This window comes from Musa acuminata, unplaced genomic scaffold, assembly GCF_036884655.1.
Source record: "Musa acuminata AAA Group cultivar baxijiao unplaced genomic scaffold, Cavendish_Baxijiao_AAA HiC_scaffold_435, whole genome shotgun sequence".
NCBI lineage: Eukaryota > Viridiplantae > Streptophyta > Magnoliopsida > Zingiberales > Musaceae > Musa > Musa acuminata.
Genome location: NW_027020682.1, coordinates 76,841 through 148,929, shown reverse-complemented (window position 1 = coordinate 148,929; position 72,089 = coordinate 76,841).

Below are 72,089 nucleotides of genomic sequence, written 5' to 3'. Positions count from 1 at the left end.
AAAATGTATCTTTTTGAGTTTCTCTTGTGTTGGTCGGCGTATGTCTTTTTCATTAGGTAAATTAGAAAAAAAGAAAGATATTATCACCCTATTGCTTGTTAGATTCAATCCTCCGGAACCCTACTTCTTTCCGGAACCCTATTAGATTCATTCCTCCGGCCTTCTTACCGGAACCCTATAATTATCCCTGACTTATTTATATGAGTTATTTAAGAGAATATCTGAGATTATTATATATGATGTTGTTCCATTCATTTAGAAAAGTATCTCTCTCCGTCCTCAATAATATGTCTCCGGAATCAAAAGTATGGCTGCGGACTGAAGAATCTTGCTCCGGAGTAAAGACCATGGCTCCGGCAATGAACTTAGCCAATATGTGTGCCGTACCCCAACCTCTTATAAATTGTACCTAATTGTGATTGTTCTCTAATCCTGTAGTCCTGTAAGAGTTATAGTCTTCAGACCGGTTGTACTGTTCGAGTTAAGTTCTAGTCTTCAGTTGACAAGTAGGAGTCCTATAGAATCTAAAGTAGGAGTCCTGTTCGAGGTCAAGTTTCATCAGTAGCAACGGCTTCCAATCTAGTAATTGAACTCAGTAGTAACAGTAGAGGTCGGGGCAGAGTTGGAGGGTAAGTTGACGTTTAAGAATGATTTGTTGTCAGTTGCCAGCTTGACATCGGTGTAAAAGTCTAATTGAGGTTCCGTAGTTATGATCCCTATCCACTTCCACTCCAATGCTTTAACTCAACAGCTGGAATCGAGCTACTCAGAAGTAAGGCTCGCACTAAACTATGAGCAAAGTCTACTTTGTCGGAAGATTAGGAGGCTTTCCCCTTATGTGCTTTGCTTTCCCCTTTGCCTTATTGACAGCTTGACCTTGTAGTGGAACTCAGAACTAATCAATAATGAACACCTCTGGTCGGTAACATGGAACTAATTAAGACACTAGGAGCAGGAATTGTAATAACTACGTAGCTTGCCCTTACTTATATTCTGGAAATTGAACTCATGTACTCTTATTATTATTGGACTTAGCACCCAGAAACCAATTCCATTCAATCTCATGCACAATTAATATCAAAACTGTAAAAACACAGCTGACTGCTGGCTCGACTCTCATCTTAGCTTTGCACTGTTTAGATACCGGATACTTGACTTGCTTGCTCTGTCATCGTAGCTTGTTCCCCGGAAAGCTCACATTAGCTATAGTCTTATGCTCATTCCCTTGCCTTGCTTGTTCGAAAGCAGTTGTTTATTTATAGGCCTGCGCCGTTGCAAGTGGAATTGAATGAAACTGTGCATTTCCTATATAATAGAAAAAAGTCACAAAGCACTCTCTTGCTTAAGGGCTTGTTCCTAAGCTTGCGGATTGTGAATGAAGTGCAAAAGAATAGAATGCTTGTTGAGTGCACCACCACTTATAGAATTTGTGAACCAAAAAACGACTTTGCTTCAAAACTCCGTTAGCACAACAAGGCCTTGCTTGAGCCAGGTACTGGTATTAGAGCTAGCTTATAGTATCAATCAGCTCTTTGTATAGTCTCCCTGTTTGCTTGTTGCAGTGTTTAGTGACTTTCAGATATATAAGACATCAAGATTAGAGTCTCCTTGTTTGCTTGTTGCAGTGTTTAGTGACTTTCAGATATATAAGGCATAAAGATGTATATTTGGAGTTTGATTCCGTTCTTCTCTTTTCCGCTTTTGTTTGCTTGCTAGGCATAAGTCGTTATTCTTTTATGCTTGGACCCGCCCGGATGACAAGATCAGATGTCAAAGAGGGAGCGCCATCATAGACTTTAAGAGGAGGGAATATAAAGAAGAGTTCCGTACCGTGTAGTGGGGAAAGTGTCTCCGAAAAAAGATATTCTCCAAGCAAGCCGGGCATCTCGTCCTAATCCCACGCAAAAGAGTCCCCCAGAAGGATACCAAATAAAGGGATAAGTTGTATCCATGGTAGGGATGAGCATTCTGGACTTCCCTAAGATTCTTTCTCTCTCTGATAGGCTTCGATCGAGTCTCCTCTTAGGGACCTTTTCTATTGAGGGAAAGCAATCTCTTTACTCTTCTATTGAGGGAAAGCAATCTCTTTACTCTCCTATTGAACGTCAAGAAGCCAGTGGCATCCGGTGAGCAAGCCTGTTCTACTTTCTTTCCTATCATTGATGGACAGAAGAGGAGTCGATTGAGTTGAAGCAAGGTAAAAGCGCGCAACAAAGCGGTCGAGGACGGCGGGTAGGGATGGAAGCGCTTACAAGCATATATCACAGGAGTGCGCAGATGCAAATCAGAATAAAGCCGCAGTTCATAAGTCTTCCTTCTTTCTTCTTTCTAGTCGAATAAGGCATATGGTGCATCAAAGAAATGACAGAAATTAATGGAGGGGTAAAGAAATGAGAATGAATCTCTTGCCCGTTAGGTAAAGGAATGAGATGCAAATCCATAAGGTATATGAAGCTGGCCCTTGGTCTTTCTTTTTTGGAAGGTTAGCGTTGATCAAGAAGACACTGACACAGGCTATTCAAAGCGATAAAAGGCCCTAACAAGTAGTGCTCGAAAATGGAGTCGGTGGGGCAAGAGCCAATTACGACCACTTTGCTTGACTTTATGAGTGCCGGGCCGGGCTCCTCCCACGCATTGCATTCTATAGGAAGTTATTCTTAGGAAGGAAGTTTCTAGGGTTGGTGAAAGAAAGGTCATAATGGAGTATAGGTTTCAAACTTGGTTTTAGCACCCGACAACTAACAAAGAGAAAGAAAGTATGGGGCTTGCTTTGCTTACCGTTCTTCTAAATAAAAGCTTTCTGCCGCCTCTCTAGACTCCCCCCGATATGGAATTGGATTTCCTTGGTTGGCTTTGCCCTTTTCAGTATCACTCTCCTTTCGCTCCCCCCTGTATCATTCCCATAGATGATGCCGTATTCAAATGCACAGATACAATCGATCATTATTCATTATTAGTTGGCTACTTAAACAAGGAGGGGATTGGGGAGTCTCCTCTGCGTCTTGTCTGACTCGGCTTGCTTATAACCTTAGGAGTTTCATTCTCTTTCTCAAGTACACCCGAACGCAGTAGTCTCAGTAACCGGAATGTGGACAAGAATACAATGCTTTCTTTCACCAACCAAATAAACTGAACGAACTAGACTTTGGCATACATCAGCTCGGTGCAGCATCAATAAGATGGCGAGATGCGAGCAGTTGTCTTTGATTTCCTCTTGCGTGAAGGTATACGATTAGGCTACAGTAAAGAAAGAGCGAATTGTGTCGATGTCGGAAAGACAGCCGAGCTTGTTGGATCGGTGAATCCGTAATTCTACTCAAGTGAAAGTGAGGCTTCGGGTCACACTTCGTGAGAAAGGGTTTCATCTTTTTTGAACGAGGCGGCCTAGAATAGAAGCCCTACGAAGCGGTTTTGATAGACTCATAGACCCACAGGGACCGGTGGAAAGTCTCTGTCTCTAGGTGGAGCCCTGTCGGAGGGGAGGCAAAAAGCCGTGTTTCTTGCCGCAGGCCTATTCTACTTTAGCTAAAGCTTCTTTCTGCATTTGCTCTTCAGCATACCTTTTTTGAAACAGTGACATCTACTGCATTTGTTTCAGCTGAGACTTATGCTTTATACTTTCAATTTGGAAATGAGTTAATAGGTGCTAATTCCTACAAGTGCTAAGACACATAGAAGTCAGAGGCCAAGCAACGGGACAAACAACGTATAATGACCAAGCAGCAGTCCTAGCAGCAGTGGTTTCGGTCTTAAACTACCTAGCTCCATCCTCTGATTCTCTTTCTTACCTTGCAGACCTCTGTTCCTTGGTTAAAGATTCTACCTTTCCTACGAAATCCTCTTTAGCTAGTGTTCGCTCTTGAAACAAAAACCATCCTCTAGCTCCTATCTGATATATTACCTATGGCTCCTCGCCTAAACTCTTCTCTGTCAACTGCCAAGCGTATACTAGACAAGTACAGGAACAGACCCGCTTGCTTCTACTACTTATTCCACTACTCTGACTGCTTCCTTTCCTTACTTATGAACAGGAACTGGGGCAGCGGACTTAACTCCTTCTTGCTTAGCTCTTGTCTATCCGTTCCTTGGCGGTCATTAGTCGTTGCTTGGTGGCTGAAACACCTGCTCTTAAAACGGAGTCTGGGCCTTATGAAGATTACCTGATAGTTCTATACTTCACTAGAACAATTGACGAACTAGGCTTTCCTCGCCAAATCCTTATTATCCGAGTAGACCAGCGGTTATTACCTAGTCCTGTCCTGGCAAACCGGAAGGTAGAAAACAACAGCATTGAACCATTCTTTAGGGTGAAATGAATTGTAGCAAGAGGCGCAGATATATAAGTGGCACTGGACGTAGAGTTATATTAAATACAGGTACCGTCGATAGAGGCGAAGGAGCTACTACAGCATCAACTAAATCACCTTTCACAAGAATCGAACGAACTTGCTAGAGCGGAAGGGCATTCTCCACGAGACAACACTCGCACTGACAAATCAAGGAATGGAATTTCGGATTACAACATATTATACAACATTATATCCAAAACTAAAGAAACAAGCTTCTTTCTTGAAACTCCACCGGTTCCCTTCCTTTAGGATGTGTAGTAATAAGAATTGCTGTATCTCTAGGAGTATTGCGGTCTTCGTACCTTTTGTACAATCCTATTGTAGAAGTAGTGGATAAGTAACAGTACCTTCCTTATGCAAGCTAGGAAGTCAGTGATCAAGCAAATGACTTTTCCAAGTGTTCTTTTTGGACAACCAGGTAAGATATCGAATTAGTAAATAGAACAACGCTTAGTCTAAGGAAAGATCTAGTAAGATATCGAATTAGTAAATAGAACAACGCTTAGTCTAAGGAAAGATATCAAAAGAGAGAAGCCTCCTAAAGTGAAAGTGGTTAAGGGTTGGAGGGCTCGGCTCACATTAATACCAAGCAGGGCAGACCTTGTCTAACAATCCATACTAGTGCGTATAACGAGCATCCCGGCCGGTAAGAAGTAGGGTGTGTGTTCTTATAATCCTTATCGGGAAAGCTTGGTTGGATAGCTAATATAGGGAAAGCTTGGTTGGATAGCTAATATAGATACCGATGTATAAATGTCTACTCTTCCTCCCATTGAGGACCTCTGCTCCTGTTCTAACGATATAAAGGTTCTTTCTTATCAGTTCAGTGCTTTGATTTGGATGAGCTGTCGTGCTTTCTCGCGTAGTTGATCTTGTTTTTCCTGGAGAAAGAAGCCCTATACTATGTCAAGGCGAGGGGCGCCCAGCAAGTTATGTAGTAGCTTTCGTTCCGCCTTAGAGTCTAGAGGCTTTTCTAATGTCGCTTCGCCTGTCTGCAAGCGAATGCAAGTTTCAAGCATAAAGTGGAAGTCTAAAGTGAGTCAGCCACCGAGTCTTTGTAAAAGAACCCGAGCACTCCATCCTTTTCTGTCCATTCATGTGCTGCTACTAGGGAAGTTTAAGGACTCATTAACTTTAAAAGCAAGCTATAAGTACAGGACGAGTAAGCTTTACTAGATGCAGTTAGCCGGATATCCAATGCACTAACTCATGGACTTCTAGATATGCCCTGAGGGAACCCTATTATTGTAGTCCTTTCAAAAGAGATTCTATAGGAGAGAATCAGGAGATTACCTGGGGTTGGACGAAAGCCCTATATATAGGAGTAATCCTACAAAGAAAACGGAATTTGTCACTTGGTTTTGCAGCTCTATGAGAATTCCTAAAAGAACTTGATGGAAAACAAGCTTGATAACATGAAAAGAGAAAAGAGCCCAGCCCCACCAATCAAATAAGGCACTGCAGAGCCAGGCCCAAAAGTATGCTTTTGCTCGCTCCGCAAGTAAGTACGAACCAGGCAAAGAAGCAATGCAATGTCGACCAACCCAAAAGGTCAGTCAAAAACCCTGATGCATGAGACAGAGTAGAAAGACTATAAGCGCACGCTGCCATAAGGCAAACCTATAACCAGGCTGATGAAACCTAACAATAATGTTCAATCAATTAGGTCGGTCGTTGTGATCCTTCTTTTCTTTCCCTTCCAGCCCATCTTGACTATTCCTAAAAAGAGCCTTCTTTGGGGGGCAAACAAATAATCCTTAATAACTTGTATGTAGGGCCCCAGTAAAAGGTTATTCTCATCTTTCGGATCAAACCTAACCGACGATTCATATTCTGGCAATGTTCAGATAAGAGGGAAATTCCATTCAATAGAAATCTGTCTGTCCCTCAGAGCGCTATTGTTCTTTCCCCCCCTGGAAAGATATAGATTGGGAGTATCAAATTGCTTGATCGTTCGAATGACCAGAAGGGGCTTGCTAAAAAAGCAATTCACCGCCTTTGTTCGGCAGTTCGGTTCAGTACTTTGCATAGTATACAGCCACTCTTAGGCAGTACTAAGACAGTTTTCTTATCCCTGTCAAATGTTCAAGAGCCACCGCTCTGTAATAACGAGGTTTTCAAGCAAGCTGGAATCACTTGATAACTAACTTCTTTCTATAGATATATAACATTAGAAACCATGATCCTTCCGAATGTGGCGAAGCGAGCTAGGTTACCGGTAGAAATCCTATCCTCTGACGAGAGTTTCTGCTAATCGATTGAGAGTCATAGGAGTCGCAACCCCTATGGAGGCTATGGAGGCTTCTTGCTACTACCCTACCATAAGAGCAATAAGCCAGTCACAGGCAAACAACCTATTTAGTCTATCACTTCCGAATACGAATGCCAAAAACACCTAAAGGTCGGCCACTGCTGCCTACGATCCAGTGTGCTGGGTGCTCGCGGATCGGAAACCTTTCCTTTCCCAAGAAAAAAAGAGGGGAAATCCGGACTGGGAACACCCGCGAGAGCTCCAAATAGGCCGGTCCTTTGTTAGGAGTTAGTTTACTGGGACAAGCCGTTCGTTCCGTTGTCTCCGAGTCAGGCCCCCGAATCGTCTGTTGATCCGTTGGAGGTTTTGGTTGAATACTTTCTTTGAGGAATTTCTGAGTGCCGGCTTTGTCGGTCTACTCTTTCCCCCTCTTGCTAGCCGGCCCACTAAAACAAATAAAGGTAGGGAGGGACTGCCGCTACACATTATCCGTTACTTGGCCGGTGCGCAATCAATAAGGGTTACGGATTGCGTTAATGCTCGACGAGATGACACAAACAACGAGCAGACTCTGTCTCCTGATCGCTATCCCCGTCCAAGGCCGCCTTGGCATTTCTATATGCAATTCCACGCTCTATGTTCTATTTCCAAGTTCTATTTCCAATTATCTATCCTTCGAATCAATCCCACATTCGGCTCAAAGGAAAGATCAGAGTAGGCATTAGCCCCCGTTCTTAGAGGAAGAAGTCCATCTATTGAATCAATTGGAAGGAAGAAGCACTCCAGTGGTGAGGTAGCTCTTGTTCGAATCGGTGCTGGTAGCTGTAAACTCTTCTTTCTCGATGGGAAGCCCCCAAGTAAATGGACTGACTTTATTGAATAAACTTCCTGCTCATTTACTATTGGAAGCACTTTATTAGGGAATACCTTCTATCTTAGACAATCAAATATACAGATAAGGAAAGCTGTCTACTCATGACCAGGCACAGCAGAATCAAAGCTGTCTACTCATGACCAGGCACAGCAGAATCAAAGGAATAACTCCACTCTCAAAGTAGTGGACCGGTATCATAATCTAGTCAGTAGTATGCCGGAACTCTTTCTCTTAAGGGGTGTGGAGCGGCTGCGATTTCTTTTGTCAGCAGTTCTTCCTAGAAATAGATAGCGAGAATCAGTTCTTGGTAGGAGAACATTTGCTAGCTATGGGACTTATGTCGGGAAGAAACAACCAGTCTTCCAAGTGTGCCAGCGATGGGTACATCTTAGGTTGATCGGACTTACGTACTCTATTCTATATAGTTACTAGAAAGGCAGATACTCTATTCTATATAGTTACTAGAAAGGCAGATGAATGGAATTGACGGTATGCCCGCTTCATAAGTATCATTTTCTGTTAAAACATCTTCTTCGTAGATCTACAAAGAAGTGCTTTCTGCGGCATGGGAAGCTTTCAAAGCATCAAAAAGAAGATCAGATTAGCCGACTTCATTAGCCAATGTTTGGAATGAAGAAGTACACACTTGCACAATCAATTCTGTATTAGAAGTATCATATCGCTTGAGAACGAGGATGAACAGAAAAGGGCAAACTCACCCCGAGCCTAACATAGTTCAGGAAGAAAGAAGTAGTGAATGAAGGGCTTGAAAGGGTTTCAAGAAAGGGGCAGAGATGTCAATAGCGAGACCAAACGAGCGGAATACTTGTTGCGAGTTAAGTGAAAGGCTGGAGAAACCATTTCCATAAACTGGAGTGAAAGACTTGGAACGGACGAGCTCCATCCCTGCGTAAGCGATTTCCAAATAAAAAGCAAACTATATAGATGATGGCTGGGGTTAGGTTTCAGAGACAGATTCGTTAGACTCGACAGAGTCATTAGGGGGTGATATAGTTTAGGTATGGGGATGATTTTCTCGTATAGAGCAGATTTCTTGTAGGGCAAATACAGGACTTGTAATAACTTCGTATGTTCGTCCACCTGTTTTCGTTCCTTTCCCCTTACAAGCTATTCTTGCAAGTCTTCTTGGAGGAAGGAAGCCAGGGAGTTGCAATAGCGCAAGTAACTAAGGGAACAATACTCCCACGCAAGAAAGTAGTACTTTTGTCTACGAGAGAGGCAATCAACCAACACCCAGTTAGTTGTGGTACAAAGAATGGAGCATGATGAAGTAGCCAGTGAAATCGACGAGAGAATCAACTGTTCTGTTAGCGAGCCGAAGCGGTAATCTTCAATCAATCTGATTTTATTCACTTCAAGTCCTGTTTTCCCGGGGACCTCCATGATCAGAGGCCTAATTAGCTACATTGAACAGAGGTTAAAGGATGAGAAATATAGGTTCTTCAGCCTTTCCCAACTCTAAATAAGCGTTATACAGAAGAAGAGTGAAAAAAGCAAGCACGGTGTACTGTACTGAAGTCAAGTGGAGTAAGGCTAATCTGCCATTCCTCGTTGCGGGGTAGATTCCCCAATTACTTAGACAATTACTTAGACTTGGTGCATTGAGCTTCATTCTGAAATTCTAGTGGTTTCTCTTACGCGTCACTAGTTCTCTGCCGCGTCATGCAGATACAATTAGAACCATAAACCAATTAGAAACGAGTCCATTCCTCAGGGGCCGCTCCACTTTTTTTATTACAATAGATGTTTTTGGGGCCGCTCCACTCTTTCTAGTACAATATATGTCTTCTACTGCCCTTTCCACTCCTTTCTTATTCTTTTATCCCTTCTGAGTCTTCTAATTGCCCTTTTCGTTCTTTTACGATTTGACCTCTAGGGTGTGGGGACTGTTGCTTATAAGGCGGAAAACCATTACCGACAAGAATAACCGGTGTAGGCAACCCTACCTATAAATAACCTTTCCGCTAAGGAAGAATCCAACTAGGGACAGTCAGACAACAGCTACTAATATAAGAAGTTAACTGGAAAGTTCGAATGAAAAAAGACAGAAGTAAGTCTACCTGCCCGCAATACAAGACAAATAGGATCAATAGACAGAATGGAACCAAAAGAGTGTAGCGGCAGGGCTCTTTCGTATACATTTCTTAGTGACATAAAGAATTCTACTAGTGCTTCCAAGAAACCACCTCCCATAAAACAGAATATGAATGCTACCTAGAGCAATTGAACTCAGGAATCAACACCGCTACTATAGGATTGATTGTCCTTACTTGCCTTTTAGCCTTACCTTATGTATCTCGGTCTGATAACCTGGGAACTAAATCTGACTTAATTACATCCAAATCTGACTTCTTTTCTGACTCCTATGGTGGTTAGTTACATTCCCGCTCTCCTGTTGACAAACTTGCCTTCTTTGATTCTCACTATCCTGCCTTTGACTACAGGAGTTAGATGAAGGAGTTTCGGCCCACAACTCCATAATGAAAGAAGCAAGTAGAAGACTAAGCTCTCCCGACGGAAGGTACAAGAATCAAGGTGGAAATAAGGAATTTTCATAAGTAGAGGAGTAGCATGGGCCCCGACCTCTCATAGATCAGCTCATAGATAAGAATGAACTAAATGGTATAAGAGTAACAGCCCGGGGACAAAGGCTTATATGTGTGGGTTTGCTCTTATCGAGTTAGTAGCGCTAGTTGGATTCTATTGCTTGTATAGGCTAGATCTTATTCTCTAAATCTAAGTAAATAGATAAGTAATTGTATGAAATTCAGATAATAGATAAGGGTAAATAAACAAGTAAGAACCAAAGCCAGGGTTTAGTACAGTAAAGCAAGAATTCCATTGAGGAGTAAGGCCTCAGGACTGAACCAAGGAAACCTAACTCGAAACACAGGATTGAACTCAGAGAAGTAAGGCTCCAGCTGGAAACTCAGAAGTCAACTAGTGCTCCCTACGCCTAAACTGCTCTAACAGGCCCCAACTCATAACTTGGAATGAACTGCTGACTAAAAGCTTGAACTCAACACTTATAATCAAAGGAGTTTATTACACTCTTTCTCTTTTTCATTTAACGATAAGGGCTATGGTATCGGTGTGAAGTAATAAGTAGAAGTGGGGATACCACCTAGCGCACCTACTAAGAAGAATGAGTCTAGGAATAAAGAATTGAGCACTGCTCCAACTGATCAAACTAAGAAATATAAGGATAGGGTAGTCTGTAGCACATTAAGATTAAGAGTCACTTCTGGGAGTCTTGCTTTTAGGCTGTAGTAACTCCCACCCTGCTTAGTCTACTGATCCATACGAGACTTAGAGCTGGGGATCATAGTTGGAAACAGGCAGCAAGGTTTGAGTGTCGTATATAGGATAGGGAGGGATGTCAGTAGCGAAAGAATTATATGAATACAAGTAACGTGGGGCTTGGCTACTGTTGAGTAGGACTTGGTTTGTGAAGTAAGATTGACTACCCGAAGAGTAAGGCTGGTTTGTGAAGTAAGTCCTCTAAGTGGTAGGTTTCTTTCTTTTATTATGATATAATAACCAACAGTTCTATTCTCGTGGTAGTGGTTTGAAGCCTTGTTGTCTCATTGATTAGCCGTATCAGTAGCTCATAGACAGATTATTCACCCAGAAGAAGGAAGTACCCCGGGCCAGGCGCCTACACACTCCTAACTGACCTTACCGCACTATACCTCTATTTGTTATACCTGTTCTTTGCGTCCTTGCTTTCCCACCCTGGCATCATACTGTTCGCCAGCGTATCAATCTTACTCACCGGTAGCACCAAGCCTATGTTTATTTATATTTCATAATAGTATTATGTTTATTTGTATTTGATAATAGTAGTTTGATCTGATCCCAGCTTCTTGTTGAATTACTTATATAAGGTTCAAGTATGATTGGTGCCAGCTCCACTCTTGTTATATCAGTAGTTGGGCTCTATCTCCCTATGCGCCAGGATCGTACCTCTGAGTTTCAGAAGAAAAGCATCAATAATCAATACACGATGCAAGTAAGCTGCGGAGGAGTAAAAGCGAGGAGCTAGTTATCGAATCAACCAAAGAGAGGTAGACCAATAGCCGGGAAGGGAAGAGTGAAAGGTAGTTTCAAAGGATGATAGACATGTTAGTAATAATAGGAGTTAGGTTAATGAATTGAAGTATTAAAGTTAGGATCGGACGGGACAGATTTCATTCACAGTAGGTTAAGCTTGAAGGCGGGGATGTGACTTAACGAACACAAAGATCTGAATCCACACAAGTACAAGGGATTCCACAAAGCTAGTAGGTAAGCGATACTGTCTTTGCATACGAGCTCTAGGGCTGAGAGTAGTAAGCATCAGAACTCAACAAATAAGTAAAGGAATGAAGCCACTAACTAGCGGATGGATAACTAGCAGATTGAACCCAGGGATGCTGCAGTGCCACAACAAGACCTTCACTAACGATAACAAGGATCGAATCACTGCTAATAGGGGCATTGAACCACTACTGACAGGGCTGCTACTCCCTCCTTTCATTATGACTACTGCCGAACTCTTTCACCTCGAAACCAAGAAACCGACTACTACTTTGGAGAACAAAACTCAGAACCCAGCCTTGCTTTACTACACCTAAAGCTGCCTTCACTTGCTCGGAGTCTGATTTCACCCTAGCAACATTACTCAACTATATGACACAGCTAAGCAAAAAGACCCATTCATCCAACAAGCGACCAAGTCTTACTGAACTCTATCTTATTCTTTAGGCGCTGATCTAGAACCTTACTATACTTACTAACAGACTGACTATCTCCACTCGGATACTTTAAACACACAATGAGCTGCGTCTTTGCTGACTTTTCTTCTTTAGTTGACCTTTGACTCTGACTTATCGTCCAATAACTTGTACTTGTTCCTGGTATCCTCCCTTGCACCTATTCTACTCCGAAGTAAAGAAAGATCACTCCTAAAAGCAGCCTTTATCTTATATACTAAACCACTCGACATCAATAATCTTATCCCCAACGAGAAAGGCACGGCAAGTTTCGTAGATAGAGTACATGAGTCGACTTCTCCTCTGATAGTCTTCTTAGTTAACGTTAGAGAACAGAATTATCTTAGCATCGTCTATAACTGGATTATCTTAGCATCGTCTATCTAATAGAGTCATAAGCTAGATCTACACAATGAGTCCTATTTAGGAGGTATAATAACCTTCTGGACCCGAAGACTCATCTGAGTATGCCTCATATGTCTTTGGCAAAGTGGAGTTCTTTTCTTCTTCATCAGGGAAACTGGGCAATCAGGCTCTACAAGACCTCTACCCCAACTGAATCCATGTTAGCTCTAGACCACACGTTATCAAGAATCATTCAACACCCATCAATAGCCACGCTATCTCAGTAGCTAACCGGCCATGATTATGGATCCATATTGGCAATAAAAAGGTGGTGGCCGGGACGGGAATCATAAGAATAACCAGCAACATCAACGACTAGATCAATTGCTTAATCGACTGAAAGGTGAAAGGGAGGAATCTAGTTAGACTGGAACGGACTATTGATTGGATTTCGAAAAGAGAGTAGGTCCCCTTTTTTAGGCAGATCATCTATCTTTCTATCTTACGCAAGTTCCGCTTGCTCCTTCTTTCGTTCTGAGGTGAGGCTTTCTTCTCTTATTTAAGACATTTTGAGAAAAGGTTAGCAGAATTGCCTGTAGCAGAGTTGATTTACTGCGCAGCAAGTCTAGACTTTTCCATGGCCCTAGCTGGAGGAATTAGATATAGAACCCTGTAGTCTTCTTTAAAGGTAAGGGACTGAAGGAAGTTACGGGTGAAGTCACGAACGCTATAACAATGGGTAAGGGGCTAGCTCTAAACTCCAAAGGGTATTAAAGCTTTGTCAGTGAACAAAGCAGTGATTCGACGATCAGTAGGTGTACCGCGGTGGTTTCTCTCTTTTTGTCCTCGATGAATGGATAAGGTCCAGCTTTACTTATTCCACTTTCTTTAGGAATGAAATAAGCATCTGTTGATGCGAAAGAAAAAGTCGACGCCTTTATTTAGCATTGTAAGAAGGGAAGTGAGCCTTTTCCTAAAGCGTAGGCCCGCAGATGACTGAACAACCTTCCCTTTCTTGCATCTCGGACTCAGAGGGCTTTCTTTTGTCGGCTAGTGTTATATATTGATTAAGGTGCGAAAACGATTCCTCGCAAACAAACAAAAAAGTCTGGATTTGATTTGTCTAATCCTTCCTGCGTTTAGGGCTTGTTTTACGTCCTACAACATAATTCGATGCCATCCTCCTCTACTATTATCCCGAAGGAGAGAAAGCCTACCATCTAAAGCTAAGAGAATCCTCTAAACCGTGACTCCAAGCAGACCTCGACTAAGCTGTACCGCATGTGGCAATCCAATCCAAATCCATAGAATGCCAGTAAAAACAAACAACACACCCTATTAGTATTAGCGTGAAAAGGGGTTTGTTTATTACGGTCGACCACTACTCTATTTATAGTTGACAGTTCCATTGAGCAGTTAAGCGCTTATGGAGTTCCGCAGTCCGATACCTTTCCATTATGTTACCTAGCCACCTCATGCGCCAAAGTAGGTTGGTCTATCCTCAACAACCAATAAGGGCCGGCACTCGTTAAAGCAGTAAGAGTCTAAGCGGACGGCATAGAGCCAATACTATCTTTTTTGTCATTTGACATCCCGTACTAAAATAAAAGCATAATAATGATATGCTGGGATTCCAGTTTCATAGATCTTTTCTTTTCCCCATCTCTTAGAACAATCTGGTTTTCATTTACAATGCCAAATTGTGGGAAGTCAAACTCATTTATTCCTAACAGGTGTGTGTATAGAGGAAATTGTATGGAGGAAAGGCGGGCGGGCTGAAGGATTTCTCTCTGGATCAAGACTGTCCATGGATTCTCCTGGTGGATTTGGACTAGAAAAGGAACCCTAGATAAAAGCGGGGGTTGAGAAAAGTGGGAGAGCTAGTTTGAAAGCAGAGAGATTTTATTGTGACCATAAGTATGACTCTAAGTCCCGTACTGTGGTACATCGTACCTATGAGTTTCAGAATAAGGCAGTAAGACCTATAGCCAGTAAGGTAAGCCCAAGATCTAGTAATAGTAGACTTCCCCGGATAGTAGACTTCGGGAGGCAAACTATAGACTTAAAGGAGCAAGCAGGAATCCGTATCAGTAGCTAAAGAACCCAAGTAGATATGTTAGTTTGAAATCGACGTAGTTGTAGGACTTATAGTTAAGAGCGCCAGGCTATGACAAAGAAGTGGTGGGCTCATGCGGTGGAGTAAGGATCGAAGCAAGGGGATAGCGGTTGAGGCATAGGAAATAAAGACGGAGTTCCTAGCTAGGTTCTTCTCACTAGTAGGTTGATTCCCGAGTTCGACTCTTTGTATTAGTCGTTTGGTTCTTACTTCAGAGCAGCTGTCCAGTTGGGTAGTAGTTCATTCCCAGTTAGTTAAGTAAGCTTTAAGCATTTGCCTACAGCCATCTAAAGCAGCCCTTGTTTTCAGTAGGATTGTTCTAATAGTAGTAGTTGGCTTAGTTGTAGTTGGCTTCCTACTTTTAGTTCAAGTATAGCCAGTACCAGTTCTATTCCATATTATAAGACATAGTATTAGTTCCGAATTAGGGTCTTATCGGGGTAGCTCACCATCTACTCACCATCTAAAGCAGTCCTTGCTTCAAGCTTTTAAGCCGGTACCGCCCTACTGCTATTATGTTATTTCAACCTACGCTCCACAAACAACTAGCCTGCCCTTTTTTCCTATGAAACTGAAAATACTACCAGTGAGCCTGCCTCCTAAACAGTGATATGCTACCAACGAGAATTGAGCTAGAATCATAGTACGTACGGGCGAGAAGGGGACTGAGACGTCGCCCAAGAAATAATAATGAAATGTCAGAAAGTCAGAAAACCTACCTAGTGGAGGTACACCTCGGCTAAGTCAACAAATACAAATACTAATATATACTAATATAAGACTCGAAAAACCACTTAATCAGAACAAAAACAGAGCTAAAGAACTTTATTCATCAATAGGAAATCAAATACTACCTACGAGCCCAACACTCCTTGACCTAAATCTGACTTCATTACATCTAAATCTGGTTTTCGAGTTAATGTACAGTAATGCGGACTTGAATGATTTAATCCCTTGCTTTGAAACTGCATCCCCACTAGCATACCCTCAAACAGGACATAGAGTCACTAAGTTACCGGAGAAACTTGAAGAATCGTTTGGCACCCGTAAATTACCCATCGCTCAATTACCCATCGCAGCCAGCAGCTGACGCTGACCTTGCTTTGTCGGGCAGAACTCACTCTCAGGTCTATCGGGCTTACTTTCCAACTTAGTTGTTAGTTGTAGTAGCTCCAATGCCTATGCTTTAGTATGCCTTGAGCCTGATACTGATGAAGTAATAGTTTGACAGCTTGATAGACTCCAAAATGACTTCAAAGAATTGCCAGATGGTTTATCAACTCCTTGTGATTCTAGGGCCAAACCCAGCGAAAATCCAAGTCTATCTTCTAATAACAAGACAGAATAATCATATATAATAACAAGACAGAATAATCATATGGAATAATAATAATAATGAAAATAGGGATTTGGTAGTTCATAGAGGTGAAAATAGGGATTTGGCTTCTGTTAGCAACTTGACCGCCTAGAGTAGCATCGAGAAGGCGTGGGCCCGTTTTCTTAAAGCCGGTAACCTGCTCGCTAGAAGATGCTGCTTTCAGCGTAATATATACTTACTTGAGTGATTGCTATCTTCCCTCAATCGATAAAAGAATCCCACTTTCCAGAATCATATGAAGAGGCCTGATTATCTAGTCTGGATGGACCCTGGTTCTATTTTCATCTAGCAATTGGTTGGTCTCAGTTAAAGAAAGACTCGGTCGGTCTCGAGGAATGATTCATCGTAGGATAGTAAGATGACTACTCGAAACAGGAAAGGTCCAATCTACCACTCTGAAGGAACTCTGAAGGAACTTTGAACCAAGAAAAAAAGGATGAGACCCTTCCCTTCGTGCACCAGAAAGAAAAGAATTAAGATGAGGCACTTCCCTCTACAAGCAATACAAAGAAGTCCTTGATACGAAAGAGAAGGCTTAAGGCAATTGATACGAAAGAGAAGGCTTAAGGTAATATACATAATGACTGGATTTTGGCTGTTATAAAGGCGAAAACGAAAATGCCCCCGACTCGACGGAATGTCATACGCAAAAAGAAGCTGCCTCAAGCTCAAGGCAAAAACGAAGGCCCGGGAGAAACTTCCCTGACTGAGATGGAGAGGAATTTGTTGTTGAGTCGGATACTATTTGATTTCCGGATTCGCTTACTTCAAATGAGCCTTATCAGGATAATCTACTATTCGGGAGGATCCACCTGGAAAACCCCTGTTTGTTTTTGGACAGCTAAACAGCTTGGGCCGATGGAGGACTGAGAACTAGTACTTTGTAGGAGTCCAATTACTTACGATTTACATTAGGAAAAAGAAAACAGAACCGGCCCACCTTCTTGGGGGCTCCTTGGCCTACTTCGAAAGATATTTCGGATTGCGCGAGAGAATAAAGACATAGCAATTAAGCCCTTTACTTTAGGTTAGGGTCAGGGCTAGTTTCCTTAATAAAGCAATGCACCACTCACAGAGAAGACGATAGACGAGGACACCTTTTCTCAATCAAAAAGCCAGCCAGAAGGAATAAGTTGGACATCGTCAAGAACTAAGCGTCGGTTTACTCACTCGTCAAGGAAGAAAATACCTTCTTGAGCTGATACAAGAACTAAGGGATAAAAGGGACATTGCCTTCATGGACATTGAAAACTCCAAAGTGCACCTTTGACCTTTTTGTCCTCAACTGCGGAAAGATATTAATGCTAAATGACAAAGATATCCGAGCCTATTCTTTGATAAGGTCCAATCTTATTAACTCTACGAAGCCATTGACTGAATGAGAGAGTGGGCTAGAAAAGGCAGATATAAGGACTACGGGAATAGAAAACTGGTATACTGCGTAAGGGATAGGATGTGTTTCCCCACCTCAAGCCCTAGCTTAGACTCCATATACTTACGAAAGAGAGAGAAAGCATTAATATTATTAAGGACTAAGGGAAAAGCCATTGAGCCTTACAAACAACAACGGTAGGAATCCTTGGAATGATAGCAAATAGAGGGGCAAGGCAACTCAAGCAATAAGAAGGACCTTTGACATCTTCAACCGACGCCCCTAATAGGATAGGAGAATCGTCCCTGAAAGACTCCTGCTTCAAGGTAATTAGATGAAATCAATGGCTTGTTTGGCGCATCTGGACCGAAGGCAGAATCCAATTCAGAAGGAATTACAGACAGAATCACTTCGTACTCCCCTAAAATAGAGATAGAAGAAATGATGGGTCCGCCTATAACCCTCGAGAGCAAGAAAAGAAGGAGGGATGGACTACTTAATCGATAGAGCCCGGCACGATTACTGGATCGAAAGCTGCTCAAACTCAAATATCCAATAGGTCTTTCACAATATCAAATAGGTCTTTCACTTATTAACATGTGTCTTTCTCTTATTTGAAATGAATATCAAGATATCATGTACTATAGTTTCGCTTTCTTACCCACCCGGATCCATTAAATGAAAACATACTAAAGTCACTAAAGTATTGGGCGGTACGTCTTACGGATTCATAGCGAAGCCATTTCTCATTTCAGCCATTGGTGATTTCCCCTCAATAAGAAAGAATGAGGCATTACTTCTTGCTTTGCCCAAGATTATGGGCTTGGTTTTGACTCTTCCCGATCTGCCTTAATCCAATGACTGAGGCGCGGTACACTTTTGGATATATGTACTGGACCATGCACAGAGCACGGACTTGAAAAGGATTAGAAAGTCGGCTACCCTTTTGTTCTTATATACTACCTTTCTTCTATAGCTAGAATATCTACTTCAGAATGTAGCTACTTAGCGCTTATAGGACATTAGCATTGTCTCGATTCGCTCTCTCTCTAGTCATAGAATCCGGCGACTAGAAGAACTCAGATTAGTCGACTGCTCTTACTACCATTTTACGTTACGAACATTTCCAGATTATAAGGTTGGTGTGGGTAGGACTGAAACCTACAACTCAGAAATAGGGCTTGAACCCTCATACTCAACCGGATTAGCTAATGGACGAAACCTAGTTAGATTCTTATTCAATATTTGTCTATATTTGGATAACTCAAGAGGTCGTCAATGGAAGACCTATCGTAAGAAGATGATGAAACCGGAAACTGACAAAACCCGTTAAGTAAGAGTAGGAAGGGCTTGTTTGCTTCATTAGTTCCTCTCTATGCACTAAGGGGTGGAAAGGTACTAATCTTCGTATTCCTAAAATAGGGTAATGAACCTCCCTCATTCCAAGATAGATAAGGTAAACTGGGCTGATATCGAAGACAGGTAAATCAACCTCTCTATCAAGCGCGGCACACTAACAATATATGGCTCTCAAGCTTGTGTAACAAACAGAAACTTATTCAACTGAGCCTATTGGTCCGGCTTCCTTGCTCACCGCTCACCCGAACCGGCTTTCTTTGCCGAGGAATACTGGGTTGGTTTTGAAAGGTCTGGTAACAAACAAATAGATCTTCCCTTCCTTACTACTGAGCTTAGTCCTTTAAGCTAAGCCGTCACTTCTGCTTTTTCTGGCGTTGAAGATTGGCTAATCCGTAGCCGACCTACCAACCTCATTCTAAAGAGGGGCTGGGGGCAGTGAATAGGGAATGGTGTACCAACAAAGACGAGGGAGATGCGCTTACTTTCTATCTTTATTTAGCCTTTTTCGGGGTAGAGGGATTGGCCGACTTGCCTACTTGCTTTACCGACCTCATCAACCGACTACTTCAAGAGGGTGGGAAGCGGATCTGTCCTCAACAGCTGATAAAGAGCTTATTATTCCTATTCCTAGCGAGCTCTTTCCATTCCACAATTCTGCGCAACTAAGAATTCTCATTTAAGATATCCAGAAAGGGGCATACAAGAAGACTCAGAAGATGAAGTTCCTTAAGGCACTAGCAAAAGGCATAAAATCAAGAAAGGCATCAATGGATTTGGATTGATTTCTGGATTTGCCGAGCCTACTTTACCCTCTAGCCGAGGACAATGTGCTCCAAACTAGAAACTATCCGGAAGGTAGTCCGCTCCTGCCCTAAGAGGAGAAACTTCGTCGAGAGAAGACTATCCAATGGAAAATGCTCACTTTGCTTTGCCTCCCTTCTTTCAAGACAATGGGGAACAAGGGGCACAGAGGAAGGCTGCTGCGGAATAAGACTCATCCGTTCTTACTTTTTCGGCTGCTGTACGGAACACCTGTGAGAGAGGAAGGATTGAATCCACTAGTGCCCTTCTTCAATCGGAAGACTCCGCAGAATATGTAGGTACTTATGGCAGAACGGTCTGGTCTTTCACAATAAAGTGATAGATGGAACTGACATGAAACGACTTATTAGCAGATTAATAGAATGAAACGACTTATTAGCAGATTAATAGATTATTTGTTAATGGCATATACATCACACATCCTGGATCAAGTACTTACTCAGCTCTAGGTTTCCAGCAAGCCACTGCTACATCTATTTCATTAGGAATTTCTTCTCTTTTGACCTTATAAGGGATGGCTAGTCCAAGATGCTGAACAACCCACTTTATGAATTGCTTTTAAGCGAGCGAGTGAGTCAAGATGCGGGAGGACTTAACTGGCTAAGAGGGTAGGAGAATGAGTTTCCAAAGAATATGAAGGGACAGGGAAGCATCATTGAGCAAGCTTAGAAAGGTAACAGGCGTAACAAGCTCAAAAGCGATAGAAGCTTTTTGACGCACACTCACACTAAGATTGAGATTCAGGTCGCCCGCCTCCTACTTATATTCTGAGGAAGGTATGATTCCCTCTCCTTGAAGTTTCAATTGAATCGATCCGAGAACTAGGTTCAAGGGATAGGTCGGAAGTTACATCGTGAAAGAGAAAGGGCCATGATGGAAAAGGACTTATTTCTTATCTGCCTTATCACTTGGAAAATCTGACCTTGCTGGCACTTACTATCTCCGCCTTAACTGAATGAAAAAGGACTAGACCGAACCTTAGCCTAGGTAGGAAGGCAAGACCTACTATATCTTCAAAGAGTCAAGAAGTCATGAACTCTGGACGGATCTCTAAAGACTGTAGAGAGTTGATATGAAGTCCTAGGTTTGAATTGGAAAGTGCAGCTGCGAAGAAATTCCCCTATCTGACCTAGCTATGTATAGAATCCATCTCCCAGTCGTAAGAGGTAGCGAGATTCATCAATAATAAGTCCATTGGGCTCAAGCTCTCTATCCGCCGAGTTGCTCATCTTAAGAACAGCCTTGCCTGGCCATCTCTCTCGCAAACTACCTTTCTCTAAGCCTCGTCCCAAGCTAGACTCCGCCCATCTCTTGGATTTGATTCTTGTCATTATGATGAAATCTGAAATGAGCTCCCCATCCAAAATGGCGAAACCTAAGACCGAAGCTATCAACCATCTCCCCTATGCCGAGATTCTTTGGACCATGCATCCGACTTATGGCGCTCTATCAGCTAAGGAGGGAGCTAAGGTAGTTGTATTCGCCTTTGCTGCTCTTAATGAAAAAGGAGCTGTGGCATCTCTATCAGCTAGTTAGCTAGCCGCTCTTTACCTAGTCTTCGCTAGTTGCATTTTGCTTCTCGGCTTATTCATTTCGGACTAGTAGCGGAGTCCCCTGCCTTTTTAGGGAAGAAGGTAAGGTAGTTTCTATTCATGCTTGCATCTCGCCTATCCTAAGAAAGAGGTATCTCATAGGATCTGACTCACAGTAAGAAGTTACACACTAATAAGTAAGGAGATGGGTATGCCCTTTGTGGTTTTGGAGAACATCCTCTTATCGTGATTGATTGGTCACTCGAAATTCAATCTGACTGAAGACGTATCTCTGTCGATCCGTACGCACACTGAAAGAAATCTCGTACGCTAAGCGCTCCTTCCATGTGGCTATCTACCGACTGGATGTCGCCCGCTCTGACTCTTTTCTTGACTCTAATACGGCTTAAAGGAATACCTCAACTAATTGGCAAAGAATACCTCAACTATTTGCCGATACCGAGCTGAGTGAATGAGCAGCTTTCAAAAGCTGTAGAAAGAAACCATGTTCCATGCTCACCTAGATGTACAAGCAGTCAACCTCTATTCTCTTTTTTGTAGCTGTGGCATTCTTGTGAAAGGGGAAAGAGACTACCTAGTGGCAAAAGTACAAACAATTTACCTCAATCGCTGGGCTGGGAATCGATCAAGTATTAACTCACCTATGGGGCGAAACTAAAGAACGCAAAGTTTGGGACTAGGCACGACCCCTCTTCTTTCTTTATACGATCGTTTTGAGTTTGACTGATTCCTTATGGGGATTGAGCGTTTTTTTGAGTATGGTTTTAGCTATACTAGACTATAAGCCCAGGGCAAAGCAGACAAGAACCGACTAATGACCAAGCCGACAAGACACTAAAAGAGCCAAGGAACGGGCCCAGAGGAATGGTATTCTAGTGGACAGCTGCAATCGGGTCAGAAAGGGGAGCGGGAGTTCAAAGAGACTGAGATAGAGGAGAGGCAAGAGATGATATGAATTCTTAAACCTAGGAGCCAGACAACGGCAGTTCACAGAGCCTGAGCCAGAGGAGAGAGATAATAAGTAGTTTCAACAGAAGCAAGATATTGAGTAGGAACAAGAAGAGAATCTACAGGTGCAGGTCCAGGTCCGCCAAGTCGAGTCTATTTTCTTTCCGCCAAGTCGAGTCTATTTTCTTTTGGAATGGAAATAGAAATAGATGAATTATTTGTTTACTCGGTATCATAGAAGGGCATAGTTGACAGGCAAGCAACAGTCAATATCAATATAGAAATAGGGAATGGAGCTACTAATGGAAAGAATCAACGTATCTCGGGCTGTAGATCTATTCTAATACTAACATCAACACCCAGCTTTCCAGGTAATTCCACACTCCCCGCTTCCGCTCTTGTCGAACTAGACTTTCCAGCTGCCGCTCCAATTCCATTCTGACTTATGAGTTTAGGTCTGCCCTTACTTGCTTTGAAACTAACTACCCGGGCTACATGATCAAACTACAAAAAAGCAATCGTACTTAATATAGTAATAAGAATCCAAGTAAGCAAACTCAGAACTCACTACTGATACATTAGATAAGAATTGACTCTTTCTTTACAACCCGCGGTATCTTTCTCACCAACCGTAGCCTAGCCTATTTCTGGAATTTCAAGTAAACATAACAACTTATTCTAATTAATTGAAACACATGATCAGAATCAAACACTAAATCCTTTGACTGAAATCACTACCGGAAAGAAATGAGCTGGGGCTATAGCACCAAACACTATTACTTGCATTATGCTGATCCTGGCTTAAAGTCTACTGCGGCACTCTCACCTCACTGAATCGACTCACACTACTCCAATAAGCAAGCGGCGACCCGAGAACAGATAGTGAAACTAAAGAAAAAACCAACGGCAATAAGGCAAAGAGTTGACCAGCGGAAGAACCTGTGTACCGAAAAGTGTTAGTTGACACTTGCAGAAGCAGACGTTGGTTGATTTAGTCTATAATTGGGTAATATTCCATCAAACAAGTAATGGCTTGCAGAACTCCCTTTAGCCACTGAGTATGGACCTGGCATGAAGAAGGAGGGACATTCTCTAAGTCAGGCAATCAGGCTTCTTTCTAGTGCTAATCGGTGAAAGCTGTAAACAGGAATATTCTCTTTCGAGCGCCTGTTCTGAGAGACGAGATACTTTCATTGCACAGCTGATTCTCAAGCCTATTATCCTAGTGTCCTGATCCGGATTGACTTCTCTCTACCCGACTTAGGTATTGGTATTTCTCCTGATTGATTTCCTTCTCTCTACCCGACTTAGGTATTGGTATTTCTCCTGATTGATTTCCTTCTCTAACGCCCACTTATGATTCCCTCCTTGACAACTTTAGCACCCGAACTCTAGGCCAAGGTCAATCCAATAACTTATTATTCATGATATGATTCTCGTCGCCAACAAAGAGATATCACACTGCGGATTCTCTCTACCGACTTAGATACAGCTACAGCACCAAACTCCACTTCATTCTTATTCTTATCAGAGTTGAAGACCCGCTCAACTAAGTATATAGTCAAAGTCTTATCTCACTCTTTCTCCTCTAACTCTGGCTCTCAGCTCATCTAACTCAATGAATTTCTTTTCTACCTGAATGAGGCTCCTAGGCAACTGCCAAGCGTATACTCGGTGCGGGCAATCGGTGGACTTACTACCTTAACTAGAAGAGGGGAATCGGTGGGCTTACTAATAACTCCTAGTGACTTCTATCTGGCAATCGGTGGACTCCCTCTTGAGTTGAATTCTTGTTGTCAGTGCTTGGCCTCTGTCTTATGACTTGTTGTCAGTGCTTGGCCTATGTCTTATGAGTGGAATTCTTTGCCAGTAGTTGATAGTTGCTAGTTGTTAGATACCTTAGCTACATTGTTAGTGGTTAGATACCTTAGCTACATTGTTAGTGGCGAACACAGGACTCAAAGGAAGGAATTGTTATAACTGCAGGAGACAGGAACGAAAACAGGTAGACGAACACAGGAACAGACCTACTTGCGACAGGCTCGGATCAAGGGGATCCATTCTGCAACTACCTTGTTGAAGTCTTATCAGCAATAGCATCAGTCTGTAACTACCCCATTGAAGACTTGGATTGACTGGTTTGAGTCTTGCACTTACTGGCTTGGATGCACCGGTTAGAGACCCTAGCTACCAATACCGATACCAGCTACTAGACCTTAGCTACATAGCATCAGTACCACTAGCTCCCTTGCTAGCTCCGTTCTCTTAACGACTAGCTCACCTCCCTATAGCTCACCTCTTTTTCATCCACCTCTGTAAACTGCCAAGCGAGTGACCGATTCCAATCTCCAAGAAGAGAACTCAAAACCTCACTTTAGAACTAGAACTGAAGACCCTTACCAATACCAGTAGCTACATACCAAATACAGAATTCCACAAACAAGCCTACCCGACCCTCAAGAGTCAGTCCACCACCACAACAAGTCAGTCAATTAGCCTAGTACCAGAACAGAAGAGCTCCATTCCCACTCCGATCCGACCTAAACAAATACTTCTTGAAACAAGCAAGCCCTTTACTGGTTGAATTCTGATATTGACTACGGAGCAGCTTTCTCATCTACCTCGACTCCGGCTACAAATACAGATGCAACAGGACCACTACCACTAGACTCAAAGAGTAGGGGCGGTCAACCCGGATTCTCTTTCTTCCCCAAGTCCTGGAATTGCTTCCCTTGCCCACCCTGCTGTCAACTATTCACTTCATGAGGTATACCTCTTATCCGACTGTTACTACTGAGTGCATTTCCTCCTATAAGATTGATGGTTCGACTTCACCTCTAGCTCTGTAAACTAACTACTGTAGAAAAGAAATCAACTACTCGCTTGCCCCCTAGCGCCCGACCTCGACTCAGGACTGGCTTGCCTACCCGCCAAGTAAGTAAACAAAGTCAGTAAACTACCCGAGCCTCTGTCAACTCATAAAGTTGTTGCTCTGTACTCTTGACTACTACCGCTCCTTCCCGAATTCTATATATTAGGCCTGAGTTAAGGTATTCCATGAAATACTGGTACCGTAGCTTGGCCCTTACCACATCTATACCGGGGCTATGGAACCAGTTCAGTTGCCAGTCACATCCGTTTTGCTATATAAGGAGAGGAGAAATTATCCACGCCAAGTAACTAGGCAAGTCAGTATATAATATCTTAGTCTATTTTACCTTACTTAGGTAGCTTCCCTTTTGAGTAAAGACATAGGCTTTCCGCCCCTTTCGCCAACAAACACAGATGAAACTCAGAATGAAACTCATTACTGCCGGTATGAAACTCACACTCCCGGCTCATCTAACTCTGGCTAGGCAAGGAAACCCGTAAGAATAAGGTGCTAAATTCATTTCTACAACCGATAAGTAGATTTCCCATAAAACTCCATTAAGTTGTGGTTTAGTGCATTTCTTCCTATAATAATTAGGGTTCTGTTCTGTTGATCAAACACCCTTAAGACGGAACTGCTTCCCTTGCCGGCCTAGACCTTACTTTAGCCTCTGATTCTAGAACTCCCCTTTCCGACCTCAACTCGTCTTTATTTCTTATGAGACCGATAAGGCTAATAGACCTATGGCAACCTTACCTCTGGCAACGAGAACTATTGCTCATCCCAAGCCTAGCTTTCCTACTAGCTCACCTCTTAGTTCCATTATTGAACGAACGACCCGAGTTGCATTCTTATCTATAGTACCTAGGGCATCGGTCAATCAGTGGGAATGTAGCTATAGCCTTAATTCACTACTAGATGAGGACAACTGTTTCTTGACCAAGTCCTGTCTTTGGGGCCGCTCTTCATACCCTGTTCTATTTCTATTCTTAAAGCCGAGCTCGGGTGCTAGTGTTTCTATAGCTAGTGTTTCTATAGTCAGTAGTCAAAGAAAGGGCCAAGCAACGAGCCAAGGAACTATTACAAATAGGGTAGCTGGCAACTTACAGAGCGGGTAAACAAAGAGAGCATTCTAACCTAACCTATAGCAAAGCCTTTCGTTCTCTTGGAGAGCATTCTAACCTAATAACCTATAGCAAAGCCTTTCGTTCTCTTGCTTTTGGCAACTAAATACAGACCAGACCTTAGGAACTTATTAAAACACTCAACTAATTGCCTTGCCTTTACTTCTTATGGGATAGGTTCCTCTTCAAGCGCACTTCACTAGAGTCTCTTTCAGTGTTGGTGACTTTACTTATATCTTCTAATACAGAGCTCATGATTCTGTTCTGTTTCAAAAGTGAGAGTTGACCTCATAAGAGTTTACCTCGCTCTCGCTAACCTAGGAATACTATCTAATTTACCACAACTCCGAGAAGAACTATTGACATGCACTATTGCAGTAAGTCCACTCTATCTCTTCTCCTTTACTATATTCATTAGCTGTTTTGAAAGGTAGTGGTTGCATTCTAAGCTTGCCACGCAGGGGTTGATTCCTGTTGGCAGTGCTTTCAGACTTGGATTCACTGGTTGAAGTCTTTGTGTCATCTGTTTTCTCCTATATATAGAGATTCGAAATTATCTATTAATTTTCCCTTCTATGTATGTACTGAAAAGGTAGTCAAAAAAGAGATCTATTTTTCTGTATTATTTTGGATTTGATAAATTTATTCACGCCTCTGGTCAAGAGGACAGGTTAGCTAGTCAATTGAAGTGAAACACAAGCCTCCCCTACCCGCCAAGACACGACTAATGACCAAGCAACGAGACAAGTTACTACTATAGGTTTCTCTTTTTACTACCCGAAGAAGGTACTCTCTTTTTACTACCCTACCAAAACAAGTCAGTAAACAAGTAATGTCACAAGCCCGATCCCGACCCTAGTCACAGAGGAATCAAACAACCACACAAAGTTAATAAACTACCCGAGCCGCCAAGCCTACTACTTAGCAACTACTTATCTATTTACTACTTGCTTCACACAAGCAGATGACCTAGACCTTTACGCCATAGTACTACCGGTATTCCACTCTCCCTCTCGCCTACCTGTCCTCTGGTATTGAAGTTCTGAATTGAACCCTTATTATAATCCGTCACAGAAAGAAACTCGCTACTCTAAACTACTAGCAACCCGACTGACTACTTAAACCAGAAACCCAGCTTCAAAGGCCTTTACCTGATCTATATCGTTTCTCTTCTACCTCCGCAATGGCAACAATACCTATGGCTCTAATCTCATCTAACTCAATTCATTTCTTTGATACCTGACAAAGTAGCTTGTCTCAGTGACTCATATGTGGAATTCTTTGACTACGTAGGGAGTTCAATTCCATACCGGTACTCATACTAATCTCTCTCCTCTTGCCCCAACTCGTATACTCATCTGATTGCCACAACTCATATACTCGGTGAAGCCTAGCACCAACAGAGGAAACTCGGGATGAAACTCTGACATCGGATTCTTTAACTCCCCGGTCTCATTCTCTGTCTCACGGGTTTGGTTCTTAGTTTAGTTAGCTCCCCATTCTATAACTACTGACTGAGTCTACCAAGTGCAATTCTGATCTGACCCTTGCTAGCTCCAAGACTAGCTGACCTCTTAGCTGCATGTGAAGACTGGTTGTTAGTAGCGAACACAGGACTTGTTTATAACTTGTTTATAACCACCTATTTCATGGCTGCCGTACAACGTCTTACTTAGTTGCTTGGCCCTTAGCTACAGGCTTACTACCCTCGCTTTCAGGCTTAAGTACAACCCCTAATGGCAGGGAATCGATAGGAATACAGAGGGAATCAGCGGGCACCGCATCAGTCTTACACTCAATAGCATCAGTCCCATACTACCTAGCACCACCCTGCCCTAGTAACAGGCAATTCCGTAGCTTCTACTTCCACACTATCATACCTCGACTCTGGTAAAGCACCGAACCAGCCTTACCCTTACTTGAGAACCTTCCCGAGCCTATCCCTTACTTGAGAACCAGAACTTTACCACTACCCTGAAGCTACATACCTAGCAACACCGGCATCAGGCTTAGATGCAGTGGTTCAAGCCTTGCACTACCACTACCCGGGTTCATTCTAGTTAGCACCGGTTCTAGACCTTAGCGACCAATACAGAGCATCAGTCCCATACGAGTAAGACCTAGCTTCAGTAGCAACAGTACCAGTCGTTAGGGCATGTTCAAGCCTGTGACTCCCCAGTGGAATCCTATTTCTTTAATAAAGATAGATCAAATTATCCATCAATTTTCCCTTCCTAACAAGTACAGAAAAGGGCCAAGCAACTTCTAATGACCAAGCCACTACTAACGTGGCGCGGAGGAGCCTGAGCTAAAACGGTAGCGAGCGGTTCTTCACTGATTGAAGCCCGAGTACCTAACAGCATCAGTCGGAGTATACCCAGCAGCAGCTACCGAGCCCAGCAGCAGCTTACCCGTTGCATTCTTTACTGAAGTACTAGATGCTTACTTACTGGTTTCCGAACACTGGACTTGGTGAAATTAATTAAGGGCAACCCTAATTTCTTTGACTACTGAGTTGGATTCTTTACTTCAGTACTGATAGCTTCCTTGCCTCTCCTCTGGTATTTAATTGTATCCCGAGACTACCTCTCATAACCATATAAGAACTGGAACTTGAGTAGGAGCAAGAGAGGAAGCTGTCTCTGGATCTAGTGATTCTCTTTCTTCGGCTTTTCTTCTCTCTTTCTTCGGCTTTTCTTCTTCCTATGTCAATAGAATACTTTTCTTCCTGTTTTCGCTGTCTCTGTATCTGGTGATTCTCTTTCTTCGGCTTTTCTTCTTCCCCTATGTCAATAGAATTTCTTCCAGTTTTCAAGGTGTCTATTAGCGGGTACATTCCAATTAGGATTAGTGGGTCCTAGAAAGAGGCAGCAGTGAGGCGCATCATCTTGTCGAGTCTTGTCGAGGCATAGCAGCTTCCGATCGAGGCATAGCAGCTTCATAAGAGAAGCATCTTGGAGAAAAGAAGTAAAGTTCCTACTCGTATATAAGCTCAGAGAAAGATCGCAGACAACTCAAACTAGGCTAACAGGACTACACGCTCGGGAGCAACCCCCCGTGCTTCACTTACTATAGTTTTTTCCAAATGTATTGTACGAAATAGCTGGAGCAGGACTCTAATCTAACTCGGGCTACAAACAAAGATTCCAGGGCTACAAACACTGATGAAACAGGACTCAAGAAGTCATTTTTACCGGATGCTCTTCTATATTATATTCTAATTACAGGAATTTAGACCCGCAGGATTACTTGGGCACTGTTCGCCCCTATAAAAGAATACCTTCTAACTCATACCTTATAACTTACCTATAAGATTTTTCCGTTAGACAACCTTCCCCCTGATACAGTTTTTCTCTGCAGGGTGCGTTTCGAATGAATGCCATTTCTTTTCTTTCCGAGGTGTACCCTAAGTGTATTCACTGCACATCCTCGTGTGCTACCCGCACTCTATTATACCGGATCCCTCCTTTCATTCAAGTAACAATACAATATTCTACCTGAGTAAGAAGGAGCTTTATCCTTCTGAGTAAGAAAGAGCTTTCTCCTTATATAGAATGCAAGTCAGAGGAAAAGTCAACTAAGAATGCAAGTCAGAGGAAAAGTCAACTACATAAACGGAATAGAAGAAAAGAGGCGCCAAGTTCAGGGCCAAGGAACTACTACAGTGTAGCGGCAGGAGCTGAGCCCGAGTCGTTGAAGCACTAACGGGAGCAAGAGACGATCTGATTTTATGAAACCCGGTCAAAAAGGCAGCAACCCTGTTTTACCTACCAGCGGGGTCAAAAAGACAGTAAATAATTAGCAGTGCGAGGAAAGTGTTCGAGATCACTTTGATTATTATATATTAATTATAGGAATTGACACTCGAATAAAACATGCCTTAACCTTACTATCTAGTAGCTGGAACACCTGACCAACACCCGAAACAATACTTTCAGAACTGATTGCTACTGATCAGATTCCAAAGACGGGGAAGCTAGGGAATTCATTATACTACGCGCCACTCTGTTAATTACGCGCCATAAAGTATCTCCCTATAGGGTCGGTAGGATTCAATGAAATAGAGAAGAAGATAGATATACTAATACAAGTAATAGAGAAGAAGATAGAGCGGATGAAGTGGAATGCCCTGTTTCAGTTCTCAAGTCGGGTGTTGGCGTGAGAAGGAATGTGCGAGTATGTAGTTGGAGGGTCAGTTTCCGTTTAAGTCAGTGAACCCGTGTCGTAGCAGGGCAGCTTGTTCAACATTCTATAATACCTGGCTCAAGTAAAGACATAGCTTACCTTTCATTTCAATCTGATCGGCTTGGCATCCCTTTTGCCTCTCCATTGATAACTATTATATAATGATACCCGATGCCCCCTCAGGCTCTCAACAATACCAACAGCCAAGACACTACTAATTGCGGCAGGAGCGGTGGAAGAGAGTTGACTCATTTCTTCTACTAAAGTCAGAATGAAACTCTGGTCTTCAAGCCTTAAAATACGGACAGGGCACTTTCGCCAACAAACAAAGATGAAACACACGCACCCGCCCCTAGACTTGACTCACACTGCTTCTATTCTATATGAGATTCTTCAATTCCAAAGGTTCACTCGGTATTCAACTCTCACAGCTGCTGATGATCTCGTTGACAGAACTATAGCACCGAACCAATCTCTTTTCCCTCTAAAGTTGCAATACCCAGCTGATTATTCTTTACTCGCCTGTACTTTACTCTGCCACGGTACTTAACTCTGCCCTTCCCTATCTAATATCTGTTTACTTCCTCCCAGCTACTAGGCCTGTTCCTGTAGAAGATAAGTCTCCCTAGTGGCTTCGGACAGGATATAGCTTTTGCCTCAGATCTAACATGCAGATTGAAAGTCATAGGTCAGGTTGCTAAGGAATTCACTGACTTCGGGTTTCAAGTCTCCGGGTGCCTCGCCTAGTAAGGGTGCCTCGCCTAGTAAGTCAGGGTCCCTAGCCTGTCTGAGCTCCTGCCGCTAGTCAATTGAAAGTGTCTCTCTCGACCCCGAGTTTAGTCTATCTATAGTTTTCGTATGAGAGGAAATGAAAAAGGGGCAGAACTCACAGAAGCAGAAGAGCAAGCCTAATTCTAGATTGAAGTAACAAACAGGGAAGGATAGGGAAAGTGTGCAGTCAACTCCATTCTGTAGTTCAATACCGGGTGCCAGATCAGAGCACTTGTTTCATTCTAAGATTGACTGGTTTCATTCTGACTTTATAACCAGAACAGGAGCTCTCTTCGGATATGGATTTGTTCTATGCTTAACACAAGCAGATGACCTAGACCTTTACGCCATAGTACTACCGGTCTTAAACTCTCACTCTTGACTTTCGAACTGGAACAGGGGCAGCGGACTTCACTCCTTCTTACTGAACTGCTTCCCTTGCCCCACCTCTTTTCCTTGGTGACAGATGATACCGAACCTACTAAAGCCTCTGCCGCTAGTGCGACTTAATCTAAGGGCAACGAATTCAGTAATTCCTACTTTCCAGACTCATGACTATAGAAATACAAGCACCTGACCCGACCTCTACTCTCCACTAATGACTATAGAAATACTAGCACCTGACCCGACCTCAACTCTCCACTACTGGCAAAGAATTCCACTGTAATCTCTCACTCGAACAGTGTCTTTGAACTCAGGCTTCTCTCTATACCTCTTGCTCATCTCTGCTAACTGAATTCGGTATACCTCTACTCTTGCCCGTTACTTGTCTAGTTGCTTGGCCCCTAGTAACTACTTGTTATGTGTTTGTACTACTGGGCACTGGACTTGTCAAGCATCTTATTCTGTTGAGCCTTCTCTGGCTTCAGATCAATATGCATCCGCTTCCCTTGCAGACCCGAACTAACTCTAACTCTTACCTTCCTGCTCGTACCTTCTCTAGCTCCTGCCGATTCTGGTTATTCCGATCTAGTCTCTTTTCTTCCGATCTAGTACTTTCTGACTGGAACAAGACTGGAATTGCTATCAGCCAAGTCACTACAAATGGGCATGCAACGTATACAAAAGCAGACAGACAGACAGACAGCTTGTATAGAAATAAGGGCCAGCTAGCTTACCTAATAGAGCTATAAGTCACCAACCGAACCCAGTGCATCTAACAACCAGGCATCTACCAACAAGACTTAACCCAGCGCTTCCAAGGCTTCAATGGGGAGGAAGGGACTGCCGGGGTCAATTCTGATCTAGTCCATAAGGGAATCGGTCTTGGAGTTACTGCTTTGATTCACCAAGCTACTACTAGACGCCAAGGCACGGGCCAAGGAACGGGCCAAGCAACTACTAATGTTGCGCGGCAGGAGTTATTGACACTACTAACGTGACGCGTCAGTGAGCTAAACCGCGGCAGGAGCTTTTGGGCAACGGCGCAAGCCGTTGTGCGGCAGCAACAGTAGTGGGTTATAACGCAGTTATAACAATTCCTTTGTTCGACCAAGCAACTACTAGACGCCAAGCAACGACGTAAGTAGTTGTGCGGCAGTTGTTACTAGTCCTGTGTTCGCTGTCGCGTCAGCGAGCTGAAAAGCGGTAGGAGCCTGAGTTAAGCGGCAGTGTTGTTTTGCTACTAATGTTGTGCGTCAGGAGCTAATAGCGTCAGCGAGCTAAAAGGCGCGGCAGGAGCGGTTCCTAGTAGTAGTGCTGTTCGAGTTCTTGTTTCATCGTATAAAGAATGGAATGTTGGCAGTAGGAGTTCGTTCTGTAGGCTACGTTCTTTACCCTAGTTTAGTTCTTGTTAAATCGTATATAGAAGTCGAAGCCGAAGTTCTACTTGAATCCTAAATAGAAGATAAGCTTTTTCTCAAGCCTACATAAGTAAGTGTTAGAGCCCCAAGAGAATCAACAGTTACAGGATCAAAAGCTGTCTCCGGAGTTTGAGATAAAGAGGAATCAGTGGTTGGCGCCGAGGTCGGGATATCTGGAAAAACACCTATAGTCAAAAGAGAAACCAATACACAACTCCAATACTAAGATATAGTAAGAATACATACCTCTTGAACTCGAACTGTAAAACTAGGTCCCTCTCCTCTGCCTCTGCAGTGACAGAATCAAAATAACCGAATTCCACTGGGGAAGCAAGATAATAGAGTTATAGGGCTCGAGCAGAATACAGGTGACTTTGCCTCTAGCTTATCAATAGTGGAAGAGATAGAATAGGGGCGGCCAAGCTAACGTATCGGGAAGGTTGTTTCTAGACCAGGGAAGGTAGTGGAATTCTATTATTCGCCCTTAAACCTGTAGAGTTGTCCAGGAAACCAACCCGTAGTACTGTTATGGTTCTTGAGTGTTGTGTTATACCTAGGAATAGATCCAACCTGCTTCAAATGTAATTCAAAGAGGCTTTCTTCCGGGCAATTCCATCTGTGTAATCTACTATTGGCCTGGCCTCTACTTCTTACTGACAGTAGGCTTTCAGCACCTTCTTACTGGTTGTACCCTGACTTACGACTCTCCCTTCTTACTGGTTGTACCCTGACTTACGCCATGAACGACGAATTGGATTCTGTTGTTTTCTTACCTTCCCGGTTTTATAACTTACTTGTTTCTTTCTTATACTACTGGATGAAGAACAGGCTTTCTTTCACCTATACAGACACAGTACACACACAGTAGAGGAACATTCCAACGCGCATTCCAACTTCATTTCTTTCTTATAACAGATAGATAACTGATTCAACAAGAACCAGAACTGAACCAACTCACTACTCGGTTAAGGCTTTAACACCTGACTCGCACACAAAGAGTAGGAGCACTTAAACGTAACTTTCATAACTTACCTCGAACTACACTTGAAGAACCGCGAAAACCAGAACTGTAAGAACTTCGCGAAAGTAAGCTGCAAAGAAATTGGACTTTAATCATATTAAGTAATATTAGACAGAATGCTCATGTAAACTATAAGACTTAATAGAATGCTCATCTCAACTGACTGCTAAGGTCAAGTCTCAAGGAAGCGGGAAATAACTTCTGTATACCGTATAAGAGGGCGCGGGGTATACTAACACGCTATAGTAATAACTATTGAATCGAGTGTTTCATCTGTCTTTGGTGTCGACTCTCAATCTTAAGTTCAAGCAGGGCTCATAGCTCCACTTCCCCTCAATCTTAAGTTCAAGCAGGGCTCATAGAAAGGCTTATTTCCAAGTCCGGGCAAGAAGGCTCCGGCAATAGGATCGGAAGCAACAAAGGAAAAGATTCATTTATTAACTGCATGCTCTACACGGTTTCTGAACTACACGCTCTACTCTATAACTTCCGTTTCCGAACTAAATGCTCCTACGCAGAATGTCAACTCCCTCTCGCCAACCTACCCTCTTAACTAATTCCATTCTTAAGCCAAACTCACTGACGCTATTAATGAGGACTCGCTAACAGCTACCGCACAACTACTAACACGGCCAAACAACTCAAAAGTATTATTGCCTTTGATGCGAGGTCAAGTACTTGCTTTGAGGCTAGGTCTAGGTCTACTTAATCGGAAGGATTGGTCATAATACACATCCACTACAATACTACTTAAAGGGGCAGGCAACCACTGAGGAGTAGCAATCAGACTCAACAAACATAGATATAGATTCCACCTTATTATAAAGAAAAAAGTGAGCGTCTACAAGCAACTACGTAAGGTAGAAAACCACTTGCATTCTATCTTAGAGCAGGAGCAGAACCAGGAGTAGGAAAAACTCACTCACTTTAGCCATAAATACAGGACTCAATAAGGGGACCGAACTAACACCCGAATTGTTCCTTGCCATTCTAGTTTGTTTAGTAGTCGAACACCTTGTCTGTTAGTATACGCTTGGCGGTATTGAATGAAACAATAAATACAGAATATCATACAAAAGGTTTTAAAGAGATAGGTTTGCCCTAGTGGCAAAGCAAAGATAGCTCAATTCAATTCCAGAAGCAACAAGCTACGTTCCTAAGCGCGTTAGAGAGTGGTGCCAATATGAGTTATTGAAGCAAGCCAAGCCGTTTGTTTACCCCCTTCTATCATGTGCTAGGTAAATTCCAGTAGTTTCAAAAGGTTTACTGGCCCAACTGTTGTTGTTCAATAAGTATAAAGTAGAAAGTCTATAGTCACAGGTTCCCTTGCAGCTTCCCTTCGAACAGCGGATTCTCTAGTTACCCACTTACTTCGAACAGCGGATTCTCTAGTTAACCCACTTAATATATAATGTAAGTTAATAAACACTCAACTGTCAAAACCACTTGCTGCTGACGATTTCACTCTAACTCAAACAACACTTTCTTTCCTTCCCGCTTCGGCTTCCCCACCGGATCCTGTTCCATAAGATTCTTCTTCACAACACTCTTCTGCTTCTATAGACTTCGATACTGAATCATCACTTACGGACCGCTTCACTGATTGATTGCCTCTCTATACGACAAGGAGCCTAAGACGACTTTACTTTTATACCCTACCCCGCACAGCATCTTATTGAGTCGATTCAATTCCACCATCTTCGCTCTGTTTGTTTACGCTATTCTATAAGTGGTGGTACACTCTCTTCACAATCCGCAAGCAAGCACGAAAGCCTTAGTGATTAAAGCTTAAAGTCAGCTGTAAGGTGAGGTTACTAATATGGAGGAAGTGCATTCAATTAATAATCATCCAGAATCAAGGGAGCGGGGTGCTAACGTGAGAAAGAACATTCCACTTATTATTCCGTTGCGTGCTGGGCAGAGTAAATAGCAGCCTAAGTACTAATGGGAGTTTGCAAGGAACAAGGAAGCAAGAAAACAACGAACGAACTTATAATGCGGAAAACAGACGTTGCTTCTTCATTATACTAAGTTTGTTTGTTTCAGGGGTGCCTACGCCTATGTCCTGAATGTATAGGGCTGTCTACAGTCGATTATTTAGAGTCTGAAGGATTACTAGTTTCTATATAATAGTGAGTGATTGAAATTCTGTATTGGCAAGGGAACAGGCAAACTAGTCCACTAGTGAAATACTTTCTTTAGAATATGCTAACTATATGCTTCAAGTAGAATACGCTAACTAGATTCTTAAAGCAACTTCGGGTTACCTCTTTTCGACAAGCAAGGGAAGTGAACAAACAAGCTTAGGGTATCGTAGATGGAAAGCCTAAGTGCTGACGTTTCGGTGTTGTAGGTTCGCTTTTGGGGTGCCTTAGCATACTTCTCCTTTGGCGCCCCCCGGGCAATAAGTATGGAAAGGTGCGCTTACTGATCTGTTGTAAGCGTTTACGTGAGTTTGTTTGCCGTAATAAACAACGACGAAAGCAAGCGTATAAAGTCAAAGTGCTGTAGGAGTAGTTAAGCGAGTAACGGAGCGGAGTCAGCAGTGTCTTTACTCATATATATCATATGCCATAAGTCAGCAATGCAGTTATGCCTATCCTTCTTTAGCGGACTCTCTTTCTTTAGCCTTTGTTCTTTCTTTTGGCAGACTTTATTTCTTTTCAAGTCCTCATTTCGGGAACAAACTTCACTTGTTAGGGCGAAAGCAAGGGTGCTAGTGAGCGAGCGAGGCGGGGTGCTAGTTAAAGTAGTCATAGGCTAGTTCTTATAGAATGAGGATATGCACTAAATGATGGAATTTAGAATGAGGATATGCACTAAATGATTGAATTCTTTGTTTACTGAGCACTGGCCCAACTGTCACTACTGCTAGGTGAATACTGAACTTTGTAGTCAATAGAGTATAGAAAAGAAAGGGTGCCCGAAAGCAAGTTACAGCGGGAGTATCGGGTGCAAGCTATAGGGACGTTCTTGTTGAATCATATCTAGAAGCAGTGCTGTCATTTACTCAATAGAAAATCCAATCAGCAGCCTACTAACGAAGAAAGGACTTCACGAGTTCCAGTTCTTTACCGAATAAGCCTTTTATTGCCCACTTATTACTTCTTCAGTGCGGTATGTCGACGAGATAAGATCTTAAGCAGGAAATAATGTTTCTGTTCTCAAGGAAGGTGTTAGAGCAGGACAAATCTCAATATAGTCAAAACAACCTCACCTCAGACTCTGAGCCTTGCCTTAAACTCTAAATACGGGAGTAAGATGGATCAAGTAAAGAAGCTAGATCATCGGCTGTAAGAGAATAAGCTGTGTAGGTTAAGGCTCAAGAGCGAACAGAGGTCAGCTTCACTTCCTGTCCTTTGGAGTGATCAATGAATTCTTTGTTGCCAGGGTTAAGATATTCGTTCTTCAAGTCATGAGTTAGGTTAATCAATTATGGACTTTGTCAGTGAATAAGAAACAGAACCCAAAGAGAGCAGGAAACAGTAGAGATAGATATGAGCAAGTCCTTGAAGCACTAACACCAATAAAAGAAACAGAAGCTGAAGCACTAACAACAATAACGGAAGCACTCACAAAGGAAAAGCCAATTACTGAAGGAAGCACTAACACAAAGGGAAAGCCAATTACTGAAGGAAGCACTAACACAAAGGGAAAGAGCTGTCAATCTGGCAATTCTGTTCTACAAACTTTACTCCGTTCTATACTTTACTAGAGTGGAAAGAAAGAAGCATAATGGAACAAGTCACTATGACGCGTTAGTGAGCCAAGCCAGTTGTTGACTTACTTGAAACTGTTGCTTTTCAGGCTTCTTATCCTTCTTCAGCAGATCTTTCTCCTTCTGTTGCTTCTGGAACTAGAACAGGAACGCGGAGCTACAGCCTACTTAACTTAAGCTTTCTCACAAGCTCGTCGCACCAAACAAGACTTTCTGTTCCGAACTCAACTGAACTTCCCACGTAGCTTGCAACAACTTGTCGACTTCACTCGAAGGAACTATACGGAAAGCGCGGAAACGGCACTGGAGTATTGGCGGAAACCGGCTAGCGCACGAGGATTATTCTTATTCATAGATTTATAACCCAGCCCAGCCACTGCTTTTGCTTTCCTGGCAATTCGATTGGAACTAGATGATCTTCTTTATACGACAACTGTAAACCGGACTCCAGGCAAAGTAAAGGTCAAGCAAAGAACTGAGCTCTACCGATTTAAAGCCAATAATAGAACTCGACTTGACAGTGCATTCTCGTATACTTTCTTCGCGCCAATAACCTCTCTATACTTAGTCTTCCCCGAACTCTCCTTTCCTTTCGAGCAGAAACATCCCTATCCTTTCCTTTCTTTTCTTCGGTTGTCTTACTCCTGTCGGTCTGTCTCTGTTAGCTACTTGCTTTCTGCCGTGATTGGACTAGGCGGAAATTATGCCCTTTTCTTTGGACAAATAACTATACGGTCAATAAGGTGCTGACAAAGAACTAGACACGGTAAAGAAAGATTCCAACTCAATCAAATGAGATTTGTAGTAGTTCTATATTCCTGATCTTTCAAAGGATAATGAATTGGAACCCTGATATGATAGAGAAAATAAGGAGTGAGAGAAGGCTCTTTCTTCAATAGAAGGTGAGATAAGGCTCTTTCTTCAATGGAAGGTATCAAAAAGAAACTCATACAAATGGAAGGTATCAAACGGAATACTTATATATCTGCCCGGGGCCCGGTAAGAATCAAGAGCTGTTTCCGTTCTCAAGTATTGTGTTGGTGTGGGTTCGGTACGACTTAATCATTTCAAGGGCAAGTGGAGTTGAGAAATTGACAGTGCCAGCAACAGAATAAACAAAGGGCTTATCCGGTAGTGGTGAATTCCCGGCTATGAGAACAGGTATTATAAGCACAGGTTCAATTATTGTTAGCAGTAAGTTCAGTCTATTCCTGGGTGCCCCACTACATCATACCGCTGCCACTAATAGTTTTGAGTGGAATTCTATCTAATAGTTAGTTGTGTCTGATAGTCAATAGCACTGGTCTCATCAGTATTAGCGGCGGGCTAATAAACATTAGTGAAAGAGTGGAAGACAGGGTATTGAGAACGAAAGGTAGGATCGGTAGCCTAGGGAAGGTGAACCTACAGACTGAAAGGCATTATAGTAACTTACTGGGTTTGGGTGAAATAAAAGAATATAAGTTATGTTAGCAATACTTCTAGTTAGGATCGACAGACTTTTAGTTGGTAGTGGCAGAAAGAGATAGGTGTGGAGTTCGGGCTAACCTCCTATTATTGGTTCGAGACTAAACCTAAAGAGTGTCGGACTCACTTCTGTGGTTAAGTCTTCTTATCCGGTTCCTATTCCTCTTTACTACGTCTTGTTCAAGTGTTCCTTCTAATCTCTTTCTCTTAGCGCTCTACTTTCATAACAACTAATAAGTAAGAGAATTAACTCATTAGTGGAAGAGTCAGAATAGGCCTTCTTATGATATGCATAAGAATAGGCTTACTGACACACAGGGATAATAATTCCAATAATGGGTATCAGAGCTAAACCTAGTAGTCCGGAGCCTTACTTACGAGTAGTCCAAGCCTTATCCATTGGTCTGATATTCCTTAATCTAAAGATGACTTTAAAGCTTCTCTTTCTTCTAGGCATAACCTTATTCTAGTTATTTACTACTACTGATCAGAGACAAGTAACTCAAGCGCAACTGAACTATTCTCTATAGCTCGGGACTGATATCAGGCGGAACCCACTACTCATTATATTGATACTAGAAACAAGGAATTGAGCCTACCAATATAAGAAGTCAAGAAAGAAAGTAAGGCGGGGATCGAGGAGGGACAGCCTAGCAGGTGCAATAAAGAATTCCAGTTTCTCAGTTAGCTTAGTCTAGAATTAAGTAACAGGGGAGTGGATTATGTCCTAACTTTCATTGGGTTTGATTTCGGGCTGAATTCTCCTTTCATACTGGATTCTACCTCTGCAGCCCACAAAAAGAGAAGGACAAAGACGCCTAGATCAACATATGGATTGTATTAAATGCCGATTCCATCATGAGTCGAGCCGATAACTAATGATCCTGGCTGTCTGTTCGCCTAACGGCTAAAATCAGAAATGATCCTTTCAGACAGAACTGCTAAAGTTATTATTTTTCATAGACCTACAACATCCTGGGACTATCTATTCGAAAGAGCTAGAGCGGAAGACCTACTTCCCATAATTAGAGTGGAGAGGGGAGAAGATCCACACAACCTGTAAAGAAGGCATGAACAATAGATAGGGCATCTAATCTAGGGAATGCTTGGAATGGGGTTCGCCTCTCAGCGCCTACTATGATAAGAGAGTTCTTTAGTGAAAATCAAGTGTAGTAAAAAAAAGAGAGTTAGGAGAAGCTTCAGAGAGATCATACGAATAGGAATACGCCAAAAGAAAGAAAAGGAGCGAGCCCAACTCACATCGATAGGGTCATTCATAAGCCGAGTTCCTCCTAGTGGAATAAAGAGCTCTATACCGCCTATTTTCTCAGAATGTAGGGAACTTATATATAAGGTATTTCTTTAGATGGTATTTATTCGACCTGGCTAGCGAATTGAATAAACAATCGAATAAGTGATGACTTGACTGATCTTGATGTACTCTTTTTCAAACCTGAGTCTTGCTAGCACGGCCCAAACACAGACCGAGAACCGAGATGTCTAGCCTAATTAATATGATTTCTTCTATTCAAATATTCTTCTTTTATGTGTGTTGACGAACGAATGGTCCACATCGTGTGTTGACGAACGAATAGTACACATCCGATACGATAATCCACATAGTCCTACTTACTCTTTTATGTCCTTCAAGATTGGCGTTGGTTTGGTGTTTCGAATTCCCGACCCGAACTACACTTGATACTTGACCAAGAACAGTGGACTTAGCTTCCACTCGGGAGGGCAAGAGAAGGGATGCCGACATCAATCCTATATTACAGGGGTAAGTCAAGTTATGAACAAGTCCAGTCTTTGTTCCTGTGTGAACCTAATTGGGTTCCTTCTTTCTTTTGGTGTTCGTGAACTACATGTGGTTAGCTACTTTATTCTTGGGTATTATATAAGATTAGTTGACAGAGTGAGATTTGCTAGTAGCCACAGAAGGATCCGAGATCATCAGCAGAAACAAGAGCTGGATCTGAGGAAGTATTAGTATAAGCTTCTAAATTGCCTGTTCCTGTTTCATATGATGCTTATAAAGAAGCTAGATTGGAAGCGGAATCTTAATAAGATGTGAAATAGTTTCAAGTAAGTCAGCAGCAAGCGCACTCACTGAATACTAGTCTCTTTCCGTTCTTGTTTCATCGTATAGCAAGTCAGGGTATCATGTCCGGATAGAAAGTTAGGGTATAAAGTCTGGTGTTGGCGAAAGTAAGGAAGCCAAAGCATTGTAGAGAAGCTGGTAATATTACTTCCTTATATACTTATCTCTCTATAGAAGTCGCTTTTGAGGACACTCCTTAGCCACGATGATAGGCTCCAATTCATTCTCAAATCTCTACCTTGTGTTACTCATTTCCATTCTCACTTTGGAGTGGAGGTCGGGCGCTAAGATCAGAGGTTGGTACTCGTGTTGTCGAAGTTATTGTTTCATCTATAAGATCAGGATCATCATATCTTACTAGCTTGAAAGCCCTAAGTGGTAGAGTAGACTAACGGGTTGAACTAGGGATTCTACTCTTATTGCCAGGAAAGCTGGTTTTAGCAGAAGCCACTGGTACTGGTAGATCAGCAACTCCAAGCAAGTCCGACAAGCTACGCAGCCAAGTAACGGATAGACAAGTACAGGAACAGGAACAGGGGATTGGATTACTTTCTCACTGCCTCTGATCGTGATACAGGAATGGATTTGAATTGAGTCTATCGAACTCATGGAATGAAGAAAGAAATGGAATAACTGGGCTTTGCCTTTGTGAACTAGTTCCCTTTCCACTCTTCCTACTGGTTCCCTTTCAACTATACCTATTAGTATAAGCTTGCCTGATAGCTTTCCCGGACTGACGCCTTGAATACTTCACTCGTTAACCACTAACTAACGCCCAATTACTTAAGGGCACAGGACAGAGCAGAGCAGAGGTATAGTCAAAGAATTCCACCAGTAAGCACAGCTCCCGGACTCGCTTGAGTCTATCACTGCCTGACATCAGGCTTGGAAGCACTTGTTTGGTTCTGTAACTCACCACTCCATTCTCTCCCTTAGCAGGCGCCTTATCAGGCTTGGACTCCCTTGTCTCCGGCTGTCACTACTGAGTGCAATTCTGAGTCTACTGATTTCCATTCTGATTCTTTGACTACCCTAGCCTCAAACAAAGCCGATACTTTCTTCTTCCCCGATAACTCCACTTTCTTTCCTTCCCGCTTGAAACTGACTTGCATTCTGTTTCTATCTACTCTGACACCGGGGAGTAAACTCATACTTATTGAAACAAACAAGCCCAGCAGCAGTAACTGAATTCCAAAACTACCCACAAAGTAGGTAAACAAGTAATTCCACTCGCCCAGCATGAGACCCCGCTCGCTCCTCTGTAAACTAACCACTCCTGTTCGATAGTTTTCTCCCTGAATTCTTATCACTTAGGGCTTACTAGCTACTAACTTAGGGCTTCCTCCTGACTGAGGGCAATCGATAGGAATACAGAGGGAATCAGCGGGCACCGCATCAGTCTTACACTCAATAGCATCAGTCCCATACTACCTAGCACCACCCTGCCCTAGTAACAGGCAATTCCGTAGCTTCTACTTCCAAACTATCATACCTCTCCTCTGGCTCATCTAACTCACAAACACATAGCAACAACAAAGCTACTACCCTCTCAACAGGACCAGACCTATACTTGAAGACGAAGGAAAAGGATTCTATCTCTTACCTAGCGCCCGACCTCGACTCGACTCTCTGGACCGCTTTATGATTCCTTTGCTTGTTATTTTGCCAACTCTACAAGAAGTTCATCTGACCTCACTTTTGTTTGAAGCGCTAGGTGGCCATAATCTTCTACTTCTGTAACTCCACTTTCCTTTCCCTCTTGCGCCCTTGCTGCTGACACTTTCTACTCTGACTTGGACTTGTGCCACAACACCGAGATACTTTGAAGTTAGAAAGATACGTTCCTTGATAAGTAAGAATAGAAAAGGGAGAGATAAGAGATATAAGAGTCACAAGTAGTTTGTATAAGAGTAGGTTGTATAGGTTGTATAGGAAGTAGGAAAAAGAATAAGAGAGTCAATAGAGTAATAGAGAGTAATGTGAGAGAGAGTAATCTAAGAATAAGCGCGAGGGTATATATACAATATAGTAAGAAATAAGAGCAAGAGGCGATATAATAAATGAATGATTAGTTGCGGGAAGTAAATGATGTATCATCGAATTAGAAACTGCGGATGAAACTTTTATAAGGGCACAAAGGGAAAAGTTCAGTATGGAGTGGGTGCTAGGGCTGGTAGAGTTGACCCAGGTAGAGTTGACCGGGCAGTAAGTGGTAAGCGATTCCTTAAGTGGAGTTGTAGTTATCAGATCTTTTCTCTATTCAAGCAAGCTAGTTCCATGTAGGGTTTGACTGGTTTACTTGACTCAGCCAAGGAACTACTAGACAAGTAGGCAAGCAGACAAGAAACTACTAAACAAGCAAGGGCGACAGGGCAAGTCACTGCTACAAACACATAGCAAGTATCAGGCGCATCCCATCTCTTTGAACTCCCACTACTCTACCTTAATTCTCACTTGCTTCATTCTTCCTTCCAATTACTTAAGGGCTAGAGCACTTCTACTATCACTCGAGCAGGACTACCTAGACTACCTGGACTGGAACCCGAAACAAGACTTGAAGACGAAACTGCCCTTGAACACCCGATTGCAGCTGGAAACTATCATACCATTCCTCTGGCCCGTTGCTTGGCCCGTATTTCAAGACTAATGGCTATAGAAAAACACTAGCGCCCGACCTCTCTTTCAAAGGTATTTATTCTCTGATAACTCCTATTACTTCTTCTCCTCTGTTTTGATAAGTGAAACGCAGTACTTCCCAACAGCCAACAGAAGCACGAGTCTAACGGTCTACAGAGTCTCCCTGGGCGGATTGCTTTTCTTCCTTCTCTTAATACTTAATGGGGTTATGGTCTTGTCAGAGCCTTCTCGTCGTATTAGCTATCGAAATCGGGAAAGCACCGCTCTGGTCTATTAGCTCTTATGCTCTGGCCAAAGTCAACAGGTCAAATTCTCCTACGGTCACACGTATGTATGGAATAGAATAGTCAAGCCGGAAAGAAAGCTGGAATAGTCGTATTGGCAGTAGTCTTTCCTTTCCTGGAATAGTCGTATTGGCAGTAGTCTTTCCTTTCCTGGCTTTGTGATGGACTATGATTCTGTCGTTCTCTTATAGGTTGCACTTCATTTAAGAATCTTAATTGGACTACACGGTAGTGCTTTCGGTTAGAATATAATAAGGGGACCCAACCGCCAACCTTCCCCTTTCCCTGCCTACTTATATGCATGGCAAGGCCCACACCTCTTGACTGGAATCATATAGATATAGAGAAATGACAAGGGTGAAAGTATGCACAGCGTCTCCTCGCCGATGTTCATGAGTAGACACCGCATCTCGACCTCTTTCCGCTTCATAAGGAAGGGCTTGCTCTCCCTCTTGGCCCCGTTGAGCGATATATTCCCCCAGTCGACACCTGCGCTGCGGGGTTTCTCAAAGAGGAGCGTAGTTTGATCGCAGCTTTTTTTGCTTAATAACTTTTTCAATCGGTAGCGAAGAGATCGTACAGGGATAGGGCCACAAGGTTGGCTTGGCTCGGTTCGGTTTGGCCGAGGTTTTAGTGAGATATTCCGGTTCTAGGATAAAGGCATAAGTCTTTCGAAACTCTTTTTCATTCAACAAAGTCGGAGTAGCATACGGTGGATGGATCACGCTTATGATTATCCATGGGAACACTATCTAATTAGATTTCGATCACGAGCGGATTATTCTTACATAGTTGGCCATGGGTTCAAGTCAGTATTACACGAGAAAGAAGCAAGGCAATTCATAGCGCGTAGCGCCTTAGGCTCAGAGCTTTAGCTGAGTGAATGATCCGGATCAAAAACAAACGGAATGGATGGAATCCTGATCTTCGACCACCCTTGCAGTACAATACAATACTGATCTACTCTCACCCTTCCGCTCATGAAAGCCATAAATCCGTTGCTTGATGAAAGAGCAAGAAGCATATCTGGGTAGTTCAGCTGTACTCGTTGTACCAGTTGATATAGTATATAGTATATTCCTTATTCGGATTCCAGTGATTGGCAAATCAAGTCTATTTCAATGTTGGAGTAGGTCGTCCTATCTGCTGGAGCGGGTAATGCTCTAATCGTTTTTTTCTTACTTCGTTTTGGGGCAGGAAGTCTCTCTCATGCTATTGCTCTTGATGAGGTAGTTCTTTTTCCTTCTAAGAGCTTTAGTTTATGGTTTGGATCAATTCCCTAAGGAGGTTCCTCTATTGACGGTCTGTAGGCTCAATCGCAGTGGCTCTAAGTATTCTTAAAGTTGTCAAAGTCCCTATGGAGTAAGAGTCAGTATAGGATCTATTGGAGTCAGAGTCCTTAGAGAATCTATAAGCAGGATGAGTTCTGAATTCGTTTCTTTCAATAGGCTAGCTCGCCCGAATATAAAGAGCAACGCTCGTCAGGCGTGTCACAATACTAGGCGCCAAGAGGCCTCAGCATCTATATGGGGAAAAGGTCTTGCGGAAAAGCTCTTCTAGGTAAGTGAAGCGTGAGCACCAGCACTCCATCTATTGGCTTGTACAAAGACAGACCTATCTATTGGCTTGTACAAAGACCTAAGGAACCTAACCTTCCTTATAGAGGGAGGCTCACCTATTACGAGGTTTATAAGATCGGCCAGCTAAACCAAATATCCGAATGGTGTTCCCATTTAGCGATTGTTTCAAACGGATCTCCTTAATAGGTTCAGTTAGTTCAGCTATCACTAATTTATTGATCTTATTGGGGCCTTCCCCACTCCCTATTTAAGTAAGGCCTGGGTCGGGCGTACGACACTTGGTTGATCCGGATTCTCGCCATGTAATAAGTAAAGTCTCATCCCAGTCCTTCCGGTCCAGTAGAATCCTTTGCTAAAAGATGCAATGAGGGAGATGCTAAGTGGGTGGACCTTGATATGGCTTTCGAGCCTTCCCCAATGGGAGATCATCAAAGACCTTCAAAACTCACCTTCTACTCTAGCTCAATCAGAACCCTTAACCACAGCTTACTCGCAGGGTTATCCTTCCACAGCCACCAAACTATGCCTTGGCCGATCCACCTACTTCCCAAGCAAGATGGGCCACATCCTTTACCCACACGCACTCATTCAACCAAGCAAGATGGGCCGCATCCTTTACCCACACGCACTCATTCAATGAATACCCGCGCGAAGAATACCCCCGCGAAAAAACCATTTATGAAAACGTATACATCATACTACCAAAGCAAACACCAAACAACCCATTTTAAGGAGCCTTCCAATGAAACTAAGGCTCTAAAGGGCACCCAATGGGGCCATGGTTTAGGAATTAACAGCTCTTGCGCGCAACAAGAAAAAAAGCGGAGCTCTGCTATACCCAATCATAATGTTGTCGGCGAAAAGTGGTTTTGAAGGATGAAACGACATTCCGCTGGCTCCATTGAAAGAGATCAACCTCGTCCAGTCTAAATGGGCTTTCACCAACGCCCTGGCCTTGATTACACGGATACTTTTCGCTTTTCTTTCCTCATACCATAAAAGGGAGGATAAGCCTATTATCCAAGCAGGACTTATTCCTTTACTGTTGATTCCGAATCGGTATTGTCCATTTTCTCTTGGATCCCTTTGCCCTTGAACTAATGGACAGGTGGAGGTGGGATTTCTTCCACTTGGCGTAAAGGAAAGGATTCCAATTGATTCCAAAAGCTATCTAGAGTCGAGTCGGCCCCCTAAAGGATATCGCATAGCAAGCCTATCGTGCATTGAAGGCAGAGATCCCATTTCTGTTCAGAGGGAATTTGTGTAGCACAGGAATCCAAGTCAGACAGAAGAGCGAAAATCCCCCATCTAGTGTGCATCTTAGGACGAGAAGTAGAACAGACTTCCTAGCCGAATAGCTACATGTTAGGAAAGAAGCTAACAACGTCAAGTTATTACAAACATCTTAACTGAATCTCATATCCTAACTTAAACATCTTAATAGAATCGAATATCCTACTTACATATAATCTAATATCCTAACTTAAACATCTTAACGGAATTAGGAAGGGGTATTCTCAGTAGGCCTTATTCTTTTGCTCACTCACTGCCTTCTAAAAAGAACCCGTGAACTCGGGCCGGATCCCAGCCTAACTCCCACGATATAGAATAGAATTCGAATGAAAGAGATTCCCCAGTTATAGTCCCTTTTTTGATCCCTTCTTTTAATGCTCTTCTTTCTTCTTTGAAGCTATTCTCGATTTATCTATTTATTTCATATGAGCACAAGGGTAACTCCCCATGGACTGACAGATCGGAAGTGTTTACTCAAAGAGATATCATATCGACCGAGGAATAGGTGCGATTCAACAACTCTGCCTTGCGGGCCCCGGTCTTCGTTAGCTATCATCGAGAGCCGACCTTACAGCCGACGTTTCTTTAAACATCCTTGATCTTACTCCTAAGATGCTCAATTCTTTATTGCCGTCTCCAAGCCCCATTCATGTTAGATTCAATAGGCTCGCCCCCGAATAGCCCTTTTCTTTATTTCATGAAACAATAGGCTCGCCCCCGAATAGCCCTTTTCTTTATTTCATTATTTCATAGTCAACTAAATGCCTTCCAAAGGAGCCGAGCCACCCACCGGCCGTTCTCTGCCTGATTCACTTTCTTTTTTCATATCACTTTGTTTTTCTTCCTGGGAGAACACAAACTCTCTGTAATTGGAAACATTCTATCTATAGGATGGGTCTACCTCTATCCTCTAGTGGCAACCGAGTCTGCACCTGGAAATAAAGGTAAAGACAGCTGTAGCATCCCTGCCGTCAACCCAATCCGCCAACACTCAAAGAGCCTATCAATCAAGGTTTAAGGAGTTCCGTCACTATTGATCCACCGATATCCAAGCTAAAACACCAGCCCAAGACGCTGCCCAAGGGATGGGTCTGTCTTCTAACCGAAACGAGCACACGCGAATGAACTTCTTAGAATCAACAAGCAAAAGAAAGGGCATTGACACACTCTTAGAATCAACAAGCAAAAGAAAGGGCATTGACACACCAAACAAACCAAAAAGAAAGTAGGAATGCGACCAGACCAGGACTACTGAAGACTCAACTTCCCTTTCTGACCCAACAAAGCCTTACTATTAAGCCTTCTCAACTCAGGATGAAACTAGAGCAGAAGGATACGATACGGAAGTAGACTATTGTTACCCGCTTATAGTTACTTTATTACTTGCTATGTGCTCGGTTGCCAGAGTGAGATTAGCTAGATGATCTTCCTTCCTCGGGACAATCTGTCAAGTTACCAACCGGAGTATATTAATTAGTTCCACACCTCCCTTCACTTCAGCTGTAGAGAAAAGAGATACAAAATAGCTTCCTTTCCTTCTTTTGCTTCTCGAGTATACTTTTTTCCATCTGTAGCTTTAGATCCTGCCCTACCTATAACTGATAGATAGGCTCTGGTCGATGAAACTAATTCACTGACAAGTAACTGAGTGGCGAGTCACTTCCAACTTTAGAAACTCCTATCAAGTATTAGATAAGGTACGATGTAGCGCATTCCCTAAGTGACTAAGAATAGGGTAAGTATACTAAGGCGCAGACAAGCCGGATAAGGTATTTAATGAAACTCTGGAATTGGTTGCTGCCGCGCAACTAACTATGTTGCTTGGCCCAGTTATTATGTACTCATGTTTCCTCGTATTATAACATATCTATTACTTGTTATGTGCTCGGGAGCAAGACTCAGATATATAGAAGCCGAATGCCCAGAATCTGCTGTATAAGCTGTGCGAGCTGTGCGAAAGGATAGTTTCGTTTGTTCTTTGGGTGGGGCATAAGATCTTACTTACTTGGAAGCGAAAGAAAGTCAATACAGGGTTTGCAGCGAGGTGTCAATCATACGAGAGAGATTCAATCCTTTGTGGAGTGTTAGCTTACTCAAATAAATCTATACCAAGTCAAAAAGAAACGAAAACTGTATTTGCGATAATGGAGCTACTTCAAGTAAGCGGTGTTTGGTTAATAGCCTTATATCGAAGCGGTGGTGCAATAGAGAGATTTCATTCACGTCGCGACAAGAGAAGAATCCTGAGAATCCGCTATATAATCTAAAGGATAAGGAGAAGGATCAGAGGCTTAAAACAGTTCTAGTTCTGTTCGAGTTGAGGTCGAGGAAGAAGAAAAAGAAGCAAGAGCAGATGTTTCTGTTCTAAAGTAGAGTTATGGGGCATAGACAAGTTACTACTCAAAGAGGAGAGTAAGGATCTTAGGAAGGTAAAGAAGATAGATAATAAGAATGACCAGTTTCCGTTCAAGTCGAGTCTATATGCCTTCTAATTGCTTAAGGGGTTTGTTTTTCTCTTAAAGATTCTAGATATTACTAGGAATACGTTTCAAATACAACACATGAGGACATGCGTATCCCTATTTATTTGAGATCTTCGTATCAGAGAATCCACTAATTCCATTCCACCCCACATTGTTCACATGATTTCGGATCTTCTTTCTTTATCAGCTCCAATCACTCGAGAAATTCCACAAGCATAAATTCCACTTATTTTTGTATGGGCCCAGAGCAAAACAATCCATCTTTTTCTGGTTTATTGGTCTTATACCGGTTTATAGGTCTTCTAATTATATGGTATAGGGCTTTGTCACCTCCCCAACAATCTCTCTATTAGGTCAAATTAGGTTTGGTTGGCCCTTAGTTGAGTTCGGCCTTCATTTGTTGAGTGAGGAAAAACTAGTCCAATTCGAAGTTGTTGATGTTTATACCGGTCAATCCTAGAATCGATATTATGATGAATTTAGCCTTCCTATAAATAAGTAAGTTCTTCTCAGATACAAGGAAATTCTTCTGTAATATAGCTATAAAGAGATAAGTTCTAGAACGAGCAATCGAAAAGGGAGCATCTTCGGGATTATATACTATTCCTCCAATGACCGTAGCACCAAGTACTTATTTATGAATGAGCTAAAATATGATATGATTTATAAGTAAGCATCTCTTGTGAAATATGAGCAAGACCAAATCCCTATAGAGCCCAAACTTCCATTTATCCTACTCGTTGTACCCTTTGCTTCGCTCTTCCTCTAAGGAGTAACAAGTGCATAATGTCCACGTCCATGGATTGGATTTTCTCATCTACTTTATGAATTACTAAATGAAAGAGAAATATAGCACTTTATTCCTTAAGAGAAATAGAGCACTGTTCCTTATAGAATATGGAAATCCTTTGGAACAACCTGTTCTTACATAAAAGAATTATGCTTTTCCCAGATAGTTGGGTTAAACCATGGATTATTTGTTTGCTTACTAGCTTCAGAAATCCAAATAAGGAAAACACTTGTTGGGTTTCTCTAAGCCTCTGGCTCTTCTCTCTTGGGTTTCTCTAAGCCTCTGGCTCTTCTCTCTTGGGTGTTTCTCTAAGCCTCTGGCTCTTCTCTCTCATCAAAAGGTGCTATTCCATAATGCATCTTTAGCAGATACCCCGAAAAGGTGCTATTCCATAATGTATCTTTAGCAGATACCCCGCTAACCAGAGCTCGCATTCCCATATCTGTCCCACATTCATTCGTGATGGTACTCCTAATGGGTTTCAGACCATATAAACAGGTGTTCCATCTTGCAAATAGGGCATATCTTGTTTGTCTAGGCTTTTCAAATGATACCCTTATTCCCATGTCTTCCTGCTACTTTCTCAATCACCTACTTTCACATCAGCAACTTTCTCACCTACTTTGATTTCACACCAGCTACTTTCTCAATCACCTACTTTGATTTCACATTGATTTCCAAATTCTCTATGTTATTGTTGTTGTTTTCTTCTCATTTAGAAATTAGAACCCTTTGACGGATCCCTTTCTCCCGCCTATAAGAGCGGACTATAGGAGGATCCCTCTCTCCCGCCTATAAGAGCTTGCTTACTTCTTCTGCCTATGGGTAGTATAAGATCTGTTTCTTTTTCGAGTGGGATACCTGGCCAAGCTACTACAAAAAGGCAACTGTCATAAGAAAAAACGAATAAGGTAGTTGTTCCGTATGTGTTATAACTTCTGATGTGTTTATGGCGGTAGCGAGTAAACAAGTTGCCTATTGCATTCCCATTCCCTTGTTTTCACTCCACCCCTGCTAACTACCAGATTGAAACAAACTACCCAAAAGAATCTCTATACTGACAAACAGCTCCTTCGGACCCTTGCTTTCATTTCGATATCTATTACTTCAATGCCTTATGAAATTAGTGTATAATAAAATGTCTTTCTATGTTAATTAGCTAAAGTGGTCCAAAAACAGCAAGTTATTTGTCTTTTGTGATCCAAAAACCGATATTGTTTTTCATTGAACGATAGCTCTTGTGCACGACCGAACGAACAATGAACGAGGAGCTGAAAGCCTTCTAAGCCCGGGGACCATCGATGCACGACCGAACGAAGACGGAGCCCAATGCGTGTTGTTTCGCCCAAGAACCCGAAGACTATGGGGTTCCCCACACTTGAAGAAGAGTTGAATGATCGCTCACTGAATGAATGGTGCTACGAAAAGACTGAGGTGCGCCGCCCACATATGAGAATTGGTTATGTTACTCGAAGAATGCGCTTAGCTATTTGAAGAATCAGAATTGTTCTACTTACTGACAGAATGAGCCAGCAGCTGACGCTGACCTTGCTTTATTGAGGACTAAGTTACCTTCCCCCTTCTTACCTAACTGTACCTTGAATCTTGGCATCCCGACCTCCAGCCCAGTTGCCCGTGCCCTCGTCTGTGGTCGATGCACAATGGAACCACTGCTCACAAGAATAGATGTTCTCTATATCTATGCAAGGTGGGCAAACACAGGAAAGAAACTCCGTAAGTACAAGCAACTTACAACTAAGTAAGTAATAGAATCATTGGTTGCCAAGTAATAGCAGAATTGTTTCCAGAGCAAAGTCAGAGAATAATTGTAATATAATGAATTGTTATATAATAATTGGTTCCGAAGCAAAGTCAGAGAATAAATAGATTCCAAAGTCAGTTCATTGGTTCCGAAGCAAAGTCAGAGAATAAATAGATTCCAAAGTCAGTTCATTGGTTCAAAAGCAAGAGTCAAGTAAGAGAATTAGTACGCCCAGAGTAATATAGTGGGTCTGCTCCGATTCTGTTTGTTATAAACAAATACAAGAGTTGACCTCCCTTCGCCTTGATACAAGCAATACTGTGGGGTAGCTTCGTGCCTTGATACAAGCAATACTGTGGGGTAGCTTCGTGCCTTGATACAAGCAATGCAATATAGTTTAGTAGTTTCGTTACATATGCTGATGTGGTTGATCTGATGAGACTGATGTGGTTGATCTGATGAGAATGAGTGGTTTGCAACTTGACTAATGAAATGAGAATGAGCTGTTCTACCAACAGACCGACGCCCAGAAGTAGCAGACCTAAGCCCATAAGCCAAAGAATGGACCTACCAGCAACGAGACACTTTAACCCGGACGCGGGGCTTTCCTTTCACTATTAACTCCAGGAACCGAACTGCTGATAAAAAGAAAGCAACGAGCGCTTCCAAGCATTAAGCTAATAAGTCGGAAACCAACTTACTACTTGAGAACTGTAAACTTAGAATGCAGGATGAAACTCGTTCTTTTGATTCTTATACTCAGGAGGTGAGTTCCGCCCTTGCTCACCGACACTACAGATCTGACTTTTCTTTGTTTTAGGCTTACTTTACTAGCGGAAAGGCTTAACTTCTTACCAAACTGGAATTATCTCGCACTGCTCTGAACATGAAAGCTCACTTTATTGCTTATGAGACTGTCCCTTCTTTATACTAGTCCGCCCTTGAGTAAAATCCTATATTCCTGTCTCCTAGCCTGCGACTACTATTTCAAAAACGGACATCACTGACCTCACTGCCGCGGTTGTCTCTAACACTCCTTCATCTAAGAGATCGGAGGTAATCAAACGCATAAGCACAAGAACGAACCAAACTATTACTTATAGAGGGCTCATCTCCACTTGCTGGGAATAACACTACTGAGAACAAGGCTATACCCTACCTTGCTTTTATTGAAAAGAAAACTGCGGATACGGATCATTGCTTTGAAACTAACATGCCTAGCAGCAGCCTTACTTCCTTTGCTTTAACTCTGCAGTGAGTACTTCTAATGCTTTTGATTATTCTAATATAGTGACATAAGAAGCGAGGGTTGGGTTCATTAGTTAAGGAATAGGGGACCGGATAGTGAGAATGAGATAGAGGAAGAGTAGGCTTGCAATCGATCATAGCATTTTTAGGCGGGTGGCACCAAGTAAGGATCAGTGCCCAGTGTTACAGAAAGCAAATCCGGATAGGTAGAACGAAAAGCTGTACGGGAATACTTCAATACAGTAGAGGTGGGCTTAGATTAAGTAGTGGCAGGCCCAGGGGCGTGCACTAAGGACTATAAGTCAACAGTTCCATTCTTTTGATCAGTGGTTCAATTGCTAGTTAGCAGCACCAGAGGTCTGGTCTTAGAAGCACTAGTCGCAGTCTGTTACTACTGAAGTTCGTTCTGTATTTACTACTTTCTAGAAACAGCACTAGTTTCTGGTTGGCAATAAGATACTTGATAGCACTAGCACTAGGGAAGGATAGGTAGGTTTAGAGAAAGGTATTTGAAGAGAGTTTTCGTTGGTAGTGACAGGCCAATATCAAAGAGTGGCAGTCTTTTCAGTAGTAGCGATATTCTTAGGAGCAGTCTCGTGCTTGGCGAGTTAAGTTCCTATGCTTATTACTTATATACTGATACTGTTGTTGTTATTGTATACTTATACTGTTGTTGTTGTTATTGGTCTAATGCGGACTTACCTACTTGTCTATACTTGGCAGTTTAGTTACAACTACAGAATTCGAGCTATGATCGGGAGCCTATAACTAAGGGACGAAGAGCTAACGAGGAAAGTTTTATGCTAACTACCACCAATAAGGCTGGCAATCGAACATAAGAATTCAAGTTCCGGGGATACTTCAAGTTTGGAAAGTCAGAATGGGAGTTCTATTTTCAGGAGTGAAAGCGGAGATACAGAACGCAATCTGGGGCAGTAAGCCTAACAATCGAACTATACAGCATTGAGGCCGGTAGGGGTGCAATTCCATATATGTGTTTTTCCGCGACAAATCTTAATCAAAGGCGGAGTCAATGGAGCTAAACCCAATAGTCAAATACCCGGTGCGTGTATCAGGAGCGGGACCTTCCCTTGGCTGTTTTAGTATTTCTCTCCTTACCCGAAGTCTGGTTTTCACCCTGCCACTACCCACTTGAGCCTTGTTCTACTGCACCTTAGTGCTTGCCCCCCAGCCTTTAGTCTGACTTGACTTTCTCTAAGCTTAGTGGAGCTCTCAAACGGATATTAGTCTAGTAGTAATAGAAACAGCACTAAGGAATTCAATCCATCAGTGACAGAAATGGTATGAGGATAAAGTGTTCATTTGGAGCGCCTCCAAGCAACTACAAATCCTCATTTTTGTGTTCGAGCGTCAGTGAGTTGAGTTAAAAGCGCGTTAGTCCGATATTAATAACAAGCCCATAGAAAATCATCGACAAGAGAATAAGTAGGATCAGAGGCATAAGATGGAGCAGATGTCATGAGAGAAGAAACTGGATTGGAAATCAGGATAAGAGGCTGAAGGAGTAGAATAAGGATCTGGGGCTCTGAAGAACCCTGATTGAGAGTGTCATATTGGATTTTCTCTCTATCACTTATAACTCATAAAGAAATGTGCCATTATAAGTAAAGGAAGCAGTAAACCCAGATTTCCAAGAAGAAATGGAACCATAGAAATCAATACTGACTTACTAGTAAGAAATGGAACCATAGGAATCAATACTGACTTACTAGTAATGGCAGGGCAGGGCTAAGGAGGGAATAAAGAAAATACATACCCCCGACATACTGAGTTTTCTATACGTTACTAAGCTCTTATCGCCAGAGGGAATAAAGAAAAGGGTACTGAGCAACTGCCAACACAGATTCAAGTGGAAGTCAACTTATTTGATTGAAGTGGAAGCAAGAAGCTGAAAGGGCCTTCAAGACCTTATTGACCGAGTGGAGAAGACCTAGGCTTTTACGGTGGAAGCCTATTCCATCAAAGAAGGAAGGCCTTACGCAAATTCATCGTACACTTTCTTTCCCTTGAATTGAGAAGGAAAGATCCAATCAAGTAGTCCCGGCTTACGGCCCTCGGCGCTGGCGCTAAGAGCAGCAGGGAAACTCCTAAGGCTTTCAGCTCCTTCTTTTGGAGGCGCTTTTCCTTTTCTCTTCTCATTTCACTTACTAAATCAAAGGACAACGTTTGGAAGGAATCCCAAGAATAGGGGTTTAGGCATCAAGAGAAGATCGGATTGGAAGAAAGCTGATGAGAAGCATTTTGACACCTGGAATATGGCCCTTATGATAGAGAGGGGGATACTCTATAGTCTGCCAGTCTTCAGAGCTCCACCAAAGCCAGTGATTCACTACTTTCTATTTTCTCCATTGAGGAAAGAAGAGAGTTAACATTTACTTATTTCGTTTTCTCATCTTTCTGGTCTTACTCTATTTTACTTGAGGCAATGCTTACTTGTTCATCGGGAACTGATCTAGCTCCAATATATATGATTGATTGATTGATCTCTTATAGATATTACATGAATTATCCGTCTACTTTTACTGGTGGCGAAAAAAGAAAGAGTTTACATGAATTATCCGTCTACTTTTCTCCTTTTACTGGTAGCGAAAAAAGAAAGAGTTTACATGAATTATCCTATATCCAACTAAAGAGTTTACATGAATTCTCCTATATGATGAACGAGCATATATTACTTACCGCTACGTGGGCAGCTCAAAGACTAGCTGCTTTCCTAGATGGGGATGGAGTGGGCAGCTCAAAGACTAGCTGCTTTCCTAGATGGGGATGGAGTGAGTGAGTTTGTTCATGTCCCCCATAATAGTGAACATTAGCTTAATACTGAGTTCCCCTTTGAAAGGAAGCAAGCAAAAAGGACAGATCAATGCGCTTGTGCTAGGAGGATAAGCAACTTCAACAACAAACCCGTTTCTTTAGGGTCATTTTCTTTGCAGTAAAGAAATGCGAGTCCTTCTTCCAACTCAAAAGCTTCAGGCCCGGCCGAGTAAGTGACGTGATCACTGCCTTCCTCTTTGTATGCGCTGCGCACTTGTAAGCTACAGTCTGTCTTCTGCCAGTTTAGCGATAGCTCTTGAGAGCACGAGTCTACTATACCCTAGTGGCCAGAATTTACAGCTCTATGGAAGACCTAAAGACGAAAGCCATGAGAGGGAAACGGAGAATGATCCAAAAAGAGAAACAAAAACCCAACGAAAGATCACTGACCCACAGAACTACGACAAACTAATAAGTAGCGCTCCACGAGAGAAAACGGAATAATAAGCCATTCATTCGTGACTTTGAAGTTGATACATCGCCCAAAGTAGGATATATCTTGTCTGAGACCCAGATTACCATACTTATACTTACAAGCTGAAAAGTAGGAGAGATCTTGTACCCCAATTACCATACTTATACTTACAAGCTTCGCTTCCTTGAATGCTAACTTCCTTGAATGCTAACTTCCTAGAGATCCACGATCCGGTTGATTGCTTATTCTACTCTTCCTTCTCTGAGCCAGATCAAAGTTGATTGCTTATTCTACTCTTCCTTCTCTGAGCCAGATCAAAGGCTAGGGCATTGGCTCACTGAACCTAACACAAATCCAATCCAAAACTAGAAAGATAAGAAGCCTCAGCCGAATCGATCGAAGCAGTTAATGTTGAAAGGAAGCAAGCGGGAAAGAAAGTGTCGGAAAGAAAGTGAAAAGAAGAAATATAAGAGAGGCAGGCCCGGCCCGTTGCTCATATAATATAGTGAGGCCTAGTTCTGTTGCTTGCTGATTGAGATCTACCCGTTTCTTACTGAAGTTATGATCGAGCGCCAAAGAGAACTACACTTTCTTATGTTGCCCTCTCCTTGAGAACAGAACCATCATTTCACTGAGGCACTTTCACGAGAAGGCTTTAGCGTTTAATGGCATGTTTATGAGCCGGTTTACTATACTATACGAACTGTCCTCTCTATTGCGATAGGCCAAGGCTGGCAAATCAAACAACTTGATGTTAACAACACCTTTCACTTACGACATTCATGAAAATTAATGAGGTGCGCGCAAAGTACGGGAATAACAAAACTCTATGGCTTAACAAGTTCCTTCCCCGCCAAAAACCTGACTCGGGCCTAGACTGGGTGGGGTGAGAGTTGTTAGGTCGAAATGAGCGTCTCCTTAGCGAGGAGGTTGCGTTGCTTTCGCGATTGAGGACCTGCAGACGGAAGAATTCGCGTATGGTTAATAAGGTTCTATATAAATGAGGTGGTGGGCTAAGTGAGCGTCCCTCTCCTTCTACTGCTTTGATACTATCTTCCGAGCTGCCCTTCTGCTGCCTAGTATGGTGCTGGTAGGCCATCATATGTGTGTGGTGCGTGCCGTGTCGTGCGTCTCTATGAGTTTTGAGTTCTGCAGCGCTTATTCAATCTGAAGCGGCGCTCAGCAAGAGTTGAGGTCTTATGAGCTACCTTACCATTCTATCTAATCTAGTAGTGGACAGGCAACAGTTTGCTTGCATCGAAATAGTCTTGCTTGCTGTTCGTTACTTAAGCTACCACGGATTTGAATATAGCTGTTAAAGGTATGCCCAATACCAAAGGTCTATTTTTCCGGTTTCCAAGAGGTGTGTGTAAAACCATCAATAAAGAAACAGGTCATCCGCCGAAAGGGAAAAAAACAACCAAAATAGGGTGTTAAAGATGGCGCAGTTCCAGCTTGCTTTCCCGGCTTGATCAGGTGGCAGCAGTCGGGATACTCGGGATACTAGTGACTAGCGTGCCTCTCTCTTCTTCTCTAACAAAAGGTCGGTCTGCGTGGTTTTGAATAGTAATGTAGGGTTCGTTTTGTAGGTGTCCTTCTTGATCTTCTCAAATGTTGGCATACCTTGTCCCATCCACCAGTATGATATGCTTCTTGCGCAACTGACAGAAAATTGGCTCACAGGTTGCTGTTAATTAGGGAAGAAATAATACCATATAATAGAATCTCTCCAGTAAACTGCCCCTTTTCTTGGCTACCCTTCTTTTCTCTAGATCCACTTCCATCCCTTTTCTTTTCATTGACAACAAAGCCGTTTGTCTGATGTTGCACCGAATGTGCATTTAGCCGTATGTATTCGGGCGTAATTGAGATTCATGAAGCCCAGATCTCCTGTTGATGGTGAATAACCAGCCCAGTTCTTGAGCTCTAGTATATAAGACAGCTATCGAATTCGGCTATTTCTTTTGAGAAGCTGTAGCACTGACTTTAGGAATTCCGATTTCACATGAAAGGTTTCGAAGGAAACAAATAAGAAGCATCGAATGCCCTTTTTGAAGCAAAAGAAGGATCTTCCGCTGTAGAAAGGAGAGTTCACCTTATTGCTTTAATCATGGAATCTAGTGAATATGGGGTTAGTCTAGAAAGAATCCAGAATTTCCATATACTTGAAGTTCAGCTTAACTTACTTTCGCCTGTTCCAATACTTGATACCGCACTGCTCCCACTTGAAAAAGGTTTTATCAACGAGCAAGGGAACAAGAGCTTATGAGAGTTGAGCCAGCACCGTTTTGAAGCAAAAAGCAAAGCAAGGGCAATAAGTGGTAGATCAAAAGCTAAGGAATGGAAAAGTAGAAGCTATCTCAACAGGTAGATCACAATCTTAAAGCAAGGGGGCGTAAGTGAGCTTTCTGGGGTGCGTGCGTAAGGAGTCAGCCGTCAACTGTGACCGCAACTGCCTAACGCCATGAAGTCACTCACATTCAACGCGCTAATGCTTATGTTCGTTTTCATAAATGGGGTAGTGGTGCAGTAGTATAGTAAGTCTGTCTCACCGGAGTTTTCATAAAGTGGGTAGCGGTGCTGTTATAGTACGTCTCACTGGACCAACTGCTAGGTTCATGCACGGAGAAAGTTTCATAGGTGCACACACAAGCACTAAATTCGATTCTTCAGTATAGCTGGAACAGGTTAGGAAGTTCGTTTGTGTTCCTCTCAGTAAGTTCACTATCTTCCTTCTATACACACTAGGAACGCAACCTTTCTTTAGAGCCAGCAGTCCACTATGTTGTTACTCTCTTACATAGTAGGTACACCGCATTCAATTCCATAAGTTCAGTAAGGAAGCAAGAAGCAGTTGAGTAAACAGTGAGTTTCGAGTTAGGAGTTTTCACACGCTAAAAGATAGGAAGCTTAGCAGTTACTATATTATTCCATATGTGGTGGAAGAAAGATTTCCTTTTCCACTTCTTGTTCCATTGCGCGCGTGGTTTAGTTTAGGAATGTTGTAGAGCGTGAGCTTTAGAGAATAAGGGTTGACTGTTTTGAAGCAACGAGCAAACTCACTCTACTTCAGTAGACCATGCTGAAGGCCTCTTTATCGTCTAAGAACAGAGGTTGTACGTAGCTAATGGCAATTCAATAGTTTCGGGGCTACCTATCTTGCTTGTTCTTCTTGTTCATTATTATAGAATTGGAAATATAGGATGGAAATTGGGCTGAGTGGACTAAGGCGGCGCTACTAATCCGTTGGACGAGTTTCGTACCGAGGGAGGGTTTTTTCACCGATCTCTACGCTCGCTCTGAATACTGGAGCGAATTGAAGGAATATCTATTCTTTTCTGTATTTATAGGTAAGGTGAATCTAAGGCATATAGCAAAGAAGAATAACCAATTAGCAAACATAAATCCTGTTATTCCTCACGTCCTGGATCATTAGATTAGATAAGAATCCTCAGATGAAGAAAGAAACTAGGAATGTGACTACAGTGTATAAACAAAGAGTTCGAGAGTGACTTGACTCAACGAACTAATGCTTATGTGCTAGCCCCTCGATAGTCTGCTCAACGAACAAATCTCCGGCTTTTCATTCCTTTCTGATGGCGGTCCAAAGAGTAGCTAGCAGAACAATCGAAACAAGAGAGGAGTCTCGAAAGCAAACTATCTCAAGGAGACGACCAAAGGAAGAGTCCATGCTATAAGTTCAGAACAGGATGCTGCTTCTATGCCGGATAAAAGAGAGAGAATCCAGAAAAGAGAGTGTCCATGTCTTTTGCATAAGGCCGGCCAATTGCTTCAACGCGCTTAGCTACTGCGTATAAGTTGAAAGCTTCACCTTGTTGTAAGATGACTCCGACAAAGAAAGTGAAGGAATGCGGGATCATCTTTCCTTCGGGAGTAAGAGAGACGAACTAAGCAAAGTGCGCTAAGGGTGGCTCAACCTATTAGGTTTTAGTAGGGTCAAAAGAAAGGGGGCAGCGGGGAGCAGCTAGAAAGGTGTTGGCTTCCTCCATACTAATGCTAGTCGGTCTTTATAAGAGTATTGATTGCTCTATTGCGCGGGTATTAGCAATTTCAATAAGTTCTTAGGTTAGGTGCTATACATTCCAAAGGATTAGTCCACAAAGAGAGAGATATTGTGTAAGAAAGCTCACTAAAGACAGACCCTTCCTATTGTTTAGTTCTCCCCCTCTCATCTTTCTTTAAAAGAGGGTTGGTTTCCTTGGCTTCAAGCTCTATCTGCGTAAAGGCTGCTGCTTCAATGCGGCTACTAGCTAGCTACTTCTGGAATTTGTGCATTCTTAGGCTAGGTCGTGAGACTCGCTTTTCATGGAATAAGGTTTCAAGTGTTGTGCGAGTGTTGTCAATTCTGCAAGTTACGAGTCCGGATCTGTGCTAGGAAATGGTGTTAGAAAGTCAAGTGAAGGAAAATCAGAAAGTACTGGTAAAAGTGTTGCGGTAAGAGAAGATGCTGGCTCAGGTACTATATCAACAGAATCTTTAGTTCGAGCGAGTGTTGTATCAAAGGGTGCTTCTTCAAGGGGAGGGGGTGCTTATTCAAGGGGAGTTCGGGGCAAAGCCCAAGGTAAGAACAAGCTGTTTATTTAAACACATCAGCCATACAGAGAATTGAGCGCAGCACAAAAGTATAGAAATAATTAACCTAACCTACCTTCCAAAGCTTACTAATTATAGACTTTCGCCAAAGACATCTTTTATCCTTTGTTGCTTTCGCTCTTGCTTTAATAATTTATATAAACTTCAAAGAGGCTCTTAGCTCCAATCTTTTCCCGCATACAATCCGATCTGAATGACTAACTTCTTATTATATGGCTTCCGCGTTAAGATCCTTTACTTGTTTTTATTTGACTGGTTTACTCGGCCCAACTGTCTTTACTGCTAGGTTAATTAGAAATGGATTCTAAGCAGGATCGGAATCATAAACCAGATCTCAAGCAGAATAAAAAGACAGAGATTAATCAAGAACAAGACCATAAACTGTGCGGTATCTAGTCAACGAGAAAGAAAGAAAGATGGGAGTGTAAGAGTCAAGTAAAAAAGGAATGAAGTGCTCCTATACACATTAGGACATAGGCAGACATTGCACTAAAAAAGTAAAGAGGCACGCACCCTTCCTTTAGACATAGGCAGATGTAGCACTATCCAAAAGTCAAGAAGCACCCTTTCCTGTTGAATAAATATAGAGCTTTACCTGTTGAATAGAATATAGGCGCTCGGGTTGCTCTTTCTTCTTTTTCGCTATAGTTTGCTTTGAAGCTGTAGTTTGCTAGCTGGGTATGCTCAAAGTAGTGCTCAAAGTGGTGCTCCTTGAATACGACAGCTGAACGAAACTCTGCTCGATCCCTAATGTATAGTGTATTTGGTGAACGAAACTCTGCCTCTGTGCTATATGAGTAGGTGTGTTGCTTGCCTCGGCCTCTGTCTTATAAGTATTTGGTAAACGAAACTCTGCCTCTGACTTGAAGTATTCAATTGTTGCCTTGCTTCCTGTTTGCTTGCTTCATCTCCATTGCTTGTTGAGAAAGCCTTTAATTAGTTGAGTTCTTTTGCGATACGATACGTTTGTCCCCGACCGAGTTGCTTCTTGCTCCCTTGCAGTTACTTGACTCTACTCGCGTACACTTTCAGAATGGAATCGAAACCAGAGATACTTTACTGCTTTGCTTGAGCAACCATAAATGGAATTTCAAGCACACACATAGGTATAGAATTCAGTAAACACCCAGCTTCCCCTTTGACTTCAAAACTCCGTTAACAAGGGAGGGGCTTTCTCATGTTAGCACAACCTCTGGCGACGTTGCTTGTTCTTTCCTTTCGCACCCCGCACTCCGAATGTCGGCAAAATCAGAGAATTGAGCATTCATTGTTTATAGAATAGAGTCAACTAATTGCTTTGCTTCCTTACTCTCTGGGCTATCTTTCTTTATAGGCGAAAGACGTTATTTAAGTTATTGCAGTGTAGTTTATTGGACTAAGCTGTAGTTATTGGAGTAAGCTGCTGTGTTAGGTATAGCACTTATACTATATGTCAGATGAGATTCTTTCTGCTCGAAGTCAAGTAGTCAGTTAAGTGGCAGTCAGGTTACATAATTACCTAAGGTGCGTGCGCACTCTCCTCTGTGTTTGATTACTTTATTCTTCTTTACTTAGGGCTTTTCTCCTCTAGATACGAGATTATTTCTTTCACTACCGCCAATGATAATCACAGTTCGAATATGCTAAAACACTCGCACCACAAGACATATAAGCGTTAGCACTAAGTCTTGCTTCCTTGTTAATATGAGACTTCAGTGCAAGGCGCTTGATAAGGCATTTAGGCACGCACAGAACAAGCTAACAAGGAGACTCTGTCATTCCGCTCACTTTAGAGCATTAACTCAGTAGTGGGCCACTAAGCCGAAGACAGGTTGAGTTCTGTTCGCCCAGTTCGAGTTTTTGTTGAAAGATCAGAAACATAGGAGTTCGCCGAGGGGGTGTAATAGAAGAAGTCAGTACCCGGCTCGCCGAAAATAAGAAGAAATGAACTATATGGGTATACTACGAATGGGAGTTGTGCCAGGAAGGAGAGTTCGAGTATAGTATCCGATGGAATCAGCATCAGCTGGCGTGGAATCAGCATCGGCTGGCGAGGAAGCTAGGCTCAGTATAGTCTCCTTCGGTCCCAGTGTTGTCTATGGGAGAAGGGGTTAAGGTGAGGAATACTTTGGAATTAAAGAGACAAGCAACGGCCAAGTAGACAAGCCACTCCTAGCTAACCTTAGCACATAGAGTACTATTGTCTTATACAAGAGCTTACTTTTCTTATACAGGATGCGCTAGATCTATCCCTTATTTATTGACTATAGCTGTTATTCCAGTTTGAAGTCACTAACCACTCCTGGGCAACAGGGCTCCTGAAGAAAGGACTTGAAGGGAAACTACTCTCTGGTCTATCTTTCTAGACTCAAAAGAATTTTATTTAAGAGCAATAAGGGAACCCATAGTTACTTGTTGATAATCTTTGTTGACCATATTTCAACGACTCTAAATCAAGGTTCACGGACTTTATAGATGAAGCAAACTGCAGTACCTTAGGGCAATTGGGAACTCGTTAATGGGAATCTGGTGATCTACCACTTGTTGGAGCTTAGAGTCAAACAGCCATTTCTGCTCTTCATCCTGACAGGCCATTCTCTACGCTAACAAACACGGGTCCTGGACTTGCTACTGGATACTTTCCCCGAACTGCTGATGCGGATTCTATCGCTGCTGCACTTATAATAAATACTTCCTCTAAGTATTCAATCTGCAATTCTGTATCTTTATACGATGAAACTCGTACAGCAGACTAGGAATATTACCTATCCTGTCTATACAAATATGACCTACCCTGTCTATACACTATATTCCATTGAATTCTTTCTACTCGAAGTAAAGTATCCGACAAGTCACTTAGCAACTACTTTAGTCCGGTGCCTTGATCGAGCCAACAAGCTACTCCCTTATGATTATTAGTATAAGACCGGTTTGTTATATAGTATTAGTTTCAGACCGGTATAACAATTGGATACCTCGGGGGGATAGGATTTCATCTTTCATAACTGTTGTCCACCTCTTTGACCTCATTGTATACCTCTTGTACTATACCTATGGCTCTAGTACTGTTGCTTGGCCCCGCTTCTAAGCTTGACTGTCAACTGAACTGGTTGTTGCGGCGGTTAAGAAGCCTAGATCCGATATAAGAATTAGAAACAGTAAGAACAGCATATGCCCAATTCTCTGCATTAGTATACTTATTGGGGTTGTAAACGTAGTCAACAATTCTGAATCTTTCTTGCGCTGAAGCCTAGCATTAGGAGTGAAAGAAAGATCGTACCTTATCCTGAGTTATTAGTTTCATTCAATACCAGATCATGTCTTCTTTCTTGCTCTAGTACTGTTGCTTGTCCCATTTCCGCCTACCGAAGTCTGCAAATTCCATGAAATTATTAAGTAAATGCTTATCGACTTGTTGGGGTTCGTTCAGGTTAGGAAGCATAAGATATGTACGTCAAATACTACGGATATCTGTACAAGAGTGACTTTTTCGATAATATAAGACTTTCTTCTTTGTGTTATGCATAAATTAGAACATTCTCGGTGCTTTTCTTGTTCCTCAATTCTTTTGTACACTTGTGGATTTGCTTGTTCCGAGTCAACTAAGACATATTCTCTGTCGTGCCCTACTATGAAATCCTCCTCTTAGGTGTTGGCGACCTGTCCAGTGTTTGTCGTAATTAATGAGTTATAACCCGTTATATGGGCAAGTCCAGTATTCATGGCGTCAGGAGCCTTGTTTGTTGTTGCCCCCTCGGCTAATGATTCTGCTTTAGTGTCATTGGTGCCGGTATTGAATATGGGATAGATCTAGCGCTGTAAGTAATAGAATGAATAGGACAGGTATAAAGGACTGGAGTGAAAGGTATATTTATTCTATATTAATTGTTATTATATATTAATTGTTGTTAGTGCTCCATCTGATGCAATTGTTGTTAGTGCTCCACGATAGCTAAAGGTCTTCCCTGGCTTCCTCTATTGTTGGTAACTTCACTTCTGTTTGTCCCGCTGCTTAGCCTTGTTCAACTTCTAGTCCCGCCTATGCTCTTTTGAGTTCTGTTCTTGTGTCGGGTCGGTAAGCTCATAGTATCCTGTCGAACAGTACCACCGGGTCGGTAAGCTCATAGTATCCTGTCGAACAGTACCACCGGGTCGGTAAGCTCATAGTATCCTGTCGAACAGTACCACCGGGTCGGTAAGCTCATAGTATCCTGTCGAACAGTACCACCTGGCTTTGAAGCGGGGAGTCGAGAATTACCTGCTCCCCTGGTGAGCTAGAGTTTCATCCTTGAGATATAGGCTAAGGTACAGTGAAGTAAGGATAAGGATCAGATGGTTTATTTAGGGCTTGATATATGTTCATAACCATACTTCCCGCTAGCACGCCCCACTCCTAACTGCATAATAAATCGAACCCGAAACGCTTTGGTGTATGTTCTACTATCAGGTGGTCGTCTAGTTTTTAGGTCTAGCTTCCATTGAACCAGAAGGGCTTTCAAGGGAAAAGAGAAGGGGTGAAGTCATAGATCCGGTTTGGAAGCCTTCTCTCTTGGATAACTTGATAAGACTTCCTTGCAAGATGGGGCGCCATACCCCGTTCCTATTTGCCTCTCGACCGGCGGTCCCATCCTTAGCCCGTAATCGCATTTCGTCGGGGAACTCATTTCCATTTCCGATTTGTGCTTTATACATTGAGTCTATCTACCCCAACCACTACATATAGACCCAGCTATCCCCAACACTCCACACTGGCAGAGACCACTGATTTGGAATCATGGCTTGAATCTAGCCTACGAGCAGGAACTTCCTCTGGTGGTACTCACATGATTTGCACCGCGATAGAAGCTTTCCGTCGATAGAATAGACTCAGACCGGGCAAGTATCCGAACCATTAGCATTACATACTTGAGGCTGGCAAGAGGCAGGATCCTTTTTCTCTTTCGATAGAGTTGCAGTATACGACAGCTTAAACTAATGGCATATAGAAAGTGTTCTTTGCCGCTCTTAAGTTATAGGTAGGATTCATTGACTCTCCCCGGTTCCTTCACCCGCCCTCGTTTCGCTCGCTGTCTTTCGTTTTTCTCCTAGCTCTAAAGGCTGCGACTTACTCTCGATAGCTCAAGTTGAGTCGACTGTGATTTTGATTGTTGAAAAGCGGGCTACAAGGCAGTGCAGCTTTTACCCTATGATATCTCTACATAACTTTTTGGATGAGTAATTAGTTCCAACTGAGAGAATCAGTGACTCAAGCAATGATATGAATCGTCTATCTCGATCTTCTTTTCATGGTGCGCTTCGATTACTTGCATTGTTTAGGCATAGGTTAAGTTAAATGCTTGGTCTAAGGCCCGGTACTACCCTTAGGGGCTGGGTTACCTACTGCACAAATCTATATTCTTCAACAGTGTTGAGTAAGGTAAGGAAAGTTTCACTAAATAACCAGATGTATAGGATAAATAGTGCAAAGAGATGAGCCAGAAGTAGAGGATAAGAATTCTGGTATAGGAGCCGAAGTCAGGAGCAAATAGTTAAGTGGCACTAGCTCCGTTTTATACCTTCCGTAGTAGTAGCATTCAACAAGAAACTACTCATGTATAACGTTAGTCCGGTGAGTTGCATTCTTTTACCTATGTGAGTTGCGCATTCTATAATTATTAGTAGTTGGGGGTCTTGTATCAGAATTAGGCTCAGGGTACGCATATTGCACATATATTAGATATCATACCGCATATAGCACATATATTAGATATCAATTAATAAGTATCTATCAATAAGTAGATATCAATTCAGAATTCAGAATAGGGTACGCGCCTAATGGATTAAGAATGAAAGTGAGCCATAGGGTATTAGCAAGAAAGAGGGTATTAGAGAGAAAAGTCACTACCCAAGTGCCCCATTCAGAAAAGACCACTTGAACTAGTGCCCCTTCCTTTAAGAATGGAGTGGGAGGGTGTACATTACAGTCAGACTGGAAATGTAATAGCAAGAAGAAGACTCAGTGCGTTAAGGGAAGGCAAGCAAAGGTGTTTGTGCATTCCTCAAATCAAGGTGTTTGTGCATTCCTCAAATGTGTATATATAGCACCAGCGGACTCCTCTCAAGACTTAGAGTCAATCACTTCTTTCTCTCGGGGCCAATGTTTGAACTCATTAATTGGAATTTCCTCTTTCGTATCGAGCACCCTATGTCTTACGGAGCTTATGGAAAATGAGCTATAAATTGTGTTTCCCGCGCCGAGAATTAGGCCCTCTTTCCCTTAACCGAGTTGTGGTAGTAAACCTCTTGCGCACCTTACCTGTAGCATGATCCTGAAGTCTAGTATTTCTATTTTCTGTTCGAGTGAAGTCAACCAGATAAGAATCTCTATAATAATAAGAAGAAAGGGGGCGCCCCTATAGAATTCAGTAATAAATAAGAGAGGTAGTAGCTTGTCTGGCCCGTTTTGTTTGTGAATTGAAACACGTGTATAGATGTAAAAAAACACGGTAACTTGAAACTACTTTAGCTGAACCAGCAACAGCTTTCGCCGCTCAAAGTAGTGGAATTCGGGATGCACTAACAGAGAGTTCAATGATCTTATGCTTCCGCGCCTAAGGGAACAGAGTTGATAGGTTATGGTGTTATACCTATGGGCAGGAAAGCCTACCCTCTATATTCTTAAAGCCGTGTAGTTATACCTATGGGCAGGAAAGCCTACCCTCGAATAATCATAATGGACCGGTCTTCTTCACTTCAAAACTAACTATCCCATCCCCGCGTAGTAACTAAACAGGACTTGCAGAGGCAGACGTTGATTCTTTATTCTTTTATCGGCAACCACAGTTGGGCATGACTTAACGCTTCAGTCAACTAATCATTCAACAATCTATCTTGCGGCATTTAATCATTCAGATTTCAGAGTGTTCTTTCTCTCCATAAGAACTATCTTGAAGTCAAACATTAATTGATTATCTTGCGCCGAAGATAACTCCGTAAGCTCTAAGTCTTGCTGCTTCCTTTGCTGCTTACTTTCTAACAGGCAATTTCCAAGCGGAAGATCTGGAAACTGCTGCATATCTGGCCTTGCGGATTCCCCAAAGCTAACCTCTTCTCGTACCGCCAACTAAGGTTAATCAAGCCAAGCACCGAACCCAGACTTTCATTGCACAGCTGATTCCGTTGGGCCTGTTTTCGGCTACCCTAATTCTTACCTTGAACCGAGTAACACATTAATTTCTTATTGAGCACCAGATATAGATTGTAAATACACAGCTTCATATCTTTAAACTGAGTCTTATCCTGCAGCGGATTCTATTACAGCTACTGCACTGAATCACTATTAACTTATTGCAACACCAGCTTTGCTTCCCGCAACACAATGACTTCTTTCTACTTATAGCGCTTCATAAGTCAGAATTGGTGTTTCAATTACAATTCTCTAGAAGTAGCGGGCTGGATTCCATAAGTTAGCTTCCAGGGCGAGCAACTGCAATCATTCTTTACGCGGCGGGTCCCTCTTTCGAGTGTAGAGTGCTGTTATGTATTTCTAGCAACCATCTGGTTTCAATTCCCTTCGGATAGCAAGGGAACAGGCGGTTATTACAGTTCGACAAGCAACTAAGCTAAGAGAAAAGGTTGGCAAAGGGGAACGCCTATAGGTAGTATCCGCATTCCCAGTTTAGAGTTAACATATTAGAAGCCTTTGTTTCATTCCTTCCAGTAGTAGGTTCAGTATGAGAAGCACCAGCGCCATTCTTATAGGTAGCAGTATCGGTTTAAGAAAAAGTAAAGCCTGACTCAAAGGCAAGGCAGTAAGCCGGAAAGCTAGTAAGTAGCTTAGTTCTCATAGACAAGACAGTAGAGCAAAGATCCGGGTTTGCTTTTGAATCTACCTGTGCGGGGGTGTTTTCTTCCTTTTGATAAAGAAAAGTATAATTGGCATTGGGTTTAGTCTGAGAAGCAATAGCTGTTCTCCTAAGTAGTAGTTCGACTCTTTGTACGAGTAGGTGTACTCTCTTACTTATCGGCTCAACTCCTTGTTTGTAGCTCCATTATTGTTAGCAGTAGATGAATTCCCCTTTTCCAGTTAAAGCGTCAGAGGCACTAGCTCAAGTCTTGCTGGCACCAATTCGATTCTTATAGTCATTAATGAAAGCCTTGTTTTTTGGGGCGTAAGGCTTGATTTGAAGTGATAGTATTGCTAGCCCGGGTTCCATTCTTTGCATTGGTACTTTTAGTCTCTGATATGGTAGTGGATTTCCCTATTTCGAGTGAGAGCCTTGCTCGCCGTAGCTTAGCTTTAATTCCGTATTGGGTGTGAAAAGCCTTTATTATTGGGTTAAGTCCTTTACTTATGAGTTTAAGCCTTAAAAGAAGCAGTTGGCATTCTGATAGTTGCAGTTAAGCCTTGTAAGCAGTAGCCGAAGCCTGTGTTTTTGGATTTTCTTCTTTTGTTTATTGGTTGAAGCTCTATTGAGTGGGGCAAGCCTTATGAGTTCGTATTTGTATTCTTCATTCATGGTTTGATTCTGATCAGTGTTGGCTCGATCCCCATTTCTGAGTTTCAAGTATCAAAAGCAGTAGCTCTGGCCTGTTTGTCAGTAGATCGACTCTCTTACCGGTATGGGTTTGATTCTCTTAAGAGCAATACTGTTTCGTTCTCTTACCTTGTTGTAGGGGCTTGTACGTTGCCTGTCGAGTGAAAGTCTGATCGGTGCCATGCAAGTTCTACTCTTTCTGCCTTTTTAGAGGAATGATGTGAACTTATTAAGAAGTTCTGTTTACTTCACACCGGCACCACTAGCGATAACGGGAACTTCAATATCACTTTCTTTTTTGAGTGGAATTTCCCTAATAAATAGAAGCAAAATACTAATAAATAGAGTGGGCTTTCAGCACCTTACTTACAGGGAATACTCACACTAGCGAACTAGACTCTAGCCAGGGAGTGCCAGACTCAACCCAATGGGCAAGATGCAGGATCTGCCGTTTTAGTGGAAAAGCTAGTTCCGTAATACTACCCGCGGGGGCGCATAGTAACTGTTTGTCGTATTCCCTATTTCCAATCTCATTTTGTTACTTACTTGTTCCATTCTGTCCTAGCTTAGCGAGGTACCTTAACGAGTTGCAGATTAACCCAGCAAGCAATACTCCAAGGTGGCATTTGCAGAATAAGAGAGAAAGTCAAATAAGACTGGAGGTCGGTTCAGAAATCAAGTCAGTAAGGGGAAGGCTAATGGGTAGTAGAGCAAGTCCGAGAGACAGGAGATATGGATTGAAAGGCAGTATAGCAAGAATCAAAGATAGGCAGGACTTACTAAGATACAGTAAAGTAAGCCTGATGTGTGCGGTGCGGGTTAGTAGAATCAGAGTAAGCAGGAGAAGAATCAAAGAGCCGGGAGGTAGACTAAACCAAAGGGCTTCGAGCATAGAGTAAGAGTCAAAGTTAGCAGCGTTAGTGTTGGAGTTGGGGAGTGCGAACTAGCTGGTATTATCAATTTGCACTTCAAGTCCAATTTCTCGTTTTATTTCCTGTGGGGGAGCTGGGGAATAAGATAAAGGAATATAAGATTTTCAGAAAGGAAAGTCAGAGTGAAAAACCAAGCAGGGTAATTGGAATTAGGTTCCAGTAGTCAAAGAATAAAAGCTAGTAAAGTTATACTCAACTAATAGAATAAGAAGAAGAGTGTCAGTGCTCTAGATACAAGTCGGTGCTCTTTGGATTAATATAAGAACATGGAATACGGAATTTGAACCCAGAAAAGAGAGAATCAAAGCAAGCAAGGACAGTAAGACCTATAGCCAGGCAGAGGGGCGGGGTGAACTCTAAAGTAGGAATGAAAGAATTAGTTGGCTACGGAAAGGCCTCTATCAAAAGTGGACTTATACTAGGCCCTTATTGGTTGTTTCGGGGTTAACTCAAAGGTAAGAGCCATAGATATGGTTGCCATAGGTAAGAGAAGCAGTCTCAATCCGGTGTTAAAGCCAGGCAAGCAGACAAGCGGATGCCCTTAAGTAATTGGTGAGATCCGTTATTGAATCAGTTCTATTATATAAGCTTATATAAGAAAGACAGAAATCCAGTACATCTACTAGTACAAATACATGACTCTTTTACTCCTAAGCATCTAGTTTCGAATTTCCTCTTTACAAATTCACTCTCTTACCGCAGATAGAATAGGCTTTCAGCACCTTGAGATAGAATAGGTCACTAACTCTCCCGCTTCTGATTGAGTAAATGATAGCACTGCAAGTAGACACAACACTCGAACAGGCAATTAATAAGCTTCAGATAAAGAGAAAACTCCTGATACAGAGTCTCCACTTTATGAACCGAAATAAGTTGTCTAACCTTTTAAGTCAAACACCCGAGAGTTTCCGTTTGAATTGCACCTTTCTCTTTCAGTTCCTGTGCCGGAGTTCCATAAGCTCCAGTTTATTCCCTTTACTTAATTACTTATATGACCAAATCCTACGCATCCGATATCTGAATTAGAATTGCGCTGAGTAGGCAAAGTCAGAAATGCCTAAGTAGCCAAAGAATTCAACTCATACTCTTTTCCATTCTATAAAGAAGAGAGGTGATTTACCTTAGTAGTCGAGAAAGATTAAACTCAGGCAAGGGCAGAAAGATCTTCACCAGTTCCAGTTCCAGAAGACAGTTCAGGCACAGACTCAGTGGCTAGAGTTTCAGTTCAAGTCTCAAAGGAAGTTCTTGTTTCATCTATAAGATCAGCTCTCTCTGTAAGATCAGCTCCCTCACTTGCGCCAACTACAGTAATGGAACTTGAATCAGCCCTTCACCGGTTTATGACCGCTAATCCACCTCTGGCAACTACTTATTCCCTTGCAGACCTATCCTCGAAAGTAGTCAAGTCAGAATGAAACTAAGTAGCAACTAGTCCGAAGCAACGAGGAACTATCTTTTTAGAGGGTCAAATCCGTGGTATCACCAGCATACAAGAGTAGCTGAAGTACGATGAATAAA